Consider the following 71729-nt stretch of genomic DNA (forward strand, 5'->3'; position numbering starts at 1 on the left):
AAATAAAGCTCTATAGTATAAAGCTTTATAGATTAAGTAGGATAGAATATATTATAAAGTTATAGGAATTTAGGTAGTTTGCTTTAAGTAGTAGTATTAATATAGGATTAAGGATAAGGGATAGGTTTAAGGTTTAGTAAGTAGTATCTTAAGTATATAGCTAAGATAAGTTTTTCTGTAGCTAAAGACTTTATAAAGCTATTACTGCGTGAGTTATACAGGTGAGGTTATTAACTTTACTAGTAATAAAGCTATTATTAATAAGGCTAATAGCTATAATAGTATATACGTCTAGCTTAGATGCTTTTACTTAGCGAGTTAAGGTTAGCGTGGGTAGTTATTCTAGACCTTTAGGTATGTATAATGTGAAGCTACTGGACTAGGCACTGACTGAGGTGCTTTTACTGCTTTTTCCCCTACTGTGAAAACCCCTACTGGGTGGGCTTGAAACTTCCTCAATATTATTTCATGTACCAGCTGGATCAGCCTCAGGCGGACGGTATGTTCGAAGGTATCTTCGACCACCGCTCCGAGAACGAGGCCATGGACATGCTTTCCGACGACGACAGTGAAGTGTTCGAACTCAACTTTGACGACTATGAGAAGGAACAGGACGGGTTTAAAGAGGGAGGGGGGATACACCTAACTTTGGACATAGACGTATCGTGCGAAGAGGTGCCCGTCAGCGAGAGTGTGCTTGGGCCTTAATTCGGCTGCGCCCAGTGGGTGTCGCCCCTTAACCCTCGTAGGTGCAACCTGATGAGCTTCTACAACGGAACGTACAAGTCCGCATTCTTCAATCTTCCCGTGAAGGTGTCCGTTTTCCACCTGAAGCCAAGAGCGGAGCCGGTCACAGACATGGTGGTAGAGATAGACTTCGCTGAGTCGCTGGAGTATATTCTGACGGAGCCAGGCGTGATCGTGCAGATAATCACGGACCTCGTCGTCTAAGCTGGGCTTCTGCCGGTGTCTGCACACAGGTATGGTGTGCTCAGAGTAATCCAGCACACTAACATGGTGCTGCCCCCTAGCGGGGCAGCAGGCCTACCAGAAGAGGCCGCAGAAGACAAGTCAACTGCGATCGCCACCGCCTGTCTTGTAATGCAACCTGTCTCAAAGTTCAACGGATCCTACCCCGACTTTAGAGAGCCCACACTTGAGGTGTACAATGTCAGACCTCGTAGAGTCGGTTTTGGACACCTGTAGAAGCTGTTCTGCAGGCGAGGCTTTAGAAATCCAGGATGCTCCTGCAGATGCAGCTTGCACCTCCCTTTGTTTTTCGTCCGTGAGCAATGCGACGCCCAAGTCCTCAGTAGGAGGATCGCACACCCAGCATCCTCGTCCTTTTGTTTCGCATATAGCTACGCAAAGATCCGTGATCGCAGGCATGTCAGACAGCGTCGAAACGGTAGTCAATTTTATTTGGTTCTCGCACTGGTATAAAGCGCACATAAAGTTATGGAGCGATGTAATCGATTCGAACGGCAGAGACATCATGGTGATAAAGGTCTCTTAGAGTGGATCCACACGCAACGATTCACCGGAGGTGGACTTGGGGAAAGAGGATGAAACGTGTACACTAGAGCATTTTTGCGGCGTTGGAGTTCGTTTCAAGCATTTGTTCGTCCTCAAGGTACATGGTGTGGTACCGGGAGGAGGAAAAAGGCACGCAATCAGGCGTTCATATCCAACAAAGCAAAGTGCACATAGGCCGCCCCTTCTGCGGGCAGATGTCTTACCACAACCTCACTCGTCGTCCCATCGATCTTCAGCGGTCCCTCAGCTAACCACGGATTCTATGTGTCGTGGGACCCAGCGTACATTCTACCTATAAATGACGAAGACAAGTCCCTGGATTCTCGGCTAAGGCTAAAGACGCTTTGAAGAGAGGTGCTTGACTCTTCCCTCACATCAGGGTGCTGCTACAAATGCCAACCTCCCAACTTCTCAATATGGCGCGCCCCCAGGGGACAGCGGGAAACCGCACACCGTCACAGTTACACTAGCTTCCAAGTTTGTCCGACCGAGTGCTCAAAGTTGCGCCATGAACGAAGCGTGCCTCGGGTATGTGGTTAAAGTATGCTTGCGGAACCCTCAGGGGAGGCTCACTCACTGCGTTTCGCGTTACATCTTCGGGCTCGAAAGGCTCGAGTTCCAGCGCCTGTTGCGAGCCATGGTGTTCACTTCAACCCGCCTCAGGGACCAAAGATAGCACTGCTGGATATGGATAACCCCGCCACCAGCGTTGTAAGACAAGTGCTGTCGAACCTGGGGGTTTACAGACATAAGGCTGTTTTAAAGACTATGCCCAACCCTGCCATTCTTTCTCACCACAAGGACGACCTGAGATCGCGCCGCATGACCAACGAGCACAAAGGAACGCTTGCGTACCTGTCCGGCCTTATTAAACACACCTTAGCCTCGCCTTGTTGGTCTACCGACGACTACCCACTCATGGACGGCGCATCTGCAGAGATGGCGGCGGCTGAAAACAGCCTCGCGGACCAGATAACGGAAGCGATGAATTTGTACGGCTCTCCGTCGAAGGTCACTTCTGAGACTGTAAGGGACGTTCTAGAAGGTCTCGTAGCGGGTTTCAGAACTCACGCAAGGGTGGTGACCAAGTACCACGCCCAGCTGATGGTCGCAGGTACCAGGGCGCCTCAGCGTGCGGCGCGTCCATCGGGTCGCTCTGGACCTGCTTCTGGTCCTTCTTTGGCTAGGCGAACGATCACGTCAGACACGACATCGCAGGTGTCTTCGAAATGCAGCTCGACAGGCGTGCCTGTGTCTCTTGGCTCATTTGCAAGTGATGACGAAGGCGAGCAGCCTGCTACGCCTACGCGCCCATCCGCGACTACCACTGCAGCCTACATTCCCGCAAGCTCGACCCCTGCGCCTCCCAAGACACCTGACAGGTGAGTCAGGATGTCTGAATTCGCAGATGACGACGACGACGCCCCCGTGTCTGTAGCTAGCTCCGACTCCAGGGGCAATAAGCCTCCTCCAAGAACAAGCAAGATTAACAGATCGGACATCCCCGCTCTTATGTGTGCGGACTCTCTATGCAGAGCCAAGGGCTGGACTAGAGGCATATCTACTGAGATGAACGCGGCGGTGCAAGAAATTCTGTAAGCTCAAATGTTGCAAAGTCGCAGACGAAATAAAAAAGGCCGGCGCCTCTGAGGAAGACGACCTGGGCTACGACGACCCTAACGATGCCAAGATGAATAGCAATCTTGTGGGAGTTTTAAAGAGTCTCTCTACGTAGCCTGATGTTTCATCACCATAGACAAGGACTTCCCTGGTTTGTACCCGTTCTCATGTTCTTAACGTATGTCTGTCTGTCCGCATGCTGAAGCTTTAAAACTTGCTCTACCAGTGATAGCGCGGGCGCTATACACGCGTCCTGTAGGTTGAACGTCAGATCTTCCTTGACGTACAGGTAGATCAGCTGCGGCAGCTTCACATACCTCTCGCACGACACCACCCCTGGGCATCTCATCAGCCTGCTCACCACCGCAAATATGCATCTGGCGGTGGCGGGACATGACCTCAAGAGTTCGTTTATGTGTCCTGTCTCGCACATGGTGGTCTTATTTGGCACAACTGAGCATACGATTGCAGCGGCCTTCCCGAACTCGTGTTTTGAAGGCTTTTGGGGAGCTACCGTGCTAGACGGAGTGGTCACTTTGGAGTCAGACGTAAGCATCAGCTTACATGCCGCGGTCCACTGTTTCATGCCCATAAGCACCACGTCAGCGTCTGAAGAACCTCACATGTGGTCGTGGCAGTCGAGCACGAAGCACAGCTGGGGCATACACGCGCCCACGAGATGGGCACCACTGGATATTCTCACATTGGCGTAGCAGAACGGACACTTCTCGTCTCCGTTTTGCTGAACCCCGCTCGAATACGAGCTCTCTCTGCTTCTGGGCTCTGCGGACATGTTCTTGTTTACGGATATCAACAACGTGCACAGCTGCTCGTGTCTTCTGTTGTTCTGTTCTTCCGTCTCCTTTGCCAGTCTCACTATTTCTTCCATAGCTGACCTTATGCCCATTAGCGCTGTCACTGGCGTCTCTATGCCCGCGTACGCTGATGCATCCCTGACCTTGTTCGCCGTCCTCTGCACATGCTCGCCTTCTTTTTGAGACATGTACGGCTTGGCCAGCTCATTGACTTGAGCGTCAAGGTCCGTGAGGCGCAGCGAGTCGAAAGACGAGGACAACATCGCGCTGTGCGACGCTGGCAACAGCGTTGCCGCATTCCACCACGATATACTCAACGAGGAACACCACGGAGCAACGGGCGCGAAGCCGGGAGACGTGGCGCATGTTGTCGGACAAGGCGGATGCGTCCCTCCCAGACGACAAGTGCGACAGTATCTATGATACGACCGGCCAGACGGCTCTGCCCGCGTCGTCCATCACGATGCTGACACAAATGCTGACAGGACTGTGTGGTAAGAGAACAGAGCCAGGCACGGACTCGGAATTGGTGTTCACCATGGCCGTGTGGATTAACGATAGCAGAAGCGTGCTCAGACTGTCCTTCGTGCGGCCTGAGATAGTCACATGCACAGCCCACCTCGACGCTGGCCAATTTCAAGCTTCTTGAAGAGTATCCCAACGTGGTGAGAGAGAACAACAACGCAAAGATGAGTAGGCCTAGTATGTGCGTGAGGAAATGCAAGGTAGCAGGAAGGATAACCCCTTACCTTGTTGGCCGGTGCGGGTTAACGGAGGAGGCAGCGTGGTCCCACCTCAACACGACGGGGACACGGTTCGTGTACATTTTAATGAACGACTGCCAAACGCGCTATTTGTCGCACACAAGAAGATCGTTGGAGATACTCAGGGACTACGTAGGCGAAGACGCCGTGATGGCCAATTCCGACTCGATGAGATCGTTCAAGCTCACCCACGCGTGGCGCGCGGGCACTTTTGATGTTACGCCACACAAGAGCACGGGTGTGCTACTAATGAACAACGGTGAGTTCAGGGTACAGGAAAAGCCGTCTGACGTTCAAGCTGTGTGCAGATTGTACAGACAAGCTATAGTTAATGTTTTGAAATCAGACGTCTGAGAGGCATTCCTTCTCAGTCTCCAAGATATAGGCCCACAAGCCTCCGCGCCCCTATGACTCGCGTTCTTTCAAAACTGCACTTGCAACTGCGTCCTCCTCAGCTCGCCGTATGTGGAGTGACAAAGCTCAAAGCTGCTGCTTCTGAACTTCCACGGGCCGCTTAGACCAGCGCGCCAGGACAAGCGTCTGGGCACGACAGACTGGAGCACTGCTCCACTGTGGGATTGATGAAACTCGAACCCCTCGCGCGACCTGCATCCCATCAGACGCTTGACCAGAGCTGAGTGTGACGTAGACCAGCTAACTGACTGTATATGTAAACAGCTTCATACGCTGAGCATAAAGTAACTGTCAACGTGCTTGAACGTTTCGTGGCTCACTTCGTAGTCCGAGCTACAGAGAGCTGCGAGGACTATAGGTAAATGCATGTGTCTTACAGTCTTGGTGTTCTGCTTCGATATACGCTTGGCTACACATATGGATATCTCGGGCTCTTTGGACAGAGTGCTTCTCAGCAGCTCGGCCATGTCCCCAGTGTTCACGAAGATGTAGTGATCGTTGTCGTGCCTAGCCATGTCTTCCTCAATGCCGACTACAGGCAAAAAGACGGAATCAAGATTGAGATGGCTGGTGTGCCTGTCTACTTAGAGATCCGTGTTCATGGACATCGTGGTGGGTGAATAAAGCAACGTTATTGCGAAGTTTTAAAGCACGATGCTTCACACTGAACACTCTCGTATGCTTAGAAACCCAACTCCGAGAGCTTGGCAAGCGCTGCATCTGGGGTCACCTTAGTCTTATGGGGTTTAGTAGCCTCCACTCCAGAGGTCGTGGACCTACGCTCCAGCATCCTCACGTCTGCATCCACAGAGTTGATATACGCTCTGATGTTCTGGGGTGAAACATGACGTCCCCGCCAAGCACGCCAATGGTCTTGTTTGTGGAGTTGACGTTCTGCCACCATTTCTCAGGGGTGGACACGAGGTTGCCACTGGTGGTCTGGACGTCGTTCGCGGGCAGCTTATGTCCAACCATTCTCGCGATGCCCTCACGGACGTACGGCTCAAAGCAAGCGTAGAAATATCCATCGGTTTCTCTTCCATACTTTTCTGCCTCATCCTTGAAATAGGACATCCTGATGTTTCTGATGTGGCTGGTCATACAATTATTCACAAAAGAATTCTTCACAAAACGAGGCTGTCTGGAACTTTGCCGTTCTTCTTGAACTTCAGCGGTGCCTTCCAGTAACGCGTGGTGGCGCTCTGCCTACGTGTGAAGCCGCTTGTGGTCTCCTTCATCGTGATGTCCTCCATATCCATACCTCCAAACTACTTGGGGGAGTTCATCATTATGATCGCTCGTCCATCTGAGTGCTAACGAGGCTCGGGAAGGTCAACGCATTGAAATGGAGTGTAAGGTCTGGAAGGGGTACTCCTGGCATTAGTACTTGGTGCGCCATTGCAACAGCGTACGCTTTGTTGCTTGGGTCCGGGTCTACCACGGCTGCGCCCCAAAGCAACCTGTCGCGCACTACCATCAGGCATGCCGCCAGAACGCCAGAAAACAGAGACGTGGCTAGAGACGCGCACCACGCGCGTCTGTGTAGGCAACAAACATAAACGATTAGCTGGGACCCCGTTAAAAGTAGCAGCACCATTGACGTAGGGTTGGATGAAAATCACAGACACATAGATACAAGTATTGGGCATATGACGTCGCAGCCTGACCCTTTATCGCCAGACAGAGCCGTACCAGGCAGGAATAAGAGCTAAAACAGAGCATGCATCTTCTGTCTAGCCAGAGGCGCTAAGTTTTAATTTCTCTAGGTGCAGCATAGATGAGAGAAGATAATAGTAGTAGTGAACAACAGCTGTAAACACGCCGTGGGGGGTCCTGAATGAACATGAGAGACGGATGCATAGACGTCTGTACCTGCACGATTCCTCTGGACTAACCGTTACAGGGCTCAAGGCTGCGTCTTAGTCTCAGACCCTTGATATATATGCGTCCTTCATGCCTAAGTACAGGAGACCCAGATGTTAGTATGCATTTGCGAGCAATCTGTCTTTCTGTGCAGCCTATAGACAAGCTCCTAGCCCCCACGCAGCACACCAGGCCCAGCTCTATAAATGCCTTCTTCAGCTTACTATACTGCTCTGATGCAGCCCCCTTATGCCGAGGCACAGTCCAGTCTTCGTCTTTATAGTACACTAGTTCGGCCGAATAAAACATCACGACGTACAGCAACACAACGTAATTATTAACCGCACGCCAAGATAGACCTATCGCATTCCAAAGAGCTAGTTAAAACGAGGGGGCCGATTACCTAAGTAGGCTCAGTGAAGAATGGCACAGGCGCAAGGCTATCGGTAGAAGGAAAATAACAGTCATGAGCATATGTGAGGGTCTCGGAGTGAAGAAAGGCGCTACTGTGGTCTACAACAACGAATCATACAAGGACGACACCAACACGGGCGAGGTCTCGCCTCGTCAGTACAGCGACATAAGACTGGCGTCGGTCCTTGGGCTTAACATTTGCGGAACGTGCACACCAGGAGGGTTCCAGAAGTACAGGTCTGTCGAGGGAGCTTGCACTATGTCATACGACATCGAAGTTGACATCAGTGGCAACTCCGCCGGCAAGTTTCCGCTGGTCAACAACGCGATACTGTCCATAGCGTGTAGCTACACCTGGGGACTAAAGGTCGTATTTCTCACCATAGACAGAGGAGGGGTGACCTCTGTCAACGAAGTCAAGCTGGTGCAGTGTTCAACGTCCGCGGAGGCAGTGCGATGCTTGACGGAGGCCTCGAAAGCCCATATGCCACTGTTGTTGGTCGGATGCCTACGGGTTCGATAACCAATGCATGTTGTACCATGACTTCGAGATGAGCGAGATGTACGATCAGGTTCGCATTGAGAGCTCGAAGATGATGTCGTACGGCAGCATACTCCACATTCCGGGGTGTTACAACATAGACTCCATGGCTTACATGGTAAGAGCCAGGCCAGATCAATACTCAGCGATGTCTCTAAAGGTTGTGTCGCACGGAATGCTCGCCCAGGCTAGATATGCCGGTCATAAGCGAGGACGTGGATCTGGAGTCTCTTTTAAACTACAACATCAACAACTGCAACGTAGCGCTGGAGGTGTGGTTCAAGTCAGGACTGTGCACCGAGACACCGTCGCTCGCAGCCTGCTCGTCCTCACCTGTGTACGACTGTCGATGTACCCGACCATAATGCCGTGCTGCAACATCTCGCCCGAGACGGTAGCAGTAGAAAATCTGAAGGACGGAGACTACGAGGACAAGGTAACGTGGGACTCGCAGTACGTCAGGGTGGTCCTCAAAGACAGGGCGGCTCTGTTCCCATACAAGGGAACCTCACTGCTGAAAGAGTCACTTAAAGAGATGGTGCGGCTTCGCGGCGCCAGTAAGCGTTCGGACCCACTGTATGCCACATCACTTGAGGTCTGCGCCAATAGCGCGTACGGGTGCGTCGGATACGCGGAGTCCGCGATGTACAGTTCGTCGTGTTCTGCATCAGTATCGGCCATTAGAAGGTGGCGCGTCAAGCTGGCGCACAGAGTTCTTGAACGCCACGATCTTCCATTATGTACGGCGATACCGATTCGTGTTTTGTGTCCCCGTCTAGTGCCGCTAACAAGTCTGAGGAGGGTGCATGCCGCTGTGTCTCCGAGGCACTCAGCTCTCTGCTAAAGGAATTCGAGGATGCCCGCTTGCAGGGAATGACAATGGAGATGGAGAGCCACCACCCTGGAGTTATACTGCTGGACAAGACAGGGTACTGCAATCTGAATGAAGACGGAACGATAAAGTACACAGGCGTCTCTACAGCAAGAAGAAATACTGCAGGACTGGTCCGTGAAACGTTCGTCAGCGTATGCACATCTATCCTTAGCCTCCCCACGGTCTAGCTGCAGCTAAACTCCATATCCAGACATATTGAGGTGATGCTGACACAGGTTATGAACGGAAACGTTATGTGAAGGACGTCTCAAGCATTGCGTCCAGAGGCGGCATCAAATGCTATGATGCATACGAGTCAACCACAGGTAGAACTGTAAGACGCGCACTGTGAGAATCACACCTGGACGCGTCTGACGTCGTAGCGAAGGAGGTTTTGAAAAGCATAAGAGATGAATGCGATCAAATGACTGTTCCGTGTGGCCTCGGCGGGACTACAGACATATGTCTGAGGTCGACGAGGTTTGTGGATCAATCGTGCTTCGACATCAAATTGGAGAAGTTGAAGAGATACATGGAGCACGTGCTAGTCTGAGGCTCCTCATTAAAACTCTCTATGTGGTGACCCAGTCTGCTGTAGTTGATTATGAAAAGTTTGTCTACCCACCCTATGTCTCTGGAGAGTGCTTCCTCCCTCGAAGTAATGGGGTATACCGACTTTTCCGCCTGGTACGAGAGCACATGTGCAAGGTCATGCACCTCAGGCTCGGAATAGTCGCAGCCGTAGAACCCCATGACCGATCTGAGCGCCTCCATGCAAACATAGTGACGTTTGGAAGCAGCCACTTTCTCAAGAATTTGAGGATTGTACACACCCACAACACTGGCAACTCCAACTCCTGTTACCCTTTGAGGGCTTATAAGACACATCAGGGTGCCGTCCACGTTCGCGCACCACGACGACGCCGCTTTCGCCTTCGCGTAGCATGACTGCTCAAACATGCAGAACGTTGACCCCTCGCGTGCTGCCTGAACGCTCTCCGGGGGCCTAAAAATGTTGGCTATAAAGTCGAGACCCTTGCTTTCGGACGACCCTACCCTGTGAGCATCCAGAGCGGACTGCTGCGCTTTGGAACACAACAACATCACCGCTCTCATAGAGGGCGACCCTGGGTCCGGACCCGGCTTTGCAAGTACTACCGTGCCCTCGGCTGTCTGAACGCAGAGACTGCCACCTTCCGACCTGTAAAAGCACGATGCCGCCACCTTCGCGTTCCTCGTCAACTCTCCAATAGAGCTCTGAGACAGCTGCTATCTGAGTATACTCATAGTTCCACGTATCGACTGGGACACGAAATCCAGCTCCGTCTTGTCACTGCTGAATCTGTCCGATGTCAAAGTACAAGCCGCAGTCTCCGTCCTTCAGCTGCTTGGAGCTTAGAGTCGTGAACTCTACAAAGCACGCGTGGTCTTCGGGCATGTCTGTGTCCGGGCTCAGGCCGAGGTCGCGTATCATCTTTCTGCCTTCGCTGAACTTGCTCAGTTCTGGCACAACCCAGTTAGACGCCTCCCACAAAGACCCCTCAGACGAAAGGGGGTAGCAATGGGGCTCGTCCCCGTCGAAGTCGCCGTGAAACCCCGTGAACGCTTCAGGCTTTATGCCTATACAGGGTCTGTCCCAGATACTCATTGTCATAGGCTGTGTGCTCAGCCACGTAAGGGAGGGAGGACGAACGAGCATTACGTAGTCGCCTTCTTGGAGGCATCGCTCCACCATCTTGCCTGTATACTTTCCATCAGTGCCTTTTGCGTGGGCATAGAATACAGTTGTTTCTGCGAGTTCATTGGGTATACACACATAGTTACGCGGAATATGCACTTGCGGCACAGCCACAAGCCTTGAGCTGCCGGCCACAGGCGTGCTCATTATTGCTCTTATATGGCTACGCTTGGTGTAGTTGGTACGTTTAAGCGCGTCCTTGCACGCGTCTGGGTCTCGATCGAACGGCATTGACGCCGCCTTGAGATACTCTGTACTTATGGGCCCTGCTCTGACGGATAAGGAGTGGGGAGGAAAGAGGTTGCCCTAAGGTGTGGTACACATATGGCCGAAACACCCTGCATGGTGTCTACAGCCCGAGGAGTATTCGTCGTCGGTCGACTCCACCGTGACAGTTTTCAACTTGTGACGCGGGCCGAACGCCTCGAACCTCACCACCATCACCGCGTGACCTTCCTTCACTTCCGAACCGTCGTAGACGCGCTGTGTGAAATGCTCTGGGCCCATCGTGGTAGCACAACGCAACGGCGTTGCGTTTTTCATCGAGGTAACGCCAACATGGAACAAGCCAGGCCTTCACTGTTTTTCCTGTCTACGGACCCGCAAGCGCGGAAAATCCTCGAACAATCTGGATCGTTCATGACACTGCACGACGGGTTCGGAACAAAGCTCGTGCCTTTGCCCCAGCTTCATGTCACGCGCCCGAACTCAACGCGACTAAAGGCGGACATAATGGCGCTGTGTATAGAGAGAATAATAGAGTCGAACGAAGCGTATCGTGGGCTACAGGAGCTTAGGGTTGGGGTGGTGTGCTCCGAAGCAAGCGAGGCTACAGTTGTGGGAAAGTATTTGTATAGGCATACATCTGTATGTGTCGTCACGCCGAGCGGGGATCTTAGGCAAATAGTGGTTCAGCCCGGGCTACCTGTGCCTGTCCTGGAGACGGCGTAGTACACACTTACATGGTTCGAAGGAAGGGTTCTGCGGGGAGACAAGGCGGAGCGCCCGTCCGGGCGGGCGCCAGGGCAGCGGCGCCGCGCCCTCCACACCGACCAACCATGAACGCCGTCTACGCAGAGCTTCAAACACAGTGGTGCAACGGTTGGCTAAGGCGCGCGGTAGAAACACTCGACTGTCATCTTGTTTTACACTACGGCCTGGATACAGAGGTAAAGGGAAGGATCCATTCGTTTATTACCGTTCCCCATGGGCTAGGCCCCCAGCACACTGAGGTCGTGCAGGCTCGCTCTCAACTGTGGCCCAATTCTCTGAACCAAGATCCGCATCAACCCATACACGCTCGACTGCCCCGTCGATCGCCCGCCTTCTGAGAGATCGAAAAGCCGACCCAACAGGGGAAATACTCCAAGCCGTGGCCGTAAGTCAAGATGTCTGAGCCGACTGCCGACATGGACTTTTCGCGATGGAGCCAGCCTAGTCAGTTGTCAGTTTTTTTTCGATGACTTTTTGTTTTTGCCACTTACTTCAGAATGTAGAAAATGTCCTCGAACTCAACGATTGTGTGCTTGAACTCGGCCGCATCTTGGTAGATTTTCGTTCCAGCAGTCAACAAGGTGCGCCTCCAGGCGGCAAACAGCCAAGAAGAAAACTTAGAAGGGAAGAAAGATTTCGTTGAAGGTGAGCTGGAGGTATTCGTACTCGTCCATGTTTGCTTGGAGCTGTCTGTTGTTGGATGGAGAGAAAGGAAGTAAAGAAGCAATCAGACGTTATACCCAAGCAAGGATAGACTGTGGTGAGATCTGTGCGAGTGAGACACTTTGCGACGGTGATGTTAAAGGCAGCTGTCGTTGTTTGCTCTCTCGACTGTGGAACCCTGAAGGAAAGGGTAAGCAGGCTTCCAACCTGGGTGCCATGGACTGAGGGGTTCCTGTCCGGGGACGCTTCGGATTTGAACTTCTCTTTGCTGTCCCGAAGTCAACGATCGTGTGCTTGAACTCGGCCTTTCCATCTTGGTAGATTTTGTTGACTGCCGTATGACTCTCACGGGGAAATATTCGAGGGCCAGGATGGCTCACAGAGAAGCCTCTATCGAACAAGGTCTTCGAACTTAACGATTGTGTGCTTGAACTCGGCCTTTCCATCTTGGTAGATTTCGTTGAAGGTGATGGTTTTAGGTGCCATGGATTGAGGGGCTCCTGTCCGTGGACGCTTCGGATCCATTTCCTGGTAAGAAGAAATCTCACCGGCGTCTGTCTTACGGTGAGGTGGTTCCACTCAACTCCACACGGCCACCCCTAGACCCGCTCCGTTCGCTTGAGTGTGTTGTCGGTGAGGATCCGCCTGGAGCTGTCTGGCAAATTCTTCTTGTCGTCCCGGAGAGAGATGCATGCTCAAAGTCTTTCCATGCGTGCCATGTTGGACAACTTGACGTTGGCTGACGCCTCTGCCGCTGTGGGAAGGTTTGTGTAGTCGAAGAAGAAGACTTGGAAGGGAAGAAAGAGTTGATTGTTGGGGATTGGGATGTTGGGGTGTTGGTGAAGTCGGGACGTTGGTGAAGTTGGGACGTGGATTCGGGCAGATTCCATGGAATCATGATTGTGGGCAGAGACAGGAGGGGCTGGGGGGAGCGCCATCTATATTGGTTCTGAGGACAGGGACACCCTATCGGTACCTACCTTACCTTGCGGTGCACCATTAGGGTACCTACCTTGCGGTGCACCATCAGGGTCACCATTAGGGTAGGTGCGGCGCATGGGATACCTGGACGTCTTTCGGAGGCAGGGACGTGTCTCCAGCAGGGTCCTGCTGTTGCGTTCTTCCTTCCAGGTTCCGTCTCCGTCCAGGAAGGTACCTGCTCCGTCCATTAAGGCACCTGCTCCGTCCATTAAGGCACCTGCTCCGTCCAGTAAGGTATCTGGTCCGTCCAGTAAGGTACCTGCTCCGCACCTACCTTACCCAAACACGCCAAAGTAGATGCCCGGGCGCTCGCTGACCTTGGGCGGCTCCACCCCTTCCTGCCCTCAACTTGAGATTTCACTTGCAAGAGCACTCTGCACCCGACAACAATCACAGTCGTGACGTCGAGATGGACCTGCCCCACACCACTGCACAGGTGCGCCGCCATCCTCCCCTCCAATCCACATCCATCTGGAGGCGGATGACGATGGCCGTGACGATAGCATGATGCTTCCGACTCTCGACCACTTCTCCAAGCTTGTTGAAGACAACGAGGACCACGACGCCCAATCTCTTGTCGAATTTGTTGTGGCCAATGACCTTCTCGAGCCCGACGATCCTTTGCTCGATTCGGCAACCCCCGGTCATCCAATCGTCGCCAGTCGACCCGGCGAGGACAACAACCAGGGAGATGAGTCCGAGCGCGAGTCTCGTGTCAGCACCCCACAGCCAGATCCCGTAAGCAAGCGACATGTCATCCTCTCCAAGCAACCCCGCTGACTAAATTCCGTCCTTCCAGATCCCTTTGTGGACCGAGAACGAGGCGCATGCCCTGACTTTGCTTCTACAAACCGCATACGGTCCTCTGACCGTTGGCCAAGTTGCGGAGCAGATGGACCGCAGCGCCACCGAGGCCACAGCCATGATCGTCTGTACTTGGCTTTCAGCCATTCGCGTGTTGGAGGGACGGGCCGTTCCCTGGTGGGTCGGACGCCCCGTCGTCGACAGCATCGGCTTGGGCCGAGTCGCCGTCTTCATGCGGAACGGAATGCAAGTCGTGTTGCGGCTGTATGACACACAGGGCGAGCTTGATCTCGAGGTTCCTCTCGACAATCCGAGTCAAGTCTACGACTACGAACCCCATATTTTCTGAGACGCGTCGCTGCCGTTTGTCGGGCTTCTTTGTTTGTCGTTTCCGAGGTTGGCTTGCATCCAGGAGTCGCAGATACACCCGACGTCATTTCTAAGACTCGAAACTTCACCAGCAGCCCTCCGTTAGCTAGCAGCCTCTCGAAGAATACAATCTGTGAAAACCGCCTCCATCATTCCGCCTGAATTGTCGTGCAACCCATCTCGTCGAGTGACCTTGGAAGCGGAGTGTTGTGCAATTTAGGACGACAAACGGTCGCGAGCCACACAAGTGTTTGATTGCAATGGAAGGGTCAAAGTGGTGCGGCGGGGCTCACCGTAGCCCAGTGTGACGGGACGGGAGGCGGGGGACACTGACGCTGTGGAATATCACAGCAGATACTCCGCCCGAGAGATCTCCGACCGGGAGTCTAGTCCAGTGCAGGCCGCACAAGACGCGCGCATCCTCCGGGCGATGACAGCGACTGGGACAACTCCGTCTTCTTTCTTGTTCCTGCCCGTCCTCTTTCTTCGCTTGCTCATACTTTTAGGCCTTAAAAGTATGACCATGCCTCTGTCTGCCTGGGGCAGCAACTCCACCCTGCACACTTGTCCCCCCCGCTGAGGGTGGCAGCGACTACCATTGACCGTTGACCACCTTGGAAGTGTCAGGTGTTCATCCAGGTCCTCATGGAGCAGTTACTGCCTGGGTGCCGCCTAAGATCCAGACGGGCAGGAGGCAGCGTAGTTTCCCGCCTTCCCTGGGTCTTGCCCGAGGTCTGTGCAGGTCGTAAAATAGTATGACCTACACTGCTGATTGGATCATGGTACTCCACTCCTGGGAGGTGGCCGGCACAATGCACCGCGACTGCCTCCCATTCTGATCCTTTCCACCCACTCCTGTTTTGCATTTGTCGTTTCCCCCATAGCCTGCTTTTTGCTCCGGGAGGAAATTCTCCGATCGGGCGGCCATCTCCACTGGCAAGCCTGGCCGTAATCAATCGAAGGCCTGCCCGCGCATTCGATCGAACGATACGAACATTCGCCAGTGTGGTTGCATGCGGCGAAGGGCTGCAGGTCCTGGCCCGGCCCCCGCGGCGGCGACAACCAAGTCAGACGCAGTCGCATACGACATCTGACTGTGACCATGGCTTGTCTGGCGTCATTCTCTCCTCGTCTTTGTCAACTTGGCCCGGCCCAGTCCAACATTGTCGAGCAGGACAAACCTTGTCATCGATCTGCACGGTTGAAGCAGCATCTTCCGGCATTTTTCCCGCCGTCCGTCTCCCCTCGCTCGACTCAAGCACCAGATTTTGCTTCGCCCTCCCCCCAGGTAAGCAACTACCCTCGCTACATCATCAATCAGACTTCAACTCGGACCAGCTAACATGGAATGAAGTACCAAGACAAACCCCACGGAACAGACCTCGACCATACCCCTTTAACGAACCGAGAGAGAACAAGCATGGGCTGTCCCTTGCGGACCACAACTTCCTGCCGAGGGCTACAACTTCCGCTCCCTGACAACAACCCGAAGCCGACGTCGGCAGCGGTCGCGCTCATGGTCGGTGTTATCAAGGCTGTGGCGGACCGCCTCGCGCGCGACACCCTCAAACTCTATGCTAACTGGTCGGCCCAGCATGCATTTGCTAGTCGGCAATGAAGTGTCGCCGCACAGCGCGTCGTCACGGTCGGTACCAACGCTTCGAAGCTCGCCGTTGACAGCCTGGTCAGCAAGGAGAAGCCTTCCGGCGCGTTGTTCCAGTTTGATGTCGACGTCAATCCTGGTTCGCCGCCGCTTAGTCAAGCAGCGCGGCCGGCCTCATCATGAGCACCACCAGAGGCGTCCCCATACCCGAACAGCGCGTGCAGTGGCCCCTTGGCGAGATTGTCCACTTCATGCGTCTGCCCACCGTTGAGGGGCTTGTGGTATCCGATACGCAGTCGTCCCCGGCCTTCTCCGATGAGAAAGCCTACCACGTCTTCCTCGGGGCGCCACTGCTGTGTATAGGCAATACGGTCGGCATGCTCACGGTGCTGAGCCAGGCCTTTGGGGTCTACTACAAAGAGAAATCGGGCGGCTCTAAGCCACCATCTTCATGCTCTCAGAAATGATCGCCTCGGACGAGCTCGATAGGCGTCTCGTCGCGGGCGAATGCGACCTTGGTGATGATATGCCGTTGCACATCGTCGCTCTTGTCACAGATGAGGGTCCCTACGCGTGCGGAATCCGGCGGGTCAAAGGGGGGGGGCGCACTATCATCAGCACCAATCGCTGGAACGTCGACTTGGTCCACGACGAGGGGTTCATCGAGTGTGCGCCCCGTTCGTGTAGGCCAAATGAGCCGAGAGCGAGCTATCACGAAGGAGAGGGCAATCAGAAGGGTGGCCGTCGCCTCGGAGGCACCTCGCGCGCCGAAAGGCCCATGGTGACAACGGCGGGAGATGTTGGATTGTAGGGAAAACCAAAAAGCTGAGCGCAGAAGATTTCTAGCCGCTAGCATGACAAGACCGGGATTCCAGCGTGTTGAGACACAGTTCCCGAAGTGCTAGCGAGAGAGACTACAGGAGACTATTGGAGAAGAAAGCAGAGGGAGGAGAAGCAGAGTCTAAAAACATAGCCATGTGCCCATCATCTCTGACGCAAACGATCAACCAGGGAGAGGTTGTGCTGGAGACGGGCTGCAGTGCGTTTGAGTGTAGCTCACACGTACAATTCCTTCTGGTGAACAACGGCCCTCGGTCGGCCTTCGCAGCAAATACTGAAGCCCCAAACATGCAGTGCGTTGGTGAGCAGACCGTCTCCAGCCGTGAGTTTTCTATTCCTAGTCTATGCCGGCGGCTTGGACACTTGATCCCACGCCGAATCATGAGAGACTGTGACCATTGCATGTCTGAGGCGGTTTGCGGACCTCACCATCCCATTCTTACTCACCGCGATACAGCATTCGGATTCAGCTCATTCGATAGGGAAGGCGCCGTCTAGCAATCGAGCCAATTTCCATCCCAGCGTAAGTCCTGAACCAGCGCCTGCGAACACTTGAAGTATGGTGGCAGCGATGCTCGCAAGGCAATTTTGGCCGAGCCTGCGACAGGTCCAACTGGCAGCGACTCCAACATCGGGACCGAGGCCCGAATCTGGGCCGTAGGTCCAATCCCGCCTCGACGCATGGGTCGCCCACATCACTCTGCGGCCATACGCGTCCGGCGCTTGGTGAGATCGAGGGTCGCAAAAAAAATGCAGATGAGGTCTTCCAATGCGAACAGCGCTCTCGTTGGAAATCTGGGATCTTTTGCTCCCGTCTTCCTTTCCGACGTTGCAATGCCGTCACCCGTCTTTTCGCGACAATCATCAAGGTAGACGGCGATGTTGTGACCGCGATTACGGCTGGTGCAGTGCGTTTGGGAAGCAGCACGTTCTAGAGCGCGCCTCACCGCGACCTTTTGGGTAAGGTACATCGCTGTCGCATCTCTTCCGGGGTTGATTTTCTTTGACGTCCTCCGTTTGCATTGGGCATGATCGCACTGGAACCGGATAAATGGCAGGCTGACTTGCGGTTTGGCAGCACGGTGTCCTGAACCATCATCACTGTTGCAATTGCAGTACTCGGGCTGTTGTCCTGGACCTCGTAGTCTGCAACCAATTTTGCCATCTGCTCTAGCTGACTCTCCATCGCAGCGAATCATCAGGTGAAATCGGAAAATTGGCGTGGTAAGGTAGATGTGAATGCTGGAGGTACATGCCCACTGCAGGTCGGGGGCTTTCTTCGACCTGCATTACGTAAGGCACGCAATGGCCCCGACCTGGACCACTTCACTTGCAAGCCTCCGTGGCTGAGGCCATAGCACGGATCTCGCTGGGATTTTCCACAGAGGTGACCATGGACATGGCTTAGACTAAACCCCTCCAAATCAAAGGAGCATAATTGCTGGCAAGGCAACTTAGCCTGCTACCAGATACAACTCCTTGTGGTGTTCAAGCTTGCACTGCGGTTGTCCAGGCTACGGTCCTTACCTTCTACTGACTTTTGACCTCGTGCAGGAAGAGTTCAGTCATCAAATCACCCCTTCCGAAATCGTCTCTCAGGCTGGGGACATACTTAAGGGCCTGAAGCCTATGCTTTTTCAATCCCGATTGCCTTGAAAAAACTGACTTCGAAGGACACGATGCACACCCCCATGCGCCGCACTTGTCTACGATACGATCAAATTCCGCAGCTGCGTGACAAGCCCATCGGCTTTGGCATGGAAATGAGCGTTGATTTGGTGCATCTGCTCATTATTACATGGGACCCGGCTGGGGTGTGCTGCGCAGGACGTGGATGGGCGCTGAGCAATGCAAATTGGTAAATTTTCCTACTTGCTGGACTCTAGCCAATACCGACGACTGTGATTTCGTGCTTATAAACACAAATCTACAAGACCAGGGTGCGTTCCCAAATCCAATGACGATGCAAGTCGGAAAATGCAGGTCGGGAATTTTTCCGACTTGCACCAGTCTCCAGCCAATGGAGGCGCCTGGGGCACGTCCCTTGGGTACCCTGGCCGCTAGAGCTACACTCCGTTGCGTTGACAGCGTCCGCCCCCCTTTTTTTTCCCCGCTTATGCAAAAACATGAAAAAAAGCCAATTTTACGCTGTGACGCGCATTTCTCTGCATCGCACGCAAAACGCGTCAAAGTCATCACCAACACCTCAATTGCCGTCAATCACTATAGTCCCAGTAGTATTCAAACGTATAACTACACGATAGAGACATAAGGTGTGTATTTCATGCTTCCGTAGCAGTCAATCTACCCATCGAGGCATTGCCAACCCAGCTAGTCACCTCATCCCCATACCATTCGACCAACAAAAGGTCTATTTTCGTCATGAGAGATCAAGATGACATTTGCTGAGGAACAGAAGAAGAGACCTGCTGTATGACTTTATATATCTACTCAGCATACGGTTTGTATGGCTCTGAGTAATATATAAGCATACCAAGGGGCTTGATACGGTTCTTCAGAGCAAATGCTTTGGCAGTCAACAGGATTAATGACTCTCCTGATAGCTCAGCTTGTTCACGATATTGAGCAAGAGTCTACTGCTGTATAGATTGTGCCCTGTTACTTACAGTTTGCCGCTGGTCAGTACATGTCCGTGGTTTATTATATCAGATACATCGAGAAAGACGCCGGGCGACGACGACGATACAATGGCGCCCAGAATATCGAATCTACAGCTATCGACGATCGCGATGATACTGCCATTCGAAGACCAAAAGACCCACGAGCTGGCAAGTATCGTTGGCTGTACCGAACGAACGATTCGACGACATAGATCACGACGTAATATCACTGGCGAAGTGCAGAGATATAAGAGGTGCCGCCAGAGTCGACAAAAGATGGAAATATGGCATCGTACAGAGCTTCTTGAACTACTGCAGTACCGCAGCGATCTATCTCTTGAAGAGATGCAAGATTTCCTATTTGAAGCCTTCGAGATCCAGATCAGTCGTTCTGCAATCAGTCGACAGTTAAACTCAGCTGGCTGGACGAACAAGAAGTCCAAGATTATTGCTGCTCAGCGAAGTGACGAACTACGATACGAGTACTTGTACCGTATACGACGATATCGCCCCGACCAGCTGGTATTCGTCGACGAATCCGGCGTCAATAAGGATACTGGGATACGGAGGACTGGATGGGCGCCGAAAGGGCTTGCTGCGTTTCGAACTGCAGAGATTGATCGGTTTCAGAACTCTCGCGTACAGATCCTGCCAGCCCTCACGTTGAGCGGTATCCTACACTTGACTACGTATTATGGTACGACTGACGGCGATGGGTTCTTTCGTTGGCTACAGGAGTGCCTTATCCCGAAATGTGGGCGTTTTCCAGAGCCAAACTCTGTCATCGTTATGGATAACCTCTCCTGCCATCGTATACCTGAAATCGAGGGTTTATGCCGGGTATCAGGTGTCCATCTCGAGTTTCTGCCTCCGTATTCACCAGACTTCAACCCCATCGAAGAGTACTTCGGCGATCTAAAGCGATACATCAGGAAGACGTATTCGAAGTGGAACAACGATGAGAATGACACTCGGGATTTCATGGAATATCTACGTGACTGCGCTATGGAGATTGGGTATCGTCTACCCCAGATCGAGGGCCATTTCCGCCATTCGTTCGTCAACTTTGATGGGACAGAGCATATATTTGACGATATCGAACTATAAAAGGGAGGATTTGCTGCCAATATTGAACATCAGCAAGCAATCCAAATTTTCATCGTGCGTTCGCGCGCAATAGATCTTAATCGTGTCGTCATATGATGGTCAATCATCAAATCCATGATTGTAGCCAACAAGATTGCCAAAAGGTTAGCCACAAGCGCACCAGAACACAAAAAATATACCGTCGTCCATTGTTTTCGTCGGTAGCTACGTATACATATCAATTTTGCCTGTATAACGGCTGAAACGCGTTGTTGATGCTTGTGACGATGATTTGTGATGATGACACGTCATCACGATCAGAGACTTCAACCATAGTCAGAGACTTCAACTGCCCCTAACCAGTATCGGGATGGACCGAAGTGTATTGTTTGCAGATCCAAAATAACAGTAATTCTATTGCTTTTATACGTATAGAGCGGCAGTGTTGAATCTACGGCTATGGGTAGACTTTTCCGTGGTTGAACACGTCATGCAAAAAAATCGCGCATACAGTCAAACTTCACACCACTCTTGCTGTATCACTCTTCTTCGTTATCCTCCTCCGAGTAATACGTCTCTGTTGACGACGTATCACTCGAGATTTCAATCTGATTGTCCTCATCGCCTTGCTCGATTTCGTCTTGTTCGATCTGTAACTGCGTGGGCAGCATCTGCGACGCTGACAGCAGTGGTGACGAAACGAAACCAAAGAGTTCCGAAACGCCTACAAAGTTAGCCATATTCGACAGTAAACAGCTCTATATACACTCACCACGTCGACCAACTTCAACTGGCGTACCACGGATCTCTTGCTCGATGGATTGACGTGGCACTAGGGCGTCGATATGTCGGGATGACCCCAACTCGCCTGAAACTAGCGCCGCAGAGTTTTCAACTGGCGCCGCCGCCGTCCCTCCTGGCAATCCAGCGTATATTCTTGTATAAACATCTCCTTCTGACTCTCGATGGTTTGAATGAAGTTCAGAGTGAGATACCACGTCGGAGAGGGCGTCAGACTGCCCTCCGTAGTAGGCGCTGTTGTCTATGAAGGATTTGATCGAGTTCCTGACATCTTCGGTAAGATCTTGAGTAAAACCCTGTTCAGTAAACCAAATATCTGGTAACTTGCGAATTGCCCGCAAGCTACTGTCTACTGATCGCAGTTTCTGTAGCTTCTTTCTGAACCCTTCGTCGACGTTATATCGCTTGCCGCGGACGGATATAAACCACTTGATGAAGCTGGCCACTTGATCTAGAGCTTTTCGAGGCGAATCCGGTACCACTGGCGAGGACGAACGAATCGGGAGTGCGATACTTGGTTGACGAGTGCTTGGAAGGTTCAATGGCGGAAGAGTTGGCAACGAATACTGTGAGATGTTCGCATATGGCCAATATGCCGGCGGCGGCGGCGCCGGCGGCGGCAGCTGTACGTATGGGTTAGGATATTGAAGATGACGATCTGGCGCCCCCGCGTTGCCGTATATATTGACGATGGCGTTGCTGTTGGCGTTGGTTAGGCCAGATCTTGACCCTGATGATGGAAGTGCGGCATTTTCAGCCTTCTCTTCCGTCATCACTGTCGTCTCCTGGTTATCATCAACCTCCACGATATTCTTACTTCTCTTGCCCTGGCGTTTCTGATCCTCTATAAACTGGTCGTGAAGAATCTCACCAAGCAGTTCTTTAGGTGGTTCCATATTGTCAACGCCAGCCTGTCCAGTCATAATAGCCTTCGCCCACTTCTCTATATGGTGAGATTTGATCTTGTAGTGCTTCTGGCCTAGTATATAGCACCAGTTGAACTTCTCGTCGCCCGAACTATTCTTACATCTCTGGTACTCTGGGCAGATGTGCGTACGGAGAAGTTGTCTGTGCATACCCTCCTTCCGACGCTCGACGTTTGCAGGATCGTTAGCCTCACGATCGATCGCCTCTTGCATGCCGGCTGAAACGCCTGCTCGGCCACCTTTTCGAGGCGTTCGTACGCCAGTCACTATACCACCAGAGATTGGTACGGCGCTGTATTGCCACTTGACGGTGAGGTGGACTTCACCCCTCTCTTCAGCTTGTTCAAGAGAGGGGACAATATCAACCCATGGAATACTTGGCCAAGTGACCCCTCCAGTAGACGGATAGACCCGAGTGAAGATTGGTGTTGGTTTAGATGCGTTGGTGGGCTTCCTCCAAGCAACGACAACAGCGATATTGGCCTTCTTCACAATATACGAGTGAGCCACTTCTGCCTCAAGTTGGGCGCCGCTGTCTGCCTCCCAGTCTCTACTATTCGCATCTAATACAGGAGCAATACTGAATCTGTTATACGCGATGCTCTCGATGGTTAGATCGAGAACAGGTAAACCGTTACCCTTGAGCGCTGGGCCACGGGTAACCTGGATTTGTAGCAGAGTTGGTTCCTCGTTACCCATATCGTCCTCCTCTTCAAATACATCGTGGAACGACATAAACGTATCATCAGCGCTATGGCGAGGGGCCGTAGGCGTATCGTCCGCAAATCGAGTGGTTTGACGAGGGGTTGGGTTAACTGGGGTCGAGTCTGGTCGAAACGGTGGCATCGACGAAGGCAGAGTACTTCGGAGCCGGATCGTATGCGGCGGATCCTTCTTTCGCTTCCTCTGCGTTGTCGTTGCTTTTTGGCGAGAGGACGCTTTTGGAGCTCTTCGTGATGACGGAGGGGCTATAAGTACACGCTTTCTTCGCGATGTAGACTCAGCCGCCACCAAATCATTAGTCTCGGGTCCAGCCTCGGCGACGATAACCTCCTCGGCGGCCTCCTCGGCGGCCTCTTCGGCGGCGGCAGCCCGGCGAGCCCTCTCGGCGGGCGTAACGATCCTGATCGACGGCGAGGCAGAGCGTTGAGGAGGATCTCTGGCGGCGTCCTGTGCCAGTTGTTGTATACGTCGTTGTTTCCGCGTACCGTTGGCGATGGGTGACGGACGATGCCCAGAAGGGTCATCATCCGCCTGCCGAGCCGCGCGGCGGCGTTTAGGAGGCATCACGATGCCCTCAGATAATGAGATTCAATAGAAATAGATCAATTGAAGCCATCAGAATAGGTCAATTGCCGTACTACGAATATCTACGTGGCGTTGGGCAAATTTTCATGTATATACAGGGATTATGCGTGCGTAATTTCGGCAAAAAGGGGGGGCGGACGCTGTCAACGCAACGGAGTGTACAGGGCTTGTCCGTGTACCTAAGATGATCTCAAGTGGGACGACCGCCTCTTCCACGTGGTGACCCAGCCGGTCGGTGCCGTCTAGTCCCGTTTGGCTAGCGTCTCCACTAGCGCGGCTGGTCATCCGGCCTGTCCCCCTCTGTCCCTGGCGATCCCCACGGAAGACACCATCCTGCCTCGACAGCGAATCCTTACCTATCAACCTACGATACGTTCTCGCCGGATGCCCTCGCGATCCACCCACGATGGCCCCCGCTAAGAAAGACCGCCGCCGCAAGGGCCCCACGACTGCGAAGAAGAAGAAGACGGCTACAGCAGACGCCCCCGCGACCGGACCCCCCGACACTGCCGACGATGAGGTCGTCCTTGGAGCTTCAAATGAGAAGCGAGCTTATTACGACCTGAAGCCTCTATTCCCCCAAAACGACCGACAAGGTCGCCCAACTGTCTACTACCTATTCTTCGCCTTCCCTTCGTCCCAGCACAGAAGCGCCGAGGACTGAATGGACACTGCCCAAACTGCGCATCAGTTGGCACCTAGAACCTACGTCAAACAGTCGGGTGACATCGCCTGTGCGGCCTGCCATCCTGCCTGTGTGGGGCCTGCCGGCCCGGGGCCGAGTACTCGCCGGCGCACTCGCTCGGTAATCCGGCTGCTTCGTCGCGCGCCAAATCGAAGCCCTCTTTACGTGCTTAATCAAGCCCTCATTGTGTACGCGCGATTAAAGCCCTTGTGGGTGCCTGATTGAAGTGCTGTATTGCACGCCTGATTAAAGCGCTGCATCGCCTGCCCGATTGAAGTGCTACGTGCGCTGTGATTGAAGTTATTGCTGGGTGCTGCGGGTGAAGGGGATCCGGCCAATGGAATGGCGATGACGGCTGAGATGGAATGAACAGATGCGCGGAAGATTGGTGCATGCGTCAAGAATGTGGTATAGTGCCGTTAGCGCGACCAATGCGAATGGGACCTCGACTTTCAGAGCTCGGATTGAAAACGTCTCTGGAAGCATTCTTCTGGGGCGGTAAAGACATGGACGATGACTGAGTGCTGAGTATTTCCCAGAAGGTGTTTGATCAAGTCAAATGGTAGATTGATACGATCGGCGAAGTTGTGACAACCGTCGGAGCAGGCGGTCGTGCAAGTGGGCATGTTGTTACACGGAATCTCTGCGCCCCTTGTTTATATGTACTGACCTGAGTATATCAATTGTTACTGAACATATCTGCACCTGACACCTCGCTGGCTTTTATGTACTGCGTACATCAGATGTGTCTAGACACATCCGAACTGCACACTACTCTAGCCCGCCCGAATTAAAAGTGTTCTAGATCTAGGACAACCTTACTTGACAGCTGGTCACAGACCGTAATGTTGCTATTCGGCTGTACTGCTTTATGGAAAGATGACCTGGTAGAGACTGCCAGCACCTCTTAAGGAATGGACTTGTTGGGGCGCTGCTAGCATCCAGCAATAGGAGTCTGGCTGAGACGATGGTAACACGTTTTTCTAGGGCGCTGCTCCTGCGTCTATTGCTCTATGTCAAAGTTGATGCCCCGACGACAGACTTCTACGTGGCCATTTTGACTGAGGGCGCGAGACGGAACGAGGCTCCGTGAAAAGCCTCTATCGTCGCACTGGTCGTCGGCCACAGATCCTGTGCCCTGTTAGGAATGCAGATCCCATGCTGAGTGCACAAATCGGGTGATTATGATCTTATGTCTCGGGAGACGAGCAATGTTTTTACTAAGCTGCAAGTAACTAACAACCAGAATGCACCAAAGCAGATATGATGCTGGCGGTGATGATCCTTTTCGGGCGTTGCAAAGTACCCAGCAACGGTAGCTTATAACACGCCTTCCTCAGGAGACCAAGAATGCCCCTAGTACGTCCCGCCAGTGGGGAGCTCTCAACAATAGGCGTCTACTGAAGCAACCTTTGGACATCTCAGCCACTGCTAATCAGTGTGGAACGAAAGGCGCACCAGCGGTGGAGGTGCCTGACAGCGTCTTGGGCGCTGAAATACGTCAGATGTTCAAGATACATATGCATTCTGCCACCCCTATAGATTGGAGGCTTTTGCCAATTACAAAAGCCTGACAAGATGGGTCGACATCAGTGTTAGGGGCGACTCATGTTGAGCTTGACATCTTGCGCCCGTTCAGACACTATAGATACCTGCCCTTGGGAAGGAATAAGCAGCTGAGGCGCTGAATGCAAGTTTATTGTGGCAGGCAGAGGGGGCAGATATCGTATCTAGAAGATTGGCGTATTAGCGCCGGGTCCTGGCTCTGCGCCGCTCGGACATGCATCCATCCGCAAGGGTCCCTCGGATATTATGGGCATTGAACAAAGCGACCTACTGGATATGGTGGTTCAGAAATGATACGGTAATGCACAAGCTGCCCAGGTCTTTAGGTTGCCGGAAGACCAATCCAGCCTGCTGTCGGACGTCTTGTGGTTGCGGTTTGGCCTAATTGTGTCTGGCTACATCTGAAGTAAGTAGGTATGTTCCTCAGGTGCTGTGGGTAGCTTAGCTAAGTTTTCAGTACAGACCACTTGCACAAGAGAGTACGTAATGCGTATTGCAGCCATGGGGTTGACAAATGGGAGGGTGCCCACCATTGCAAGCCCCAAGCAAGGGCGGGATGCTATGAGGTGACACAAACATCTCAGTCTCAGCGTGAAAATATGATGTTTGCCTTGGCGGAAGACACAAGCTGCCCTCGTCGAGCAATTTACCACAGACGTAACTGTAGTGCAAGCGGCAGTTTTGCTTTACTTCCATCCCGTCGACGTCGTGGGGCTTGAGGTGCATGCACTGGACGCCGCTAGATTTTCTGGGCACCTTTGGGGGCTCAGTTGTCCCGAAATGACTGACGTAATCAGTGCACATTGGATTAACAGGAGGAAGAAAGGAGGAGAGGCAGATGAGGTGACGGGCTATGCCTGTTAGCTGCTGGTTGCGACCCGGATGGAAGTTGGGTTCCACTGGGGGGAGTTTCCTGTAGCTCCTTTGACTGAACACCGACACTGGGGCGGAGCCTTTATGTAAGACTACTGCCGACTTTGAGACTGCTGATATGTCCGCACTTTCACCAGCCCAATCTCGATTCTCCCGTCTACATCGACTCGGTACCCGTAGCGTGCAGCGCTTGATATGATTCACGCCCGATGACATTAACGTATCTTTGATCTCCACACTCGCGCGTCATCTAGCGTCAACCCTACGGCTTTCATTGCGATCCCTGCTCACAAATATCTTCAACCCGCCGACCACTCTGTCTTTCGGCGCGGTGACCAGAGTCCTGCGGGCCTGTATTCCAGTCTGCAATACATTTCTCCTCCATCTCAGAAGGATCCAATGGTCAACGCAATCTTGTCCAATGTCTTCCATGCCGGACTCAAGCGGCTGCTAACACAGGATCAGGCTTGCTATGGTAGAGCGTCAAACCAAATGCACCTCCATCACCCGTCCTGTTCCCAAATGGCAACGGCAATGCGACGAGCTGTGTCGACCGGTCTACTGTTAAGAACACTCTCTCGTACGCGAAAAACGCAGATCTCTTGAGCATCAATACGCGATTGAAAAACCGTCATCCGGAAGATCAGGAGATTTCGTACGCAAGTAATCAAAAGCCACGTTTAGATGATCGTGAAAGAAGCGGGGCTAGTAGGGAATGCGATGTTACCGGATAGCAGCGTCAACGACGGCAGACGGGGAGCCGTGCTCGGCTGGTGCGGGAAAGGAGCTCATGGCGTCTAGGAAATGTGCTGTAGCGGCGAAAGGGTGATTGAAATGAAGAGTCCCTTGAGAACGTCTCGCTTGGAGAGGAGAGAAGACTTGAGGATTGGGCTCTGGACTGGCGGATGACTGGCAGCAGTGAAACGAGCTGCTCCGACAACTTGTATACGTAGATACTCAGCTTTGACGGTCTGTAGTTGGTGCTGCTCTGAATTCTGAAGGTAGGATGGACTACGAACTCTCTCTTTTGTATTGGACGTGAGATGCTGATATCGTGTATCCTTTGAGTGAAGGGTTTTAACTATGCTTAGGGTGACGTTTGGAAGTAATTCGGGAAGGAAATACTGCTATGATTCTGATAAACTTCAGAAGGAATCTGCACTTCTCAGGTTGCTGCTGTCAATCAGTGCGGAAGGAGTGCAGAGCTGGATATCATCAGCGCACATTTGTTCAGGATGTGACCCTTTGTTAATGCTCTGCGATGTGGTGGTCCGATGGAAGAGACGGCCCATAGATTGGTGAGTGCCATATATCAGTCCTGATTCCTGAAGCTAAGTAAACAAGAGACGAGTGGCCGAGAGCAGTCCAAGTGGAAATTAATGCAAGGTCTTGAAGCAAATACACCAGAGGGTTTGATACTCCTTGTTGTCGATGTTGAATTGGATTTGAGAACAAGAAGACGGGGGATGATGAGGCGCGGCATGTACTCGGCCTTGTGATTCCAGCCACTATCACGGAAAAAGCCACGGAAGGTGGAAGAAATCTTTGGCAAAGTCAAACGTACCTCGGCGCCGGCGAAAGAAAAGCTGAGGAGCCTGCTGATGAGCCTGGAAGGTAGAGAAGCGTCTGTCCTGCCCTGCAACGCACGTAAACTGTGTCTCTCGCTCAACTTGCCTAATTCAATCAGCAGGTGTGTATACTCATTGCATCACATGTAGCTGAATGTATTTGCGAATGCTACGTCAGATGTGCTATGATCCATCTGCAGCCCGAGGCTTACCCGCTGCATCTTCCCTCCAAGACACAGCAAGGTAATACTGACGGCCGCCTCAAGATACGGACCAACTCCGAATCCGGGTGGCGTCACGCCCAGCTCTGAGATTGCACCATTTCTCGCGTTTAAAACGTTGTTCGTTTCCGCTTTCGTTCGTTGCGATCAACCCCACAGGAAAGTCTTCTTCCATCCAAGGCACGAGTAAGACTCAATGTCCATCAAACTTTGATGACGGAGCTGCGAAACCAGCAGCATGGATATCTCCATCAACACGTTTCGCGTTCAGTATGATGACAGATCTCTAGGCTATTGCATCAATGCTGCGCAGCCAACAGTCCCGATCGAGCTGCCTTACAGCTCGCGTTTGACATGGGGGATACTGATGGACTTCCTCAGCAGTATGTCACCAGCAATGCCAAACAACAGCTTCGCCTATCGCCCGGACACTTCAGCACCGATGACCAAGACTAGGGTCCGCGACGACGACGACGACGGTTATCATCTTTCTGTTGGTCTCCTAGAGTTTCTTGCCACAGAGGCTACCCATCACTCCCACGACAATCACGCGCTTCAGCATGACGAGTGTGCATGTTAGAGCGTATGTTCGTAGTGTTTTGGTCTAGAGGGGCGGCATACCCAATCAAGATGACTGTCTCGACTCGGGATGTCTGCTCTTTCAATGAATTCCATAGCTAGGTAGCGTCCCTGAGCCAAGGATCAATCATTGAATTCAGCAGTACTTTCGTAATTATAGGTAGACTGCCTGAATTAGAAGCAAGCGAGCGGGGATTCAAGATATCGGCACAGACAAATTTTGCGTTAGGCGAACAGCTTATATGCCCAGCGTATGCGGGCTGGAAATGGTCGCTGGACAGCCTTGAACGCGTGTCATACGCGAGAGCTGGCAAAGATTAATCATCGATAGGGTCAAAGCAGTGAAATCATTGAGGTTTATGAGACACAGCTACTACTATTGGCATTTGATGTTGCTAAGAGGCGCGATACTACACTATTGAGAGAACACTTGAACCAGCACAAAGAGCTACAAGTATTGCATTTTCATTTTCACTAGCAGGTAATGATTTGCTCCGCAAGCGCCATCGGAGAAATAAATATATACAGCAGAGAGACGGACAAAGTCCCATAAAGTAAGCCATCGTGCACAGTCTACCAAAACTGAATGATCCTCTGACGCAACAAATACGGCTGATAGTTCCTCTGTCGAGAGGTTCACCACTGCTAGAACAAGTCGGTATTCTTGCCCAACTGCTGCAGGGCTACCTGACGTCGATCAACATCCTATAGCTCCAAGGTGAGCTGTGTCAACAGAGAGCATCCACGCCTTCCGTTGCGTATTGAATGTTGAGAGCCCTCCTCTTCATGGCTTGACACCTTGATGCTAAGAGACTTGCTAAGTCCACCTCGTCTTGAGCAGGTCGACGATTGCACGCATTTGGTGTAAGGCGGCTCGTCTGGAATCAGCCTTCGCAACGCATGCCTGAAGCTCCGCCGACGATACAACAACAGGGTATGCTGTCCGGAGCGTATTAAACGTGTTGCGTATGCCTTCAACTCTAACAATATAGGCTATCAGCCTCTTAGTACCAGCCGACACCTGTGATGTTATGCTCTCCATAATCTTCCGCTTCCACTCCCGCCTCATCTCTTGGGTGGCTGACAGGTTTTGACCCGTAATCATTGCTCCCTTGCGGAGGGTGATTGGCTCATCTTCAACCAACTTGATCTCGTCATAGCCAGGATGTAGCTTCCAAGCGGTCATCGCGGTGCGTGGCGGCGTTAGGAGAGTCTCAAGGACGCGCCTCCAGAGAGACATGTCAACAGGGCCCGAAGACAAACGTTCCGTCAAAATGTACATCGCGTTGACAAGTACCGCCACGCCGCAGTCGGTGTCGTTCTCTTGCTGGATGCCGTGCTTCCAATCAAAGTTGGCCAGCACATTCGGCAGCCAACGTGGGGAAACCTTTGACAGTGCGCTCATCGCTGCACTCTCGGCGTCCTTCTTCCAGGAAGAGGATTGGCTCAACAACGAGTCCCAAATTTCAAAAGGCCCAGAATGTCGGCGTACCAACAGAACCCAGTGCTCTGCCTTAGGCAGATGAAGTGGAAGTAGTATCGTATGGCTCTCTGTCATGGCTTCGAAACGTGCGGCGAGCGGAGGCGACGAACCTTGAACGATTTGCGTGTGAAGGATAGACACCGCGCCTGGGGGAGTGGCCCCGCTGATCAAGTCGAACAATGTGTTCATAGCGTCGCAATTGAGTCGTACACCAGGCCGTAGCCTTTCCGAGACCCCAGGCGGTAGCCGTGACCAGTCAAAGTGGCAGGAATTCTTGGTTAGGCCTTGGTCACCTGCGGATTGGTGTTGTCCTTCTGGCGTGCTGTGCTGATCGACATGTGCATCTTCAACCGGCTTTAGGGTTGACGTCTCAGCCATAGCCATAGTAGATACGCAAGGCCTGAGGGGAATGATGAGAAATGACTCTTCAGAGACCAAGGTCAGGTGTTCGGGCGGAGCAGAGTTGGGTGTAAGTGAACCGGTGGACATCGGATGTGGGTGATGGCTGGAGACCGAAGATGCGCCTTCGATGGAGCTGCTCTGTCGGATGTCCTGTGTGTCCGAGCCCGGTAAGATGACACCAAGGTCATTGCTAGAGTCGATCACTATATCGCACTCAAGCATAGCCTCGGCCAGGTCAATGTCTTCCAGCTCGCTGTGTTCAAGGCAGGAAAGAAAAGTCCCCGACCTCTTGTTCTCAGCCTCCCGACTGTGTTCCTCAATATCAGAAGTCACAGTCTGATCTACCTCTAATTGAGCAGCAGATTGCCGTTGGAGAATAACAAGAGCGGCCTGGACGTCCGAGGGAACCTACTCGCTCGTTCGAGAGACTCGCTCTGGGCCATTGCCTGATCTCCTTTAGCCTCATGCCGTCTGCAAGACGGGATATGCAACCTAAAAGCTGTAAGAGGAAGCCAGCGTCTTCAGATCGTAGAAGAAGCGCCTACTCGTTATGAAGTTGAATGATCTGAGAAGGGCTTCGGGGGTGATTTGCCAAGCTTGACTGACGGACCTGACCACTCCACCGAGCTTGTTTCCTGCCGTTCCCTTGATGACGTTGTAGAGACTTTGGATAGACCCGGGCAACTGCGCAAGTATCTGCTGACTGGTATGGGGGGCCTTGTACCGCGTGAGCACTGCCTCCAATTCATCCAAGTGCGCGGTTATATGATTGTTCTCCTCGGCGTGACGAACTAAGTGTTCGTGGTCCTGGTTCAGGGGACGAACTGGCGTGGTGAGCAGAGATTCGGGGCGATCTGGACAGAAATAGTTAGCCGGAATGTAGATGAGAATTAGATAGCTTGATCATCTTGCGCGACTTTGCGATCCTGCCCTGATGAACGGGATCCCGTGACCTTTTTTGCCGAAGATAAATCTTGGATTGGCTGCATTGGAGGCACTAACGACGACCACGATGGCGCGCTTGACAACCTCGCCATTGAGACTCCTTGTCTAGTCCGCGGCCGTCGATGCAAGGGCTTTGCGAGACGTGACGCCTTGCATCGGCTTTGTTCGAGATAGAAGCACCGGTACTAGGACAATTGGGCGGTCTTGCCCACTGGCCTCCGAATGTCGAGGCTCTCAACGAGCGCGTGGGCGAAAGAGAGGATTGCAGCCCAAAGAAGAAGAGAAGGGAGAAGGTGAGGATGTCGAGTGGAGATGCGTAGAAGAGACGGTGTGCAGGTGACAGGCAAACGTCATGACGAGGAAGATGCGGCCATTCGAGTAACACCGCTTCTTCACACCGCCAACCTACCACCATCTCAGGATGCCTGGGCGGTCCAGGCAGGCACGTCCTCCAGTATGCACCTCCTCTGTAATGTGTCCCGCCCCGTCTGTCACTGTCGTTTCATCAGCTACCTACCTCTAAGATGCGACAGGCCCCGACCGTACCTGGCTTGGATCCAGAATCATTCGAGTCGCTGCTACTGCTCCCGTGTCCCCCGACGCAGGCTTCTCGACCATCGACGACCAAACATGCTTATACCAGCCGATGAATACTCTCCGATCGTATACCCTGCAGATCTGCCCAGTCCACGCTTGCCACTCGCTTGGACTGCTTCGAAGTCGGTCTTGTCTATATTGCTGCCAGTGGCTTTCTCATCTGACGTCTAATTTGTGTGCACACAGAACGATATGCTCACTATTTCCGGACTGAGGACTGCAGGCAGCTGCAAATCAAGAAATGTCCAGCGCAATCACCGCAATGGATTTGCCTTGGGTGATGTTGGCAGTTGCGCCACTATACGTACCGATCATGTCAGATGTCGCGGGCGGGGGATGGTAGCTTATGAGGCAGTAGCTCAGCTTGCACCGGGGCCCGGCTACCACTTCATGGCGGGGCAGGCGGTAGGGTAGTTGGGTTGGCGTCGACTTTCGTCTGTGGTTCCGGTTCGTTGAGACGAACGATTTTCAATGGAAACCAATCAGTTTTGAGGCTGATGTCCGTCAGGCGCAAACAGAGGACAGCCAGGCGACGGTTCCAACTCTTGAGTGAGCCTCAAACAGGATGCCTAACGGAAGTGCCCCGCTGGAGCAGTGAATTTCGCACGACGCGCTTGGGTGCTTATTATTCTATTGGTTAGATATGTGGGGCTTGTGCAGACGCACGACCCTGGCCTGAGCGCTTGGGTTCTTACTTTCTATTGGTTAGATATGTGGGGTTTGTGCGAAATCACAGTGGGTTTGACGTGCGCTGGGATTCAAACGGCAGAGTGAACCATCGTACGGGAGAGGGAGAGATTGAGGTCTTTGCTTCCCGTCCACAACCATCTAACTACAGTATTATTTGCCGCGACAAACAACGAGCCGGCGAAGCACCTGTGGATCTTCTAGACTAGAAAAGGCCGAATCGCGACACAACCGACCTGCGACTTACGACAGCTCGGAGTAGAAGGCGTCATCTGTAGAAGTTGCCGTGCGCCGTCAATTTGAACATATCTGTCCTACATAGGAGAACGGGGGAGCAGAAGTCGACTGAAGCTGCTCGCGTCCTTGGTCGGCCCAATCTGCCGCAGATCTGGAGCCTCGAGATTGTTGTAGTTGGTTCGTTCGATGTCGAGGCGGCGTCCCGTAGCCTCTTGGTGTCAGTGCAGGATTTGAAGTTCTACTGCCTGTCAAGCGCAGCGGCAATGCGACTCTTCAGTGGGAAGGTGGTGCGGCATGTAACGCGTCGCTGCAATGCTGGAAACCGTGTGTGCGGCGATTGTGACAGACGGGGAGGCGGAGGTGCAGGCCCCAGGGCGAAGGCAGGAGCAGGGGCCAGACATGACCCCGAATGAGGGGCGCGCCGTGGATAAGTGGGAGAGGCGAAAGAGACGACTGCGTAGAAGGAATGAGAGATGCCGGCTCCAGCGCGAGGGCCTGAGGTGTAGGTTGTAAAATAGTACGACCTAGCGCTGCCGCAAGTGCAAGTCACTTGGCAAGTAGAACAAGCCAATCGGCCAAGTTGACGCCATCGCCGCTACCCAAGTAAGTAATTTTACACCCCTCGATTGAATTGTTAGACTTGATGTCTTATATATAAATAGCTGACCAATAGTAGGCTATAGATTAGCCCTAGCCCCACTTATATAGGTATGTGAGGGTATGAGGGCATTCGCGAGGGCGTATATTATGGGTAGGGTAGGGGGCTCTAGGAATTAACTTAACTAACCTGCAATCTAGCCAATAATCAAAGTCTAGGAAAAAGATCACCAAGTTAACAAGTATAGGGGGCAAAATTGACTTGATTGCACTTGCGGCAGCGCTGGTACGACCTGCAACGTGGTGGGAAGGTGCGTACCTGCCAGGGACCGTAGGAGTAAGTCGCCCACGGGTACAATGAATGGTACCTTACGAACCAAGGCCTAGGAAGCAGGTGACCTGCCACTAAAGCATGGTGCAGTGCATCCCTCACGACGGGACCTGCGGGCAACCTACACTGCTAAAATACGTCCCTACTAACAGCTGAAGTGCGGCGCTGGGTCTGACGCCATGATCGCGCCCGCGCCCAGCCTACTACTGCATGGTTTTCAGCGCTCATCACGAGCAAAGACAACTTATTCGCTGTGTTTTCAAAAAGGACTTTTGGAAAGATGCAAACAGAAAAGGCACTGTCTGTGTCGCGACGAGTACCCTGGGCAACTAACATCAGATGTGGCTAGCCACATCTGATATCATCTGTACGTGGCCCAGCTATGCCACTCACTCCAGCGTGCCTTTCAATCCCCCGCCTGCCGTCTTGGCGCACTTGACTATTGCCGCTGATGTGTGGCAGTTGTTGAGGACAGTGGCTGCAGATCGGATTCATCTATTCTCGTTCTTGAGTTCTGAATTCTCGTTCTGATTTGCCGTCTCATTTGGTCGTCGGTCACTTTATCACATCCGCCTATTGTCCCCATAGACACCAAACCTGCACGGACACCAAACCTGCAAAAACACCAAACCTGCATAGATATTCTACGTGCGCTACTCACTGAGTCACACGCACTCATGAGGATGGGAAGTTGCACTTAGTGCTATTGACTTCCTGCCATCACTCGATGAAGGCTTTAATTAAACACGCGACGAAGTAGCCGGATTACCCGGCGCGTGCGGAGTACTCGGCCCCGGGCCGGCAGGCCCCACACAGGCAGGATAGCTGGGCTGCACGGGCAATTTAACCCGACTCGGACGAAAACTGCGGAGCATTCCCCGAAACACTTTCTCGAGCCCTCGGCGGCGTCTTGAACAACCAATTACTTGCTGATCGAATAACCTCGCCATTCTGATCGCTATCCGTGAACGTTCATGTCAAGATGCACTCGGACACCATCCCGATACGGTTCGCCACCATTTTTTTCCAGTACCCATCCTCCACTTCCTTTGACGCGAATCCCTCCGTGTCTTAGATGCGGCCTTACTTGATGGGATAGTTTCGCTGCACCTGACCGACTACACAGTAACTTGGGACAAACAAGCTGTCGCGTTGGGTCTCGATACTGTTTTGTGCACGGTTGCTTCCCATATACCTGCCGACTTATCACCTTGCCCCCAGACACGGGCGACGGGCCAAAATCCCGGCTCTCGGAATGACTCGCCATTTTCGCCAAGACCTCCCACTTCTTCTCCAAGATTTGGCACAATGCGAAACGTCAGGGCGCAGGGGCAATTCAACATCTTGGCCATGAACACAGCCGATTATGTTCCCAGCCGAGCATAACGAAGGATCCACTGCCCTGATTCAAGAGCCTCGGGGTCCTCTGCAACCATCCGTCTCTCTTCTACTGCCTCGACCGACAGTTCGGCTTCACGCCACCTGCAGCTGTGGCAATCTGAAAGGATTCGTCGCGCGCAAACAGACACGTCTGAGTGGATTCAAAATCGCATACTGGCTGCGACTCCGGGCGCGGTGGCCGTCGTCGCTGGCGGGACAATACGTCGCATGTCATCCAGGCTTTTTCATTGGACGCTGGGTGCTGACGCAGCAGTCCCCGGCTACTGATGTGGGGCTCCCCCCAATCATGGGCTCTCCCCTGGAAAGTCTACCCACCATCAACCTGCCTTTTTCCACCAGACTGATCGACCGCCAGGAAACCATATCCCAGCAGAAACCTTTCTCATCTTCTGTCACATACCTACAACTCCTCCTAACGCCCGAAAAAGCTTCCGCAACAACTCAGCTAATCACTTATACAAGTCAACCCGTCCCCTCGAGCTTGATGGCTCGCTTAACACCACTCGCGATACCACAAACATCCAGAACAGCCAACCAGGATGGAGGAGGCGACTGGCAAGACGCACATGATCATGGTCATCTTCGAAGCGGTGTGTAGCCACCTGTTGACCGGGCAGCCGGCAGCGAGTCAAGTGGAAACCCTGCCCTTTGCAGATGCAGAAACTCCTTGCGCTAGCTTCGTCGCTGATGGGCGAGGTCAAGCACTGCTGGCTTTGTGGTGTCCACCACATCACCCAAGATTCTTCCACAGGCATGTCAATATCTAGCCGTCAAGTCCAAGAAAGAAACCACTTATCTTGCAGACCAAGGTAGGAGATGGGCATTACTAGATTTAGCCAGAGGCCCCACACAGGCAAACCGCCATCACAACATCCGACCAATCATTGGGTCTTGTGGTCTGTGCAGATCGTAAAATAATACGACCTACACCGTTGATTGGTCAAGATGAGCAGGGCACTCCACTCTTGGGAGCCGCTGAATCCCACCGCCCTTATCTGCGGCCGACAGCACGTTGCCTGAGCCAACACCCACCCAGCTACGGTTCCAACTCCCCTCGCCGACCTCCTCGAGGCTATCACCGCCGTACAACCCGACGTCACCGACGACACATGCCACCCCCCCGAGCCTGCGACATGGCGGTACATCATTGGAAGCCATGGACTGCATCATCCCTTTCGGAAACCTGAAGCATCCATCCGGCTCGCGACGGCTGCCACCGTCGCTGCGTCTCTGCGATTGGCATCCACTCTGCAGAGGTTTGGGTAGCATGACGACGTTGGAGAACGCCTCCGTTGACCTCCTCAGATCCCTCTAGAGCGACGCCGACACCGCATCCCGAATATTTTATCCTTCGGTCCACCATCTGCTTGCGACGCAGACTTCGGAGCAGACACGATCCCGTTGGAGATGCTGGTGGCTGCGATATTGGCCTAGTCACCACTGAATCTCTTCAACGCCCTGGTCGTCCTCCTTAAGCACCACCCAGCCGCCCTTGTCCCCGTCATTCTCACCAGTGGAGACATCGTCGACAGACCCTACCGCATTCTACTGGGACAGCTGCCCCCAACCAACACGACTGCTACCTTCACCCGGTTGCTCAATCATGTCTACATAACATGCCCGGATCTTTACACTAGCGTCAAGGCCTGACCGTCGCCATCCCGCCCTCTGATTCGGGCATCGAGTTGCTGCGCCCTGTCGAGACGTCTCCCAATTCACCTTCAACATCGCCCCGCGTCCATATCAAAGAGCGGCCATGTTGTCGTCCGATTGGGCTCAAGCCACGCCACATCCCAGGTGGAATCCCTCTTCGAGCGGCTTCCGATTCATAACACCGGCGACGGCACATGATCTTGTTGCGAAGGATAAGGCGCAATTGCTGCTTAGCAATTATGGTTCTACTTTTGCAACAGTTATGAGCCCTTTGACTCTGCTAGTTATTATGTTGTTTTTGAGCAGCAAAGATCCACGTTTAAATCCTAACTCTAGCGTACTTAGAAAGGATTTTTTCCCTAGTAGAGACAATCGTAGATCTAGTAGACAAGTCTCTAAGATCTAGGGGGTGTATTGCGAAGGATAAGGCGCAATTACTGCTTAGCAATTATGGTTCCACTTTTGCAACAGATCTAGACTTGCTCAAGTCGCCATTGGTTTCGGTCTCGTTGACATCCTTCGGTACTGCAACGCCCCAGACACGCGCCTCCAAGAGCTGCTTACCGACACCAGCTTCTCGTTCCCATTGTCCAATTACCGAGCCAACTCTCGCCCGCCTCCCCCCACCATATAGCCGCATCCCCACGGTCAAGCGGCAGCAAAGGCTGGCAACCTGGGGCGAGCAATACGCGCGTTGTAGCCAGGGTCAGTGGGAATTGGTGGGCGGCAGCGGTCAAGCGATCGGCGCCTACGATACCCAGTAGTAGATGGCGTCCAGTGCGGACAATCCAGGTCGGGTTTCGAGTTGTCCCTGGCTAGCTTGGACCACAATTCGCCGTCATCGCGAAAGGGGTTCCGCGATTGTTCGCGCTGCCTCTCCACGGCTTTCGCCACTCGGATCCATCTGACACCCGGACTAGATAACGTATGCCGTAGTCATCCTGGCAATCTTCGTGCCGTAGTATTGTGTTCCTCGGTGTTTTGTTTACTTTGCTCGCGACGTATGCATTAGACGCAGGCGATGAAGGCTCGGCTCAGATACGCCAATTTTACCTGGACGTTAATCCGCGATCCTCTCGAACTTGAGGGGCTCGTGATGATGGTGAGGAGAAACAGGTATAGATAGGCTAGCCTTGAAAGGACTCCTAGCCGTCTGTGAAGACTACTCTCAAATCGTAACACACTCCACAATACAGCATTCCTGACCTGATCCCAGTGGCCTAGAGACTCACACATTGGAAGAGCCGTGAGGTGGCACGCCGAGTAGTGGATGTTGCGTTTCAACTGCCCGTAAGACCACGCCTAATCCATCCAGCGTGGGAATTCCGTCCCGCACTTCCTTCCGTTGCTCGGCCGGAAGCGAGGCCCATGTGTTGTGCCACCGCTCTGCGAAGGCCTTTGGTGACAGGGCCTCTTCCCGAGGTAGGTCCTCCAGGGGCGCATCTTGGAAAGCCCTATAATGCTGACCTGACCCAAGGGGGTTCCGGAAGACATTGAAGTCGACTCGAGCAGGTGCTGGCACGACTCTCAGTTGCAACGCCATCATCTCCAGCGCGTGGTACACTCAAGTCAACCTGGACCTTCCTTACCTTAGACAAGCCCGGGCAGTTCAAGGTTGCTCCTGCCTGCCGCTGTCGTACAAGCATGAGGTGGAAGCCGCATCCTTCCTTTCTTTACCTAAGTTACCCAAGGTAGGTAGGTAGAGCAGGTACCTACCTACCTCATACCTTATCTACCTTAGGGTCCCTTGGTCTACACGCTTCCGCGACCCCACGCCCCAACTTGAACAACGCCCAACATGCCATCAGCACTCACATCAATGGATATCGACAAAACCCTCGCAGACGACATCATTTCTTGTTGTTTAGCCTTGGCACATAATACTAAGAAAGCTAACGATATATAACATCCTACACCTACTTCTCAGCCACCCCTATATTTTAGCTACCCTAAAATACCTTATCGAAAATACTTACTACTATTTTTAAACTTAAATAACTTCACTAATCTTTATTTAATTATTATTATTCTTTTTATAAAATATAATAACTACTAAATATATTAATATATAGAGGATAAAATACTTAGGTATTTAAAACTATTATAGTTAGTATTAGTTTATAAACAGTTTTATTATAATATAGTATTTTTAAAATAATACTCTAATTTTAAATCTATAGTATTTAAATAAAAAATATTACTTTTTCTAATCTATAAAAACTTTTTATAATTTAAGAAAACTACTTAACTAAATAGGTTTAAATTTAAACTACTTTAAACTTATTTCTAATTTATTAATAATTTAAAAACTTTACTAAATATATTTTATAAGTTTATAGAAACTCTTAGTTTCTTAGAAAAAATTAAATATAATCTTTTATTAAGAGAAACTTATTTATAAAAATTTAAAGAAATAGAATAATTAATTTCTAATATATTAATAAAGCTTTAATTAATATAATTAAGTAATAATTTAAATATTTTATTATACTTAAAATTATAGCTATTAAAGCTTCTAATTAATATAATATAAATAAGATTAATATTCTAAAAAGTAGAGGATTAAATAAGCTTATTCTTAGATTATTAGAAACTTATTTTATTTATAAGAAATAATTTAAATTATATATTTAGATATTTCTAATTAAATATATCTTTATAACTAATAAAGTATTACTTCTATTTATTATATATAAAAATAAGAATATTTAGTAGTAGTAATTCTTTTTAGATTTAATATTATATAAATCTTAGAAGTTTATAATTATAAAAAATAAGTAGATTTTAAACTTTATAGTTATTAAGTAGTTAATAGAGGTTTTTATTTCTTTAATTTAGCTAGAAAACTTCTTAGACGTTAAATTATTAATTTTAGATAGTTATAGAAGTTATAAAACTACTACTTTTATATATATATATTTTAAAAATAAAATATATTTATTATTCTTATTAATATATATATTATATATCTTTTAGCTACTTAATTAATTAGTTTTTAAGCTTCTTAAGATAATATATAAAAAAGAGCTTAAATTATTAACTAAATAGGATATTAATATAGTTATAAATAAGAGAAATTTTATTATATATTATAATAAAATATATAAAGTAGCTTTAATAAGTAAGAATATTAGTAATAGCTAGAAATAGATTAGTTTATAACTTATTAGTATAGCTAAACCCCTTATAAGCTTTTTAATACTTAAAAATACTTTAACTTCTACTAAACTAATTAGTTAAGTTTATAAAAAGCTCTCTAATAGTAGGGAAAATAAAAAGTAAATAGTAGATATATTAGTAATTTTTTAGTTAACTTTTAAAAAAAGGGATAAATTTTAAGATTAGTTTAATTTATTTAATAAACTAAATAATAATAAGTATATATAATATTTATTTTTTTAGAAAATTTAAAAAAGTTTTAATAAGAAAATATACTAATTAGTAGTAGTTTAATAAAAAATTAAAGTATTATAAGTAAAAGTTAATACTAATAAAACTAAAAAATAGAAGAAGGTTAAAATAAGCTTAAATTTAAAGTTTATTAATATTAAAGCTATTTAGAGAGCTTAAATTAAAGTAAATAAACTTAAAAGTAGTATAAATAAATTTAGTAAGTTTAAAAACCTTAATAATAAAGAAAGTTATATTATTATAGTATTATAATATATATAAATATTAGTTAAAGTTAATATATATAAATATAAGGGTATTAAAAGTGGGTAGCTGAAATGTGGGGGTGGCTGAGAAGTGGGTGTGGGACGTTATGATCGTTTGCGCTATTATGAGACGCATGTTGCGGAAGAACATCAACTCGACCCCATTCACATTCGGGCATACCTTCCCAATCCAGTCATCGATACACTGACCAGGCTGATCCCGGACAAACACTTCGTCGTCAACACCCGCTCTGCCAAGCTCTCAAAGGCCGCTCGCATCTGGACAGTGCCTGCCCGACAAGTACTCTTCCAGAGTGGCTTCAACTACGCCCGCCAGGGAGACAAGTTCTTCTCCGCCTTGTTCCAGCTCGCTGAAGGCTTTGGTTGTTAGCCGAGTTGCCTTCTCCGTCTTCGTCAAGCTGCGTGGATCCGCCGCAGCCAGCCGGGGACCCTAACCCGCTCGCAGGCCGCTATCCGTTTTCGCCTGGGTCTCAGCCTCCATAACATCAAGGTCGTCCTTCAATCACTTCCCCGTCCTCCTCCAAAGGCAAACACAGCAGTTCTTAATCAGTCATCTACCAACGAAAAGTCGTCCAGGAAGGGGGCCATCGTCGTACCAGAACAAACCACACGTCGCTCTTCCGCCCATAACAGTCATTCCGCCCACAACAGCCCCCCCACCCACAACAGTCCTTCCGCCCACAACAGCCCTTCCGCCCACAACAGTCCTTCCGCCCACAACGCTTCTACGCCAGGACGTCCAGCTGCAGACACAACTTCCCTTTTAGAAGGAAGTATGCTGGAGGTTAGCCGTACGAATTTGTCTCAACAAGAACCTCCCAGAACCCCCACTCAGGAGCTGGCCCAAAGCGGCGCAGCCTATAACCCTTCTAACATCTTCAACACCCCGCGTTCTTCACCAAACCAACACCGTTCTTTGTTCGAGAACAGAGACGCGTCCGTTAGCCATCTCAGCAGACATAACAAGCCCGAGGATATTAAGTTCAAAGACAACCAACCTATCTTTAGTCCCACCAACTTCAACAACGCAGAGGACATTACGCACGACGAGACGCATCCAATTCAAGCACAAGAACATTCTGTCAAGAACCAGGTGTGCAGAAACCTTTACAGCACATGTCGCCTCAGACACAAACCCTCAACACAGATACCACTTCTAGAATGCCACAACCACCCGCAAAAAGAGCATGTAGAGGCGAGATGTGGCTATTGCTCACAGATGATGAGACGAGGGATTTCATGCAGGGAGATCAGCCCCCGTCACTCGACGTGTTCAACGTTGTTTTAGTTGCCCTGTGCGAGCAATAGAAAGATGTTGTCGTCATCCCCACAGCTAAGCTTACCAAGCTTCACCAAGACGATTACCTACCAGACGCTAATCTACTCAACACCATCTTTCAACGTGAGAATATCCTTCTGCCGTATCTAGCAGACGAAGGCACTGTTCTCATAGGGAGGATCGAGCACAAACAACGCATCGTCGTTAACGCGCAGCTATTTGGCCCCTTTCCATCCGATGCCAGCTTGGAAAATTCCCGCAAGCTGACTGGCCTTTTCATCCGCCATTACCTGCCTAAAACCCCTCCTCTACTCAGAATGCCTGTTCTGTACCCAGGGGTTTCTCCACCAGGGCCTACGAGCCAGTCCGACAGCGCCATCCACTTGATCGCCGCAGCTATTTACAAGGCCGCAAGAATGGACACGCCCACCACGTTACATGCAGAGCTATGGCGCAGAATACTCCTCGGGTGTATAGGGGGCACAGTCACAGACTGGGAACTGGTTTTTCCGCCGACCCCAGTCAACAGAATGGACGAGCCCCCACAACAGCTGCAGTAACCTGGGGCAGCCGAAGGGGACGATAAGCTCGCCTGGTTTGAAGCACTCCAGGCGAGGTACCTACAACAACAAAGGGCAATAATGCACAGCTTGAGCACGAACATAGTTCATCTCGAGGCCTATCACCAAAGTTTGACACCAACACTTCGCGTTGTTAAATCTTTGCACGAGGCATGCCGCGGCCATCAAGCCCAACTCCAAGCCAAACTTGATGAAGCGGCGGAAAGGGAATCATTCAAAAGCGCCCCTGGTGGGAATGCAACGACAACGTGTGTTGTCCAGATCTCCCAGGAGCTCGAGGCGGCAGACAGACGCGCCACTGCTGCAGGCAACGTGTGTGAGAGTCTCCAGGGTCTTGACCAACGCCTGACTGAGATGTACCACAAGTACATGAAGAAGCGGGAAGTGGTAGAGAGGCAGTAGAGGGCATTACTCGGGGTTTTGGTATGGGTTTATGTGTATTGATGGCGCAAATCACGAGAGCGCAAAAGAGCATTATCATTGAGGACGACTATTAGGGAATGGGTCGATATAGATAAATTCGGTATTAAATGCAGAGATGCCATGTCGTTTTCCCGCGCACGATGCAAATTGTTTCTGTCAGTCTTGTGGTTTTCGCTTCGCGCCGTGACCGCTGACCGGGTTGTGTGATGCTATTATAACCTACTGCCAACGCCGCACGCTGGCCACATCACAGTTCCAATACAGAGAGCCTGCCAGAGCACACGCTGCGGACCTACATACCCAAGAAACGCCGTTGAAACGCCGAAGACTGCGCTGCGCTGCGAGATGTTGATCACTGCACCCCGCTCAAGACCTTAATAGCATGACCGAGTCTAGAATGTCGGGATCGATAGACGAGAAAAAGAATGAATGGTTTGCTGGAAATAAGGACAAAGATGTGCGAGTGGAAGATTGGCAATGTGAGATAAGCATATGAAGATAACATGGACATATCTACATTTTGCAGAATTGTATGTCTCTCCGCAAACGACGCCCATTACTTTCGTTGAATGGTGAAGTCAAAGTAAACTTCTAGCTGTGCTTTCTATGGAATATCACTGTCAAAATAATGTCCATTCGGCGATTCGCGGTCTCTTCATATAGCCCTATAGGTGGCCATAGAGGTTTCTCTGTGAAGGCTAGGCCATCCTGGCCCTCGAATATTTCCCCGTGAGAGTTATACGGCAGTTAACAAGGTGCGCCTTCAGGCGGCAAACTGCGAAGAAAAAGTTAAAGGGAAGAAAGACATTGTCCATTCGTTCACAGCGAATGATGCTTGGAATCCATGTGCCGGACTCCTCATTCCCTTCCGAAAATGGACACTGTCCCTTACTTTTGCTTTTACTTACGTGCGTCCGTCACTCATATTGTACCGACGGTTGGTTGGGTACTGGCAATAGATGGCAACGGGTAACTAATATTCGCGAGCCTATGGTGCATTATTTCAAACGACATACAGGTCCCAGCGCAAGCAAAGATTCTGCTTGGATTGAGCGCGGTGTTCATTTCGTTGGGCTGTTCAAAGATTCTAATGCATAGTGGTTGTGACGCCCCTGCGGTAGTGAAGTTCAGTATTTTGATCCGCCCTTTCACTTGATGCAGGTGTATCCTTCCAGGGCCAGCAGAGATAATGGGAGCCTGCGGTAGCTCCCGAGTGACATCAGCGAGTGGCCAGATGAGTCTCCAGACGGGTTGTCAAATGGAGCTCTTCTTCAGAGAATGTAATAATTCTAATGTCCCGATCCACTGATAATCAATACAGAAGTAAGAAGACGGACGACGAGAATGGCCTATTTTCCCCCCTCTCCTCACGCAGAGGCCAACGATGAAACAGGCATTGGGAATCTGAGTGAGAGCACATCTTTGCTTTACTTCTTGCTAATATAGCTCTAGTGACGACACGCTTCCCGTGGATGGCTCTGCTTTTAGGTCGCAGCCGGGGCGTCACCAGATATGCGTCTCTTCTTGTTCGGCGAGCTTCAACTGACTCCAGAACATCGTCTTCCATCTCGCCCGATACCTCCACAGTCGTCGTTCTTCCGATGTGGTCAAGACAAACCTCCTGGGACTCTTTCCGACTGCCGAATTCGCGGTTGTTCACGATCTCCGAAACGGAGCAGACCGTCTGACTCAACTCGATGGGCAATGATGGCGCGCACCTTGTACAGAGGGGACGTAGCTGAAGTACGTCCGGACGACAAGACTCCGTCGGATTCTTGATGGAAGCATGTCATTGGAGATGCTGGACGGGATTGGTATGGCACAAGTTGGCGCAAGCCCATGGGCAGACATTTGACATCCACCTCGGGCACCAAAACATGGACAAAGAGGGGACCACATCTGACGCGGGAACATTCTTCATCCTTGGTCAACTGCATAGTCAGCCAAGTGTGGCTGCGTCGTTAGACCGGGTGCCGTGACGATTATGTATTTCCCGTCGTCCTGGTTTTCCTCCAATACCACCTTTGCGCCACGGAGAGCATGTCGAGCATCATGTCCGACGCGGCAGGGTATACCCCCGTCGGCAGCAACTGCGGCATCCGGAGTCAGCTTCGGGCGTGTCCGATGGAGTAAACTGTCGTCGACAAGTATGTGAGAGGTCAGGGGCAGCCAGCACAGGGCGTCAGTCCAGGAAGGCCGCAAAACACCCAGCAGAGCGACCGTGACGACGATGCCGATGAAGTTAACGATGACAGCCCGTTTGAACGGCTTCTGGACTCTGGAATGACGCTCCGGGGAGCCGGAGAGTCTGCTAGTCGCTGTCGCGGTGGGGTGGACTGGTTCACGGCAACGACCGGCGTGGCCGACTTCGTGGGTTTGTTGTTGGGCTTGTTGTTTGTCTCGGAGGCGTGGCATCGGCACACTACGGCAGTCTGCTTTCTGGGGGTCCTGCTGCGTCTTGCTCCATGGGGTAAGATGCAGGTGGGCTTGAGCTATTGATAATGGTTGTGTGAGGTAAGTGTGCTCTGGCGCCAGGTGGGATGCATGGCAGTGAGCGTTTGCCTAGGAGGAAGCATTTAGCGTGCATCCGCATGGTTCCCAATGTACGTGATCCGTGCACCGAGCTGCACTGTGACCAAAAGCCCCGCCAGCACTGGGACTGGCAGTCGCAGCTGCTGGCACTGCTATCCAGGCCTCTGCCACTCCCGCCACTGCCGCCACAAAGCAAGAGAGAAGGTCTTCTCCGACATGTATTACGTCAGCAGCTACGTAGGTAGCTGAAGTCACAGTGCAAGTCGGAACTTTCTTCGACCTGCATTACGTCAGCATCTACTATGTACCTATGTGGGGCTTGTGCAGAATCTCGCACGATCCTGACCCGAGCGCTTGGGTGCTTATCATTCTATTGGTTAGATATGTGGGGCCTGTGCGGAATCACAGTGGGTGTCGCAGGTGGCAGCAGACAGTGGTCTTGAAGTTGAGGGGAATCCAACGATGAAACCTTTCGAGGGGGTAACAGCGGAAACAAATCAACAGCGCTGCATTCACATTTTTCGTGGCCGTACTTTACTGGCCTTGACGGAAGCCTTGGAAGCAATCGTCTGCAGCAGGAGAGGGTCCGGCAGGGGGAATGTGAATTCGGAGACTCGGCCGAGAGGTGGGGCCGCCACGGGCCGATGTGGAGTGACCCGTGCCTGTGCCAGGACCGGAGGTGCAACTTGTATTTGTTTTTAGTACTCCCAAGTCGTCATTAAAAGACAGAAATGTGTCCCTACTCTGAAATCTCCATTCATTGCCGTCATTCTTCTCGCCGGAACCCTTAGACGGCGGAGGGTTAGGCCTAGGTCTGGGACAAGTCCACCAAGTCGTCTACAACGGGAACATACCATAGTATCCAGCAAGCTGCACACCCGCACCCGCACTCACGCTCGTCACGCGTCCTGGTCAGACCGGTATCACCATGACCCGAACCACACGTGAGCCATGGCGTTCCGAGCTGTCACCAATCCTTACGTGGTACCCCGACCTTCAGCAATGAAGCCCAATGCATCATACCATCGACAGCACGATTCCATGCCAAGGAAAATTTCGAGCTCGCCATCGAGGGCGCAACATCCGACCCCAGCGTTTCGAGCAAGACCCCTAGGGTGTGAGATATGTCGTTCAGCGCTTCCCCAGCCTGCCTAAGCCGCGACCCCGCCTTCGTTGCTTTCGGCTTCATGACGGCCACTGCATCTCCCCCTGCTCGTACCACTCGCGCTAGCGCTCGCGAAGCGTGCACGGCGAGTAATACCTTGTCACCCTCGACAGCTGCGGCCGTCCAGTTGACTTTCGTGAAGAAAGGCTCCGCGTTGAGGAATGGCCATGTCTAAGCCGACTTCTTGAGCTGCAGTGGAGGTTGTGCGTCGGCGTCTGGTTGGATGTTGTGTTCATCTGCTAGAGTCACTAGTCGATCAACTTCCTCTTGTATATTTTCCAGATGAGTGAGGACTACCTCCACTATACTGTAGCCCTTCTGCAAGCTCCGTGGAAGGTACCTTGCTCAATGCTAGGGTCGAGAAACTGGGACATGGTGCTCAAGATACGCCTGCTTGGGTTGGTGCTGTCACTGGTGTCTTCTTCGTATGATTGCTCACCCCTCAGTGCAGAAGCAAGATTCTGGAGCCAGTGGAATCTTGTCATGCTCATAGAGCCGCTTCGGAACCGTGATGCCAGTAGCCATGCATGACGCAGGTCGCCTGTGGCCTCATGTGCCCAGCCGCAAACTCGGTTCATATACTCTACAGCTTCTATATCTGGGGCTTGCTCGGATATTAGAAGGCAGAAGTTGGAGATTTCTTTATGCAGCAAGTCTATCAGGTCGAGGGATTGCGTGTCGGGGAAGTCACTGTCGTCGTCGGAGGCTGCGATAGGCACAAGAGCCTCGTCGTAGAGGCGAGGGATATTAGTGACGTTTCCTTGGAGTGGAATTGCGGAAGATAAAACAGGGGGTGGTTCGCTGGTACCACCACTTCTTCCAATGGCAGCGAAGAAGAATGCAGACGGCCACGGTGTAAACTATGAGAAGGAGAGCGAAACAGAACAAGGAAGCAGCACACACGCTGCCGCTGCCGCGTCGAGGAGGGCGAGCGAAGTCGACAACGGTATTACTGTCGATGGCCGTGTATGGTGTGATGGGTAAGGATGCGTATATTGCCGGGGGTATCAACGTGCATCATACGAAGCCTTGAGGACCGAAGACGGCGTTAAGTGTTGCATCTTGCGGGACGAAATCGGCGTCGAAGTACAGCGAGATTGTCTTGTGTTGTATTACTTGTAGATGTTGCTGGATCCGCCGGCGACGATGGCAAGGGGAAGAAGCCGAGTGAGAAGGTGAGGCGATTGAACCATGGCGACGGGGCTGCTCTGGCTCCGGGGTGTTCCGAGCTATCGTCATCGTGCTCCGAATCGGGGGACAAGGCCGGAGAAGGGGACGGAGTTGTGAAAGACGGAGATGGAGATGGAGAAAGGGAGTCCCTTGTCTCGCGTCCTGGGTTCGACATGGCTTTCTGGGTAGCGACAGGACGATTGGAAATCTACAATTACTCTGGACTCGACGAACCAATTGGTATATGAGAGGGAAAGGGGTGGTGAGAAGCGGAAACAAACGCCGTCCGGGGGCTACGCAGGGGCAGACAGGCAGAATCATGGTCATGCTGATACATTCATTCATCTGTCCATCCATTCTCTTTGCTACACATGTTCCTCCCGACTGTTCCCTGGCTGTATGGTACTGGTACCAAGATACGCCGTACGGCTTGCACTGTGTCACCCATTGATGACCCCTGCCAGCCCCGTCCTGACGTGTCCCCGGGGTGAGCGGTGCCGGAACTCCCATTCCGGGTATTTCTCGGCGGTCGCGGCTGGGAGATTCTGGTAGGTCACCTCGCCGTATGGGGTTTCCAGGAGCAACGCCAGGACTGCTCGTGCGCAGTCCGCGTAGCAGCCCCGTGAGCAGTCCGGCAAACGAGAGGAAACGCGCCAGGTGCCGAGGATCTTCCCATATACTCCAAGGACTCGGTTCTCGATCAGGGCCGTTGGCGGATCGTCGTGAGGATCCTCAACGTCGTTGTTGTCGTCGTTGGGATAAGGCTGCTTGAGGATCCATCGACTTGATGATTTGCGTTCCTCGTCCGGATCTTCCTCCTTGTAGATTGATTGACCGGTACCCTGCCGACGAATCGGCAGACAGTGGGATGGCGGCCGCCGGGATGTGTCCATCGGTGCGGTGAAGTCGGGAACCCACGACGGGACTCGCTGATGCTGCTCCTCGTGATTTTGGCGTCCCTGTCCCGAAACCACATGTGAAGACAAGCGGTCCTCGAACAAGCAATACTCGAACAGGAGATTCATGTATGGATCGCGCTTCCTCGATCCCCGCATGATGCACATGGCGACGTTCCAGCACACCTACTGCAGCGACATGCGGTAGTCGATTGGGCAGTCGTCGACAAGGCCCGGGATAAGGCCGCACAGGGCAAAAATGCGGTCGCGTGGGTCCAAGCAGTTCCGGTATGAGGTGTCCGCAAGCAGGCTGTTCAAGCTGGCGCTCCTGAGATTGTTGTCCACTGCGGAATCGGGCGAGGGGATGGCCACTTCGCCGAGCAGTAATCTCAACGTGTACGGTATTGAATCGCGATTCTGCAAGTCACCACCCTCTACCAGCTCATCAAACTCTCCACTCAACTGCGCCGACCGCTCCAGCGATGAAAGTGCGCCCATTGCTTGTCTGATCTGAGCGACATCGAGACTCTCAAGATCGCCGCACAGCAGCTTCCGCGGTCTGGTGCCCTGGGGCAGAAGGAACTCCTGAAAAAACCACGTCCGCGTCTAGTACACGTGGGCCCTGAGCTCCGCTATGCTGTGCAGGCTGTCTAGCTATCGTGAAGAGACTGGCGTTGTGTATTTGGAGAGGGATGATTCCTCCATTCTAATGATCTGGTGAAAGCGCTGGTACAGATCATAAAGTCGGCGTGGGTCACCGGCCCTGCGAGGAAAATCGGGCTCCTTTAACAAATCTGCCACGGCGTTCAAGATCCTCCACTTAGGCTTGGCGCCCCAGACACAGTAATTGAAGAACAGTTCCATGTCAGTACTACAGTCAGCACCAAGCCAGATCAGCAGCCCGGACGTCTAGGCAAAGATTCGCCCCATCAGCCGCACTTGGACGTTCTTCTCGGCGACGTCATCCTGGTTGATGCACACCGCATCGGCCCAGATGACCCTTGACGGCGGGTGGTTTCTCCATCCCATGCCTTTTTCCCGCCGGGAGCTGGAGATGTGTCGCAGGCGTCGCAAAGCGGTCTCGAGGCTGACGGTGACCTGCCGCTCATGGCCATCAACCCAGATTGGCCGGGTGACTTTCGCATCGCCCCATACATATGAGAGGGCCTCGTACTTGGGGTGGTTTTCATTGGCAAGGCAGATGATTCGGAGGGTGCAGTGGATGGGCTCATCGACTGTGGTGGACGGCGAGGAATTGACTCGTCGCGAATAGGTCGGTCTGCTACGCCCTCTGCCCAGGCGCCGATCCCCCGGGGTCCCAGCCACACACAAGACCCGTGCAGCTCCGGGCGGCAAACGCCGGTCCGACATTGGTGGGTACTTTCAGGGCCGCCGGCCCGGCAAGCACGAGGATTTCTGAACATCGCCGTCGATATTTCCCAAACTTCAACATTACCACCGAACCCTGGAAGCAAACCTCTGCCTGAAAGTTGTGAATTTACCACGAGTACTGCCCTCCGACAACTGTGGACGCGCGCGCTCGCCCTATTAGGACCCCAACCGCCCGCAGTGCTTCTTTTCCGCCGCCGCTTTCTCGCACCCTTAACCTCTTCCACTTCCGATCCCCCGGTCGCGAAAAGCGAACTAGCCTGCTCGGTCCTAAGAAGCCGCGTATCAGCCAGCTCGAAGTACGTCCTCAGTGCATGCCACAGCGCAAACAGGCCAGAGCTAAATCAAGTCGGCCATGGACGGGGAGCAAATGCGACTTTCGTCTCTGGTGTGTCCCCGGCAATAGTGGGGGAGGGGCACATCCTTTGCACTGGACATGGACTTCCTGCAACTTCTATCTCCTTCGGACGCACCCAAAATCGATGCGTCCGAAGACAGCCCCGCTAATCATTGAGCTGCGTCCAAGCCACCGTGTGATTTCCGTTGTAAAGCCACGCTGGGTCTTTGCGCCTTCCCGTCCCGTGCTGCATACGTACCTTGAGCCTCGCGATCCGGAGCACTTTCCATTCTTGCGACTTGATGGAAGGCTGGATGCCCAGAGCCTAAGACCAGGAATCTGCGGAAGTTGCAATTCAACTGCCTGCCGAGCTCAGCGTTTGGACTAACCACAGGCTATGATCGGAAATGCGTGACTATTGATTGCAGCTCTGACATCTCGTGTCTGCCGACGGGGCATTTGATGATGGATGCCCCCAAGATGTTGGACAACAGTTGGACGAAACACCGCGCTAAGCAAACAAATGATGGCGAGTTCAGGCTTGAGCAGAGGGTGTCGGATTGCGCCGGCGAAACTCATCACTGGAGTGGTGCACCCATGGGTTTAGCGACGGGCGATTCGCTAAGAATGCAGTCTTGTGGCTTCCACGAGCTGATAACGAATAATGAAGACTGAATATCGGTCACTCTTTTGGTGCAGAGTGAATGCAGGCAATGTGCAGGCCAGGAACAAAGTGGCTCGCTCATCCTGTCATGTCTCTTTCTGATGGGAGCCCCAGTTGGTGACGTGGGTGTTGTGGGGTGAGGCCACCCGGGTGTTCACCGTTTTCCCGAACTGTTCGGGAAATGAGATAAGATAAGGATTTTGCTTATCGGATGCTAAAAAGTGCAGCCAGTGCCCGGTTCCCCACAGAGGTAGGAACCTTCCCGACGGGACATTCGTATCCTCAATACCGACTGCGCCCGAACCTTCGGACGCAGCCAAACTGCTGCGTCCGAAGCTGCGTCCGACGCCAATTTTTTCCCATGACGTTAGCAGACACCCTTTCTCCCCCAAGCCGTCCAAATTTTCACGATAATGAAACCCGAAGTTTTCAGCATCATTCCCTCACGCTCGAGCTTTTATCCATTTGCTCCCGCCCTCCAGTCCAACAGCCGATCAAGAAATCTCGCGCCCCAACTCCGCCCTACTTCCTTTCGCTGACAACGTTTACCAGTGCCCCGAGCAATCATTAGACAGCTCTCGCCCTCCAGAGCTACCTCCAGACAGCCCTTGGTCAATATCTACGCATAGTAGATCGTTGCCCTAGCCAACTACCACGATGAGCTCGGCCAGCCCTGCCGAGGTCGTCTCTGGCTTTCTGTTGGCGTTGATGCCACTCGGTTGCGCACCGAGACATTGCCAGACTTCGCAGTATCATCAATCAGGCCAAGAAAGCCCGCCAGTGCAGCTTTCGACGGCCCTTGACGATGAAAATCTGGTCGGTGTACAGGGCGTTGAAAAGCTCCTGGCCAACGTTTGCAACATCCCGGGCGCACCCCAACCCCAAACAGCCGACAGTATACAGGGTTAACGGTTCCGAAGGAAGACAAGAAGCTCACGGCAACGACGAAATCCCGCAGCCTGGTTGCTAATCAAGCAGTCTATTGATTTCCAAAACATTCTTTTTAGCGACATCTCTTTCTGCTGCTGCTCTCCGTTGAAAATTCTCTTCCCATCGCAGGAGACAATCACCTTAGTCCATTTCAGTCCCTGAGGCACTTATTGTGCAGGTCAAGTCTTATCATACTCTAGCAATGTGGCTGCATGTCCGAAGTTACGAAGGTGCCTTTAGTAGAATTTGGAACTACGCCCATTAAGTCGCTTGAGGGCTCCATGCACATGTCCACTGTCGAAGCCGTCTTGGCCGAACTATATTTAGGAGATTGGCCCTCCGCCATATCTTCTCCTCCTCAGACTTCGCTTCCGGGTCGCCCACTATTCAACTCCCAAACACCTCATGGGAGGGTTCGACCGACTGCTGCATTCTGATACCAAATCCCTGTCCCGCTAATCTCTGCGTCTCGGGTAGCGTCACTGGCCAAAGTTTTACCCTTGCTGCAGCCGCGCCAATGATTCATGCGACTTCCAATGTCTGTTTCCATGGCGTATTCTCGACCCGATTGTACTTCACAAGGATGCGAGTTGCCCTCGACACCATACACGGGGCAATCGAGGTGTCCTCGGCCTTGGCCGACCTGGTAGCCGTCGTGGACTTTCACTCGGTGGCCTCAACGGGTGCACAAATAAGTGTATTGTTGGCCAACACACTCATTAACTCAGAGAACAGAGGAATCTGTGCGTGTTTCTATCGTTACGGCTTCTCGGGCCTACTGCAGTGACAAGGAACATGTTGCTTCAATCCTGCACTCGTTCCTGTCTACTTTCTCTTGTTCGTGGTGTCGTGCTGTACTTCATAGCTTGATGCTTTACTTGATTATTCTTATGTGTTTGCTTGTTTTCCCTCGATCGCTTTTCTTGCCGCATATCTTCCTTAAGACTTTGCTGGAAGTAATGGTGATGAATGTGGACAAGGTAGCGACGGCATACTCAGGAAACAAGGTGGGATAATCCACGCTGGGACGTTTCAATATAACATCACTTGAAGGCACTGTGATTCCTGTAAAACCTCATTCACAGGTTCGTTAAATACTTGGGTATGTCTTTGGAACCCCGTCACCAAAGCTAGCAAGGACAAGATAGCCCAGCATGCCGACGAAGAAAAGTGGCAATGGGACCGAAGCTCTGTCTGACATAGACCAGGTGTCTGATATCCTGCATCTAAGTCCGTGACAGAAAGCATTCACGGTTCCGAAAGATAATTCTTTTGCACTACTCCAAATACCTTGCCGTTGTGTGCAACGTCTTGGTCATCAGGGGCCGCCTCTCTGACCCAACTGAACTCCACCTAGAACGTGGCAAACATCTAAGTGATGAAATGCAGCGGATGGATTTCTTTCGTTTGTTATTCCAGGACGAATACCATGCCGCTAGTTAAAACTAACACTCCAGGGCATCAAACGCGTTACATGATGTTCTTTACCTTCTGCATGATTGGACTCAATTTGGACATGCTCACCTTTGCAATGTCAATCAACAGCACTCGAGCGAGCACTGCAAACTTCAGATGGTTATCGACAGAAAGAGCACTATCAACTTCCATCTCGCTGGCTCCATGATCAGCATCAACAAACATAACGCTGGCGTCACGACACAGATCGATAATCCCACTAAAACAAGCAAAGTCCTAGTGTCTACTTGCAAAATGATAGCGGTCAACATAGAGACGTATAAAGAAGCGAATGCATTCATGAGGTGCCTCAGAGCTTTGCCAACTTCGAAAACGGTTTGAACCAGAGGCAACTATTCGCTGGTAATCGTCCGGGGCTGCTCGCTTGTTCCGCTCTGCTCAGAAATATTCAGCCTTCGATCCTGTCTTGTTTACAGAAAACAAGTTGAGTGAGATGATCAAGTAGCGATGGGTTCGTCATTGTTGACAGCAGGTCCGCGCCCGTCGAGATACGTGGGGCTAACTCGTGCATCAAGCTCTACTGCTTCTTCGCTCCGATAGGCGTCCAAAAGAAGGTATGTTCACTGCCGGCGAAAATATGTTCGAGTAAAATTAATCACACCGCGGTATTCCCTCTTGAATCCTCCTTAGGGGCAGTATGCTACTCCCGACTTACCGATGGCGGTCGTCCGCGGCCACTGGACCTGTCGTAAGAGATCCGCCGATGGTACATGCGATTCCGGGATGCGCGGCGATTGCTTGCGGCCGAAAATTGCAGTCACCAGGTCGGTCGATAACGGGTGCGGTTGTATGCCGATGCAGGATGGGTGTTTGGCACGGTTGAGCTCAACATAATTCGCGGTGAGGTACCCGAGGTGATGTCGAAGGGTGTCATTCATGGTCAATGAGAAGAACTGTAGCGGTGATGATGAGACTCAAACAACCACTTGGCACGGTTTCTCAGGACGGCGCCCAAGATTTGGCGGTGCTGGTGAGCAGATGGTAATGCGCATGGTGCCGCTCCAGACGTTGTTCCCAATGGTTTTCACCTGCCAAATTAAATCTGAAGGAAATCGGTGCTCAGTATCAGCTCAAATTCAGGGAGAAAGCTCCAGCGGGGCCAGTCTTGTTCCCGGCAAAGTCAATCACCAGATAGCAATGGCCAAGGCACAAACCGAGGCCGTAGATGTCAATCTTACGGGCAAAGGAGAATGCGACAAGTGTGCCCCATTTTCTGCGTATGCCGGTCATTTGAATAACCGCCTTTGAGATGCGTATCTGTAGGGCTCCGGAGGTCTTTCTACGGAACCAGGCGCAGTAACATCATCTTGGCCTGGTCCGCAAAGCCGCCGCCATCCAGCACTTTCATACCCAATAGATGCGCACCTGGCAAAACGACGTCTTTCCCGAGCAGGCCGGTGAGAACTACGGAGAGAACAGAGGCTCAACCTGTTCAGTGTCGATCGCTCCAAGCCTTTCGTCGAGGCCAAGGGGCTCGATGATATCACTGTCGGCGGAGATGTCATGCATTTCCGCGACGGCTCCCGCACGTATTGACCACGTCGTCTCGGTTGACGTCTTCTAGGAAACCTATCCTTTGGAAGGCCGCGTCGGTCACCAAGAGGTCGCAGCGGAGGAAAAGAGACCAGCCCACCATTTTGTACGCAAGTCCGGCGCCATGTCCGCACGCCCGGCCCCAATTCTTCGGATGCATTTTCGGCGAAGAGCCGTCACGAGATTCTGGGTTGGCTTTGCTTCCCGTAGATCTATGATGGCTGCCACAAATATCAGCACGAAGAATTCTTTCCCGCAGTTGAGCTCGTCCCGCACTTCGCCCCAGTTCAAGGAGCGGCTTGCTGGTCCCTATTCGTGCTGCCGTCTTCGGTGAGTCCAAGACATGAAGGGCTTTTGAGGTTCGGTCTCGGTGGTCTTCAGTGCGAGCCTCCTGGTGATGATCCTTGCGAGAATATGAGGCTGCCATGGCCCTGTCTAGCGACATGGAAGACTTCCAGCAACTATGGCGGGCTTCCACGACCCATCAGACCACTGATAGACAGGCCTTTAAACTCATGATTCAGCTCGCATGTCTTATTATAGCCCGCTCCAAAGATGGCATTGGCAGGTTGATATTTCGTGCGGACGAACTCAAAGATGGCAGCTAGAAGCAAGAGTGTGCGCCAATACAGCGTCGATTTCATGGCTCTGCCGATGACAAGTATCTAGCCCAAGGGAGACTGGAGAAGATACGACTTCTCGCTGCCGATTTTGTAGATGATTGTGGTGACGGACGCTGGATGATCTAGTGCAAAACCCGCAAGCGGCCCGACAATTGTTCACCTTGAGATTGGCAACGCTGATGACAGACGGGCTCATGCAACAGATTTGCAGCTCAAGCTTCGCAAGACTATGACTCTAGGATTCTCTAGCGTTGTGAATGGGTTTCAGGCAGTTGTGCGCATATTTTGAATGCCGGCCTGATTCAGTAAAGATGTCATGAGTAGCAGGATGATACATCTTCTCTTCTTCTGCATTGCGTCATTGAATTGGCAACGCCTTGTTTGCCGGAAGTTGGTCCTGTCACCGCCCTGGATGCCACTCCACGATCCAATACTGGTGCATACCGACATTCTAATGGCCAAACGCCCCCGACACTGCATCATCTGACCAAACCATTTGAGACCGCTTATCAAATGATGATCTGAGGCGTCAACGGCGTTGGTATCAACGCACAAATACTGACGGGATTATTAGCTTGTCGAAACAACACAAAGCCATTGAAGGGGATGACATCCAGTTCATGACTGTGGTCAGAAGCTGGCGAATAGCACCGGCAATCACATGCAGCCGGCAAATAACACAAATTTATCAAGAGCAAACGGCCGATGACATCCGTTGTAGGGGTGGTTGTCGGGGGTCTTTGGAGCTTCGCGTTTGGCTCCACAATGAAGTTTGCTTGTGCACGGATTGAGCAGGACGTTGTATTTTCGTCTTGTCTGACAAAGCGCAAAAGCAAGTCAAAATGGAAGGGAATCACGGCTCTGCCACCCTGAGAAATCATGGTTTCAGCGATGGCTGCGCCTGCGATGACAACTATGGCTGTGATAGGCGGCAAGCGAAGTCAACGTCAGTAGACCATGTTTGAGAAGCACCAACTCAAGATTGAGAACACGTAGCTGTTGTGGTTTCAAAGCTCTGTATTGATTTCATTTCAAAGCCTATTCTCTGCCATTACTGCTGCTATCTTGGGAGTCATGTAACCCTCACTGGGTTCCCGGGCCGCAAACCAAGTTTTAAGTTGATGGGCGGAGTGAATTCCCGCGTAGAAGGCTTCCATTCGGTCATGTCCGCCGGGATTGGTTGGCCTCCTAGGCCTTCACAACCTCGGAAGGAAGACCGCCAATCGGCTCCCATGTGGAAGCTCGATATCCAACCCACTCAACGCGATAAAACGTCTGACTGCCGACCATCTTCTTTCTCAAGATCCGGGAGATTGTGAACGGGCCGTTGTGTTTATGCAACTCGAGCTTTCTGGTCCTGGTGCTCACCAGCGCTACTAACCGATCAATCAAATCAAATCGAGGGGTCTGATTTGACTGTTTGGTCTAAAAATCACGATCGATTTGGCTGTTTGGTTTATTTGAACTTGATTTGATAGAATTGATCGATAAGGGGCCTCGTGGCGTAGTGGTAAAAGTGCGCCGCAGGCGCGCTTTTTTTTCCGCGTTGACCCACTTTTCTAGGCCGTGGGTTCGAGAACGGCCGGGGCCGGGCTTTTTAGCCCGGCTAATGGGGCCGAATGGGGCCGCGTTCGGGGCTAGGCGGGGCCGGGTGACCCAGGCTAGGGCGGGGCCCCTAGGTTAATCCGTGGCCTCCGATTGGTCCGGAGGCCGGATTATATATAATCCGGGTTAGCGCCGACTTGATCAAATCGTCCAAATCTAGGGCGACGATAACTTGATTATTTGCTTCGCTGAATAGCCTCAATTTGATTGGCTGATTGATTAATTTGTTTGATTCGACTTGGTCGGTTAGTAGCGCTGGTGCTCACCCCGTTGGGTGACCAATATGCAAGGACAACATTCGGGCAATCTTCCCATAGTGTGTCCTCCGGCTCCCAGGTGGGAGCGTCCTCGGAGTAGCTACCGCCCCAATGTACTAATAGCTCAACTTGACGTTTGTCAGACCATCGGTGGGCCGACACCCTCTCGACCCGATACTTCCGCTGATATTCTTCGTCTGGGTGGTTGGACTCCGCGCCGCTGACCTCCTTGCTAGAAGGACTATTGCTGGCAGGGGCCGGCGAGTCGGTGCAGTCAAGATCAGAGGCTTGGTCGAGGTCGGAGGTCTGGTTGTGATCGGAGGTCTGGTTGTGGTCGGAGGTCTGGTTGTGGTGGGATGCTTGAGGGGTGTGGTTGCTGTCGTCGGCGGTTTCATCTGGAGCTTTAATCTCGTTAGTTGAGTAGAAAATGCGAGAAGAGAATTGAAAATTGGTGTCCAAGAGCTTCGAGACAATGGAGCGAACTTACTGCCAGCACTGGCCGTGCTGGCGACCGTTTCTCCGATGGAGGGCATGGCGATGGCCTGCGGATGACGGGCAAATGGATCGCCGTATTCGCAAGGGATGAAGACGAAGGATGCGAAAGCTTCTTTCGAGTCGTTCTTGGATTGAACTTGAAGATCTTGTGTCCAAGGTAGATCGACGATTGGAGCAAGGGCGACGTCTCGTTGCGAGAGACGCGTTGTGCTTGCACTTGATGACAGAGTAGATCAGCGTGCGCGCTCGGTGGACCGATTGCACTGGTCGTTTGAGTAGACGTGAGCGGCGAGCGGACTGACGGTCTTTACGCGGCGCTCGCGGCTTGCGTAACAGCCAGACGTTTGGAGGTGAAGTTCGCAGGACTGGTGATTTGGGAGAGGGGAAGTGCGTCGCGTCTTTCGTGGGGCGGCGAGGGCAGGCACGTCACATGCCCCTCCTAACCTGGACGCGGTTGCCTGCGGTCGCTTGGAACGGCAGGCACCTCCCACGACCAGACATCGTCGCTCCTGCCCTACCTGAGGTCGAGTGCTGAAGAGACCCCGCCGGACTTTTGATGATGCGGCGGGGTAGAGTGGAGACGGGACCTGACCTGGCGGAACACTACCGCCCACGGGTACCTTACCCGTAGAACTTGCCTTCGCCAGGGTAGGACCAGATCGTGGCGCTGACCCGCCGCCATGGAAAGTGTCCCTGGTACGTACCGCTCTGGGTCTTCGGACGCACCCACATTCGCTGCGTCCGAAGGGTCAACTAGTCACTCTGCGTCCCAGCAGCGACGTGTTGACCCGGCACTGATGCTTTAGGTGGGAAGACAACTGCGGCATCCCAATCATTGCTTTGGCAATGACTTCAGCCAGAATGCAAGGGTTGCTCGCGTTGACCTTTGCCCAAACAGTCACATTGCATTACTGACTGCATGGCTCAAATTGGCTGCCCATCTCCATGCAATCGGATTGCTGCTATCGGTGAGCTTGGGGCACTTGCGGTAATGTATCCTGGACGGACCGCCATGGCAGTGGAGACGGGCCCGGTGAATGGGGCCGGCGTTAGGCTCCGCTAATATGCGGACCACGGCGCCGATCGTGCATGTTCATCTTGGGCGGATTTTGCCGCGCCTCAGCCGTGCCGCTGCCATTTCGCCGACAAATGAAGAGGCGACCAACTATTCTCGCACCTAGGAAGAAAAGAAAAAGGCACCTGCCCTCCCCGACATGCACTTACAGTGCGCTTGGGTCCGTATCGTGCCACGACTGTATGTCCATCGACGAGAAAAGCCCATTCAACGACAAGGTGGCGTTTCCCGCACAGCCTCTTCGACTGTCTCTTCGGTTTGAGGTCAATCACTAGCGACATAGACTGTACTCTAGGACTTCACATTATCCCAGCTGTGACTAGATCGGCGAGGGCTCCCCTACTCACTGAGCCCCCAAGACGGGCAAGGTGATGGTGTCGAGATGAGGCTTTTCCAATGTGACTCTGCTGTTAAAGCCTTTAACGGCCGATCCATGACTGATATACCAGGAATTGAGTGTCAACAAGCATAACACTTGCGAACTGGTGAAAGTTTCTAACTCAGTAGGCATGAAAAGAAATGCGAGCCTTTGGGCGAGAGAAGAAGCGCTTCTTATCGCCAACGGATGGGGCATGTGGACAACAGACTTGCCATCGTCATGTTTTGTTTGCGTGTGGCTGTAGCGAGTGTCATGTCCTTACAACGCGGCTACAAGGTTTACGCTGAACATCAGGAATACTCCAATGAACTTGAAAGTCAATGGAGAAGTGTTATCCTCTGGAGCGACTAGTATTTCGAGTCAAAAAGACGGCACTCACGACGAAAGCCAGCGGATACGGATGTCTTGAATAGAACATACTCCTGTTGCTCCGAGCAGCGCGCCAGTATCCGGAATATGGTTTCCCACACGGCATGAGCAGTTGTGCTGTTCATCTTCTATACTTTTGCTGGACTACGGTCAGTGTTCTCGTTGAAATCTTTATTTACCCGACTAAGACCGGTAATTGCTGACTATTTACGACATAGCGCTCAAAGGATCCCATTTATCTGTGCCTGTTCACTATTAAAGGAGCTTTCCATGTGATGAGGTGTGCGACAGTCTCATTAACGCAGAAGGCCTAAAATCGCCGAGTTGCTAGATGGAGCGGGTTTCTGCAAAGCAGCCGAAGCTGGCACCGATTGCATGGATTGTGTAGTAAAATCTATACTGGTGGACTTGAGGGCAACGCGCTGACGTTAGCTTTGAGAAGCGTTGTTGGCATAGCATCATTTTACTGCATCGATTCTTTTTTCCCCGGAACGGTCGCATCGAAATCTTGAAGTCGAGATTGCAGTCATCTGGATAACGGCATCATGGGCACAGCCGGGAAGTATGAATACCATTCAAACTCTCTCTCGGAAGGTGACGACTTATGACTTGGTGAAGGTTTGTTTTGCTGATGTATGCGGGTATCTGGTACAGCAACTTGGACTCACTCCCTTCTCGTCAATCCCTCCCAAGACCTGCCACAAAGGGCAAACATAAGCCTGGAATCAACACCGATAGGTTATTTTGAACAATCTAAATACACTATCATCACCAAGAGACCAGGTTGCTTTGCCGTGAAGTTAAGATGGACGAAGATCGCGGAATAAGGTGCAGGGTCGTAGAAACACACACCCAGAGTCCGAAACAGGAGCAATGTGAGCCTAAAATAGTTGAACTCCTCTAAATGATAATGCCGAGGTCTCTTAGCTCTTGTCTCCTAAGCCGAGATCTCATGCATTCCAGGACTTTCCCAGTTTCAGGCGGTGGATGGAAATCAATCCATGTCCCAATCTCCCTTTGCATTTCTGGCTTATCCGTCATCAAATTCCCCAAACCTCAGCCGCGCCTAATTTAAGTCTTTTGAACAAACACTAACTCGCAGGAGAGAGAGGCCTGACAGAAAATGCTTGCATGTGAGCCGAACAATATCTTTTCGAGTGGTGTCCCAGAAGACTCTGACATTATCGGTACACCCAGCGAGTGTAGCATTGACAAGTGCAGTAGCCTGAGGACGTATGACCGACACTGTCACACACAAAAGTACCTGCTGAGGTTCAACCTCAACGAAGAAGACTTGCAAGATCTGTGCACGAGATGGGAGCTCTTTCTCGGTGGTAGTATCTGAGCGACCCATTCTAACGGCTGGAGACGACGTACAACTCGGTACGCATACCTTGGCGAAGTTGGGTATTTACAGCACGAATCCACGTCTGTGCTATCTTTATCCTCGACTTTGCCTGGGCTCCCATGGGGTACAGTTGCCGTGATAGAAGTCAGGGATCAATTCAACATGGCGATCTAGCGCACGTAGATGGACTGCTGGAGCATGAGCCCGTAAATCTACCGAAGTACCCATCGACAAGGGTTGCAATTGACGGGATAAAATCAAGAGTCTGAGACCGCAGGTTTCACATGGTCCAGCGTGTAATAAATTTATATTCGCCTTGAAGCTTTGCAACCCGGTTTGTTATGCTTCAATCGACACGCTCCCTTTCGCGCCAGATATCCCCAATCTAATCGGTCACACAAGCCCGGTGGTTCATCATGGAACCCGTGCTTTGAGCATATTGCTTGCAGAGACTCAACAGATGTGAGAGCCAAGTCAACCCCTCTAACTGTGAAACATGGAATCTCGCCCTTGGTACTACGAGGGCAACGGGCAGGGCCACAGAGCACCGATCCTCATGAGAAGAATAATCTCGAACAGGCTTTCTTCATTGGTAAACACGCCGTCCTGGAAGGTTGCTTCAATGACCTGAGGTGGTGAAAGCAGCACGTCCAAGCAGCAAATATGGATGTTCGCCAATCACTTGATGAAAGTGAACCCTTCAGGGGAAGCAGGGAATCAATCAATACGCACCATTACGCACAGCCCCGAAGAAAACAACCCAAGTAAATGCATCCAACACATTATCAGAATGTCTCATCTGGTAAACCTTGGCCCTGGGCCCCCGCAAGCCTAGTAATAAGAGCGATCGCCGCAGAGGTGGCGTCGGAATGTTTTACTCGACACACGATTGCAAGAAGAAATCAAGTTTGCCGTGGCGACTGTTTGACGTAACAGTCTTCCCATGGTCGAGGGATGCTCAGTTTTTGACCCGCCCCGAGAAGATGCCGTAGTGTTCATCGCGGCCTCAGGCTTGGTTCGTTTGAACTTTTAGCCGCGGTATCGATGAAGTCGTTGCTCGCAAAACCCACTCAACTAATAAGGGAGATGCTGGGAAGAGTGGCGTTCCCATTGGGACTCCCGCACAGGTTCATCCTAAAAGAAGGAAAAGCACGCATTCACACAGCCATAACCGCGATGGTGACGATGCTGCGTTTACAGCAGAAACATCTAAGATGCGCTGAACTTCAATAACTGTAGCCATCCGTAGCATGGCCAGTTGTTACTGCCCCTACATCAGCAGAGGTGGATCAGCATAGCGTATGGCTCAATTACCGTCCCGCATCTTTGAGGAGTTCGAAAGGTTGCCTCAAAGCGGAAGAGCTTGGCTCTGCCTCATGAGCGCCATGTCTGACAGGTCATCAAGCATGCAGAAGCCCGTCCATCGTACTTGAAGACAATCACAAGTGACTTGAAACAGTCCTGGAGTTCGTTCATAAGGCCCTTAGGCCCTTTGTGGAAGACATCTTCCCTTTTTCTGTCAATTATGCAGGTACGGCCACTTCATAGCAAGGTGCTCGCAGGTGATAAGATGTCGTCCATTCCTATTGTAAACCTGTCAAGCAACCGTTGAAGCAATGCATTCGCTTAGCTGAATAGATGTGACCTCGATTACTTGCGCACTCAAACTTGGCGGTGGCAGACTAATCCTACCAAGTCTGAATACACGTCTATTGCGAAAACTACCTGCCCCCAACTCCAACACCAGCCTCGTTGAAGAATAGGCATTTATGACAGATATCAAGCCATACAAATGGCTCACTCTAGCGCCCGTCTTTTGAATGCTGCTCAAAGTCTGCAAGCTCCCGTTCAATCACCTTTTACCCCAGCCGGAAACGTCGCGACTCAGATGCTTGGTCCCGGCTCATCTTGTCTCGGAGCCTAAGCAGGTCTTCACGAAGGCGACTTGAAAATATTTGACTTAGGTTCGTGTCCGTCGTGTAGACCTCCGTCACCGCCTTTTGCTGGTAACCAATCTGCTCCCGAACGCTAGCTGGCCTGGGTTACATTGGAGCCTGCATGCCACGCTCCAAATAATGGATAGTGTGTCGATATTCCGCAATGCCCACGCAGGAAGAGGCGCGTTTTCAATCTTCGGTTCTTCTGAGGCTTTCACTCTGTATTTTGAGGCTATCACGCCAACGACCGAGATCTCCGACGGCGATGTCGACGGTCCTCCTGTTCGCAGAAATGTGCGTGTTTTCTGTTGCTTCCTCAAGGATATGTCATAAACAGCGAGGGACATGAACTGGAATGGATATTTCCTGATGGTAGCGAAGCAGACTGAAGTGATCCTTGCGAAAACCTCGGAGGACTTTTGACAAGGTGTTCTTGGTCTCTGTGTCGACATCCTCACCTGCCGTTCCGTGATCGGACAAACGAGGTGATGGCCCGCCTAAATAGCAGCCAATCGACGGCGCTAGGATCGCTGTTTAGGCGGTTGCGCAGAGTGCGTATATGATCACAGGAATTCCATAATCCCATCTTCTGTGTTGTCGAAACGCTCTTCGGGTACCGAGTTTGCCAGAGGTTGGATGGTGAGAGAAAACTGTCTGGTATCCTCCTTTTCGTACGCAGGCGGGCCTCTGCCTCCAATCTAGCCAGGCGATTGGACTGAGGGCTAGAGAATCGTACAGGTTCAAGGCCCGTTGCTGGCAATGTTTCCAGCTCGAGAAGTTCCGGGTGAGAAAGGCCTGTTGCGGGTGTGGCTGCGACTACGGTTGGCTGTGTGAGGGGCGCAGTCAAGCCGTTCAGGGTGGCAAATATGACATGGCTGGAAACAAATTGTTTGTCGACCAGAGTTCCAAAGGTACCGGCAGTGTTGCTTTCCTTGGCGAGAAATACCAGAATTGGGAAACTGGTGCTTTACTCCGTGAAAGGGTGCTTCTGAACTTGATTATCCTTGTGCCGACGGTTGACGGCCAGATCTGGAAAAGTATCGGGGTCTCCTGAACCTATTGAACTGGCAGTGATAGCCTCGGCCATGTTGATGCTGGTGCTAGACAAAGAGGGGTCAAACTCAAGGAGGTAGGCCTCGTCAATGCCGTGGCTCGTGCCCTTCGACTCAAAGCACAACGAGACAGACTTGAAGGTGCTGTCTTTTGTAAGATCGCCATCGTGGCCGTCCGTGGTGATCTGGTAGGAGAGGTCGAAAGTCAGTTCCATGGACTCGGATGCGTCAATTCGGCGAGTTCTTGGGATGGGCTTGTTTGCACTCGATGGGCACTTGTGTCTTGGAATAGTTTGTCGATCTGTAGCAAGAGATAGTTACATGTCAGTTCTGAGGTTCCCAGTCTCAAGCAAGAACGAAGACATGGCGTATCCTTGCAATGTCCTTTGTCTACTTGCTCGAGCTTGGCAAGCGCAACGATGATGTCGTGAGGGACAAGAGCTTTAGCATTTCGTTGAAATGCCTTTGGGGGCTTCAGTGATGCGAAGTCGCCTCTCGGATGCGGCAGTCCTCAGCAGGCGGCTGGCTTATTGGACCTGTGGGCAGGTGTCCACGAAGGTACTGTAGCAAGGGGTTCGAAGAAACGACGGCCCAGATCGGCAATGTCAAAGACAAATATGCAGGCGGATTCGACGACGCCCAAAGCCGCAAAAACCCGTCGCAGCTATGCTCAGCAGACGGAGTTTGACAGCTGGATTCGATTTGGGTGCAGTTGACGATAAAGAGATGGACAAAGTCATCTGCCAGGGGCTGCTCTAAAATCAATATGGTCGAGTTCATATTGGTTGGCAAACTGCTGTTCGAGTGCAAAGAAGGCCTCGACAGCGTCGGCGCACTATTCTTTTCTAAAGCGATGCGACGCAAGTGAATTGCTCAAAGACTGTAACCATGAGGAAGCCATGTCAGAGCAGAATGAGGAGGATGGTACTGCAAAGTTGAGGGTAGATGGGCGAAATGGTGACGGTTTGGTCGTCACAGGAGTTTCCCATGCTGAAAAAGTCCCAAGACATTGGGGACTTTTGATGTCCCCAAGAAATTGGGTACTTTTTCTGACAGCTACTATCCTCAGCCTCACTATGCACTCTATTACTAGAGGACTTGACGAGTCGCGCGGTTGAGGCGGCCGCATTATGTTTGCTGAATCTTTTTGATGTCGGCCCTCGGAGCAGCAGCCGCTTGCAAGGTTGGTTTGGCGTGCCCGGCCTGTGCTTCGGGGAACAGGTGACGGTCTGGGCACTCCACTGACAATCGTCACCTCTCCACTGTAATTACAGCGCACTCACACCACCTCAGTGCCGTCCCCCTGTAACCATTTTGACTGGTTTCAGCGCCTTTCCGTCGCACCGCTTCCTCCAATCTCCCACCACCTTGAAAGCCCCGGAAGCCATCACGACCATGACCTGGATTGCATCAAACAGCTTGATCACGCCTGCAAAAGTCTGCCCAACACGCCATCTGACAAAGCCATCGAGAGCTACTTACATAGCACCCCGTGATTGCCCCAGAGCAGACAAGCCTCCAATGTCCCCTCCCCGCCTACAACCACCCGTCCCACAATCAGAGACAGAGCGGCACCCAAACAGATGCGCCTGGGCAATGATTTCGGGTTCCAAAGCAGCCCGCAGGAGCTGTGCCAATAGGAGAAAGGCGTTGACGCAAGATCATTTAACAATCTTGGGCAACGTCTGCACAGCGTACCCAGAAATCCAGATGGTCGAGTCCGGGGCGACGGAAAGAATTTCTTTTAAAAGGGTACACCATGCACCCGTGAATCATTCGGTCCAAGGGCAGAAGGACGACCATGCTGCTCCGGCCGGTTGTGGGCGGTGATCATTGGCGCTTGGAATCCACGAGCTTACAGCCAAACAGATCAGACCGTGTGGCGCATACGCTTTCGCATCCGCACTCTTCGTTGCCTCGGGTCTCGAATCACCCATCGAGTTGCGTCGCGGTGCTTGGCGCCCCATCGTGGCAGCTCGACTCCAAGCCAAGAATGCCTCTCTGTCATCAACATTTCAGACCAATACCGCTATTGCCGAAGCTAATTTGACCAGCTGCTGCGCGACTGCAGGATGCCTTCAGGGAGGTAGAGGAGATGGACGGATACGGAGTCGATTTGGGCGAGATTGTGGAAGACAATAGCTGCTATGTGATAGCGGAACTTCGGGCTTTCAGGACGACAAATGGGCGGATAAATAAAGTTGTGGGTCGTCTCAAACGTCCGGAAGCTGTGCTGAAAAAGATAATAAAGGAGTGGTGATACAATATCAAGCAGAAGGGGTCATTGAGGAAGCTTCCGGCCCGTCTAGTAGGAAGCAGAAAGGGGTTCTTAAACCAATATTTTGGGACAGAGGTGAACAGAGGATTTGTGTCATTTGAACGTCGCTGCATGGGTACTCTGGCTCAATTACTTTAATGATTTGGAGGCTTGATGGTGGCCACACGGAAGCAATGCCGACAGCTAGGTCTCTTGAACTTTGATTAACGCGCGTCACTGGCATCAATAGAAAGCTAGCAGGAGAGATAGCTCGATGACGATGAATAGCTTCCATTCATTCATGAAGAAAATAACGCTACCTTAAAGACAATGTCTACTTGATCATTCTATCTGAACCACAGGAGAAAGTTTTCGTCATATTGACATCGTCTATCCCGCGCCATCCGATGATGCTGCATCTCCTGGAATCTCAATCGCTGGGAGATTTGACAGAGCAGATATAATTAGCAGAAATCGATCGACGTGAATGGCACGTCAATATAGAAGACGATTGAAACCCGGCTCGGTAAAGTAAGGTATCTAGACGTGATACCTGTGAGCCATCCAGGCCCTTGAATGTTTCCCCGTGAGAGTCATACGGCAGTCAGCAAGGTGCGCCTCCAGGCGGCAAACTGCGAAGAAGAAAAGTTGGAAGGGAAGAAAGATTCGTCCCGTGGCATCTCCTAAGTGGGCATTTCCTAAGTAAGCATTTCATACCCTGGGGCCGTGTATCACTTATGATGAGAGATTTGAGTGGTCCGGATGGTAGGCTTGAGCTGGCCGATACCAGCCACAATGGTTTTACGGATGAGGATCACGAGCCTGCACTGCTTGGGTTCCTAGGTCTAACCAACATATCAAGCATTCAGAAGGACGCCTTTCGCATATCATGTTTAGGGCGCCATGTGGTGGAGCCTGACGTATGGGAATTGAGATTCCGAGCTGGTTTCGTGTCTCCGACACATCATTTTGGATCAGCTTCGTCCAAGAAGACAAGCCCCCGTTACAGAAAACCGTTCTTGGAGCAGCTGGCGCTCGGCGAGCATGCCTAATGACTCAGGGGCTTGGCAGCACTAAACGTAGGCGTCATCAGACCAAAGATATCAGCAATAGAGCATGTAATCGCTGTGAGGATCATGAAGGGCCTTCAGAATGTTGCAGATCGGTATAGCATTGGAGGCACCAGGCCACAGCGACGATCAGGCTTACTGTTGTGACAGTAGCAGATGTCCTATAGTTATCGATAGAAGGAAGAAGCCATCCTTCATTGGCTCCGTGAGATGCCGTAAAAGTCCCCCGAGGCATATCCACGAACATTATATCAATTGAAGCCTGCGTATGTTGACCTCCCGCGAGCGGAGAGGCAATAAATCGATTCCTAAGGGCAGGATGAGAACATTCTAAACATGCCCGCCATGACCGGCTACTTTTGCAAGTGTAAACAGAAATCAGTTACAATGTCGATTGTCATATTTCTTCAATATCTTCTTTATTGCCAGCCTCAAGGCTGAGACCACGAGGGTTTATCAATATACTGAACAGTACATCCATCATCATTAGGTTACATAAACCAAATACTTCGCGAGCTGTGAGTCCGGACTTGCACAAGCATAGATTAGCAAATCGGACACCGGACAAGCGAACAAGGGGGCCCACAAGGTAATCGTTCTCTCGCGTATTCCTCGGGACCGTCTTAATCGTATTCATCGAGGGTCATCATGGTGCCATGGATGTGAAGAACGAAATCAGGTCAGGTTCAGTATCGATATGCACAGCGACGTCTGCATAGAGAGGGGATCTGCTGGGTTCAAACTCATGGACTTTCTGACTAGTATCTGTCGTCACAGAGTAGGTGTCTTAGAGTGGTTGACGAAGGTCCAGATGACCAGCAGTTGGATCAGAGATGTTGACGCCCTTTGCCGGGCTTATGCTACGATGAGTCTTTGAATAAGCTTAATTATTAGGCTGTCCTCGTCCATAAACGAACACATGAAACTGCGATTTTATCTGGCCATGGTATTCGGACTCATTCATTCCAAATATAATAGGATTCGTCCTGTCATGAATGAGTCCAGGGCGGCACACAGACTTGTTATATGCGAACCTGACACCGTTTATCTACTTATGCTTAGCACAATTCATGTCCAAGGTCGTGCAGAAATGAATCAATGATTGGGTATGCGCAAATCTAGAATGATGACGTGATTTAACACTTGTGGTCAGTTCGGGGGACTCAGTGGTGTAACCAAGCTCCCTGCGACATCATGAGAACGCAACAAATTTTACTGGGTGTTGCAGGATGCGTTTCGAAGCGAAGTCGTTTCAACGTGATCAATCTCACAGTTGATCAGAGGGGCTCAAAAGACTACTACTGGCCTCCGCGAAGTTAAAGCGATGCAAAGCAGAAGCCGACGTCTCAGGTCACATTGTGGACCTGGCTCTGAACTGGATTCCAAACCCGAACACTGCTAGGGCCAAGACCGGCGAATTGAAGAATGAGTAGGCCCCTAGGCCCTTTTTGGCTCGCTGGAAACACATGGATTGTGCATCTAATTGCCCCCGTTAGGACTGAGATATTCCAGCAGTACATCCTCATTCATCACATCCAGAGACAGTCTACCAATCGTACAACTGTGATAGGTATGGAGGATGACGGTTGATAGGGAAGTGATGAGGCACGAGACGTTGCTGCATACGCGGTCAGTTTTGAAAACAGCACACTCCCACCGACCCCCCCCCCCGGTCATTGACGGGTGAACAGGAAGAAACACTCCAGAGGGCCACCTCGTTCCCCGTGAATGACTAAGCCTGCAGAATAGATATAATTCTCCAAGCCAAACAAGCACTTATTTTGATACAAGGGCAGCGGCTCAGGAGCCAGAAGCATGAGGACGTCTGGGCAGCGCGACACATTCTGGAAAAGATGGAGCAATCGAGATGTAATGCGACTTGGCACGGCCACGCAGAGTCCGAGGAAGAAGGCAATTCAAACGTTTCAACTGCGCGTCTTATTCCCGATGAAGATGGAGAAGACGATGCTGTACTTGAAATTTACAGTGTCATCACAGAGGACATGCAATTTTGCGATCGGCATGAATGGGGCGACGACGAGAGCCCAGGCGTGAGAATTTCTCTCTCAGGGAATGAATGAAGGTCAACTTGTAGTGTCCTTACGTACCCACGTTTGAGGATCAAGCCTCCCTTGAGGGCGGGCTGGATTGCAACTGGTCCCAGTTTTGATATTAACTTCTAGGGCATGTAGCATCAAGGCCGGTTCGGAATAGGCATTCGAGAAGAAAACTTCAAGTTCAAAAATTGCATGATGCCGAAAATCCTGACCATATTGACCCGGACTTGTAAACTTTAGCTGATTGCGCCGGTCTCAACCAGGGACGTAACTTCGCGCAGCCAACAGCGTCTTTGTCAATTTGATGATCTGTCTCCATAGGTCGATAAATGAAATTGACACATCTCTTATAGCCTTGGAAGAGTCACTGCGTGACCAAATTGTTACCAGCAGTGGCGGCATGCGTCGCTGTGATCCTGTTGAGCCAGTAGGAAAGTCTGCATCGTCATCATGGATTGTAAGACAAGTCAAATTTTCTCACCACAGCTCACCTGTCAGACTGAAGTCTGTTTGTCCAGGTGAACTATGAGAGTATTGCGCGATGAATTAATGCCATGACCGCTAGAAGATTGCACAAAACGTCATTCTCTGCTCAGCGCAGGAGTCGCCACAGACCAACCTCCGGCGCCCTCTCCGGTAGATGATCACTGCCAGCAGGAAGAATTTCAATTTGCTTCCGAACTCCTTGCATCAAATAATGTGAATACCGTGAGCTTTTGACGCCGGGCGAAGTGATTGGATTTGTGCAGAAATGGAATTGCGCAAAGTTGGCATGGGGAACTTTCTCCTCTGGGCGTCTTCGAAAGAACTGAAGCTTTTAAAAAGGAGCTGACCTTCAGATTTTGTAGCTTGTAGAGTTGAGAAGCAAACAGATGCGAGCTTGACGGGCCTGTTCGCTGAAAAGCAGCTCATTGCTCAGAACTCCAGGGGACGACAATGAACAGCCATGAAGCTTGCGATGATACGTGCAATGACGCTTGAAAAACCTCGACGGGCAAGTTTCAGTGCGCTTGCATTCTATGCGTGTTTCGGCGCTGGGACTCTGGATGACGCTTGATGAATGATTTGACGCATGTATATACGAGCAAACGTAAGCCATGGTACATCGTACCGTTCGGTAATCCGACCATTAATGGTTGTCGTTAAAACGGGAGACGGCTGCTGGTCATCCATTTACGCATGACTGCTGCAGTCCTGTACAATTGTATTCACGATTTCGAACTTTGTCCTGAACCCCTAATGACTTGGCCTTTAGCAATGACCTGATCTACTTTCACATCACAAGCACGTAGCTGCAAATGACATCCATCGACCACAAGGTTTACGAATAAGAACTGCGTAGATGGTCTATTGGGGCCATCGATAACAACCTGCTTTTCTGTTTCCTAGAACTTTCTGGCTACTGCAGATTTGCTTGACCTCTGCATGAAGCAAAGTCGAGAGCGCTTTGGCTTTGATAGACATGCCCTTATCTTTTGTGATAGTGGTTCCTAGCGATCTCGTGATCAACGAAAATGCCTACATCAAGCTCCAACTCGCGCCAGCACCGAAGGTCTTTTAGACCGGAGGTGACCCGTCGACATTCTGTCAGGTGAGCTGCGATGAAACACCCTTCATTTTATTCATTGAGTTTGATTTGAACAAGTACTAATTTCCCAATATTGAACGCTTATAAATGTCGGCGCCTGGCCCGATGCAGTGTTCTCTTGGCTTCCTAGGTCAACAATTGGACTAGCTTGAGCTGCGTAATCTTC

The 71729-nt window shown here is 51.6% G+C and overlaps 5 protein-coding genes across 5 annotated transcripts; 3 read left to right on the forward strand and 2 right to left on the reverse strand.

Annotated features, from left to right (window-relative positions):
* Positions 1-9330: 9330 nt before the first annotated feature.
* CGCS363_v015044 (uncharacterized protein) lies at positions 9331-9615 on the reverse strand (the record flags this gene model as incomplete). The annotated part of the gene is made up of 1 exon (XM_036646893.1): positions 9331-9615. One exon carries the CDS (start codon positions 9613-9615, stop codon positions 9331-9333), a length of 285 nt encoding a protein of 94 aa, XP_036487887.1.
* Positions 9616-13723: 4108 nt separating this feature from the next.
* On the forward strand, positions 13724-14369 carry CGCS363_v015045 (uncharacterized protein; the record flags this gene model as incomplete). Its single annotated transcript, XM_036646894.1, has 2 exons — positions 13724-13954; positions 14016-14369. 2 exons carry the CDS (start codon positions 13724-13726, stop codon positions 14367-14369), a joined length of 585 nt encoding a protein of 194 aa, XP_036487888.1.
* Positions 14370-19729: 5360 nt separating this feature from the next.
* Positions 19730-20560, forward strand: CGCS363_v015046 (uncharacterized protein; the record flags this gene model as incomplete). Its single annotated transcript, XM_036646895.1, has 1 exon — positions 19730-20560. One exon carries the CDS (start codon positions 19730-19732, stop codon positions 20558-20560), a length of 831 nt encoding a protein of 276 aa, XP_036487889.1.
* Positions 20561-29883: 9323 nt separating this feature from the next.
* On the reverse strand, positions 29884-31940 carry CGCS363_v015047 (uncharacterized protein; the record flags this gene model as incomplete). Its single annotated transcript, XM_036646896.1, has 4 exons — positions 29884-31287; positions 31364-31443; positions 31497-31805; positions 31859-31940. 4 exons carry the CDS (start codon positions 31938-31940, stop codon positions 29884-29886), a joined length of 1875 nt encoding a protein of 624 aa, XP_036487890.1.
* A 4962-nt stretch (positions 31941-36902) lies between these two features.
* CGCS363_v015048 (uncharacterized protein) lies at positions 36903-37221 on the forward strand (the record flags this gene model as incomplete). Its single annotated transcript, XM_036646897.1, has 2 exons — positions 36903-37002; positions 37052-37221. 2 exons carry the CDS (start codon positions 36903-36905, stop codon positions 37219-37221), a joined length of 270 nt encoding a protein of 89 aa, XP_036487885.1.
* Positions 37222-71729: the final 34508 nt, after the last annotated feature.

The sequence above is a fragment of the Colletotrichum siamense genome (genome assembly GCF_013390195.1).
Source record: "Colletotrichum siamense strain Cg363 chromosome Unknown KSG_Cg363_contig12, whole genome shotgun sequence".
NCBI lineage: Eukaryota > Fungi > Ascomycota > Sordariomycetes > Glomerellales > Glomerellaceae > Colletotrichum > Colletotrichum siamense.